The 72089-nt window shown below is 38.6% G+C and overlaps 4 protein-coding genes across 4 annotated transcripts in view; all 4 read right to left on the bottom strand.

The window, feature by feature from the left end:
* antxr1c (ANTXR cell adhesion molecule 1c) overlaps nt 1–29752 on the bottom strand; it is a 34682-nt gene extending 4930 nt beyond the window's left edge. The window contains exons 1-17 of the mRNA XM_065257604.2: nt 29130–29752; nt 20696–20767; nt 16089–16160; nt 15401–15482; nt 15267–15297; nt 13698–13771; nt 13529–13597; nt 13242–13322; nt 13097–13157; nt 11735–11833; nt 11521–11590; nt 7187–7265; nt 5130–5225; nt 4555–4593; nt 3370–3468; nt 1937–2104; nt 1743–1823 (exon numbers count right to left, since the gene is read on the bottom strand). Of these exons, the coding sequence (XP_065113676.2) occupies nt 1743–1823; nt 1937–2104; nt 3370–3468; nt 4555–4593; nt 5130–5225; nt 7187–7265; nt 11521–11590; nt 11735–11833; nt 13097–13157; nt 13242–13322; nt 13529–13597; nt 13698–13771; nt 15267–15297; nt 15401–15482; nt 16089–16160; nt 20696–20767; nt 29130–29275 (1419 nt within the window). The 5' untranslated portion in view covers nt 29276–29752. The remainder of the gene's footprint in view (nt 1–1742; nt 1824–1936; nt 2105–3369; nt 3469–4554; nt 4594–5129; nt 5226–7186; nt 7266–11520; nt 11591–11734; nt 11834–13096; nt 13158–13241; nt 13323–13528; nt 13598–13697; nt 13772–15266; nt 15298–15400; nt 15483–16088; nt 16161–20695; nt 20768–29129) is intronic.
* Nucleotides 29753–33475: 3723 nt separating this feature from the next.
* Nucleotides 33476–37762, bottom strand: rbp3 (retinol binding protein 3). Its single transcript, XM_065253465.2, has 4 exons — nt 36134–37762; nt 35115–35305; nt 34891–35033; nt 33476–34562 (listed from the first exon to the last, which is right to left on the bottom strand). The coding sequence occupies exons 1-4, from the start codon at nt 37307–37309 to the stop codon at nt 34237–34239; spliced, it is 1836 nt and encodes a 611-aa protein (XP_065109537.1). The 5' UTR covers nt 37310–37762; the 3' UTR covers nt 33476–34236.
* Nucleotides 37763–45880: 8118 nt separating this feature from the next.
* gdf2 (growth differentiation factor 2) lies at nt 45881–48740 on the bottom strand. The gene is made up of 2 exons (XM_065253467.2): nt 48156–48740; nt 45881–47613 (listed from the first exon to the last, which is right to left on the bottom strand). The coding sequence occupies exons 1-2, from the start codon at nt 48490–48492 to the stop codon at nt 46751–46753; spliced, it is 1200 nt and encodes a 399-aa protein (XP_065109539.1). The 5' UTR covers nt 48493–48740; the 3' UTR covers nt 45881–46750.
* A 1326-nt stretch (nt 48741–50066) lies between these two features.
* Nucleotides 50067–54720, bottom strand: gdf10b (growth differentiation factor 10b). The gene is made up of 3 exons (XM_065253468.2): nt 54309–54720; nt 52838–53715; nt 50067–50439 (listed from the first exon to the last, which is right to left on the bottom strand). The coding sequence occupies exons 1-3, from the start codon at nt 54574–54576 to the stop codon at nt 50248–50250; spliced, it is 1338 nt and encodes a 445-aa protein (XP_065109540.1). The 5' UTR covers nt 54577–54720; the 3' UTR covers nt 50067–50247.
* Nucleotides 54721–72089: the final 17369 nt, after the last annotated feature.

The raw sequence follows: 72089 nt of genomic DNA, 5'->3' as shown, positions 1-72089 counted from the left end.
TCTTTCTTTATAAATCTGATAAAACTAAAGACTCTTTGGGGATATGAAGGATGCAGTCCTACTCTATAGGTAATCAAGATTACCATAAGATTAGCAGAAACAACATGTATTAAGTGACCTTTAAGTGTACATTACAAGACTGGTGGTGAGGTAGGTGTTTTCAACAGGTCCACGACAAAGAAACAAACATGGCTGAGGTAAAAGACCTTCTAAAACATCTGCAATTATAGCTGGAGCCATAAACCTGAAGTAAGTCTCAAGACGATGCCTGAAGTGTTTGATGTGGCCGTTTTGTAGAAACAGCGGTGTATATGACCTCATACACTAACCTCTACCAGAGCGAGTGTGTGAGGGGGCGTTTGCTGATGGGGAGGGGGGTCACACTGAAAGCCTCTAATTAAACCTCAGAGTTTTGACCCACCGGATTTTACGTCAGAGCAGCTGAAACAGCCAGTGGAAAACTGATCTCTGCGCATTGTGGTAATGAATGCAGAAGCATGATGAAGAGGGCTTAGCCATAGCGCAGATGAGAAAACCAGACTGGGAAGAGATAATAATACACTATAGAGGACAGGCAAACATATACACAGACATATTCAGTACTGCTGAGCTCTGAACCTAACCAAAAGAATTCAAACGAAACAACCTCGTCGTATGAAAAATCACGGTGGGAATGCACAGCTATGTGCAACCACATGAACTATAGAGGAATGGAAAGTAAAAGAGTTATTAAGTCAGTGGGTACCAGCAGCGGTGTGGTTACCATCATTTATCAAAATATTGTAGCAAAATAAACAACATGAGGGTGAGGAAATGATGACAACATTTTCATTTTTGAAAAGGCGGGCGAACTTTAAAAAATAAGTTGCCATGACCTTGACTTCAACTTTAGTAGATGTCACTATAGTTTTAGTTTAAACATTACACCAGTCAAATGTCCTAGTATAAGAACCACTGGATATGGTTTATACTTTAGTAATGTAACTTTATACAGGAAATGATGCCTTTTTGTTTTCCATGCCTGAAAGTGAGAGAAAGTGAAAGAAATGTCTGTCTGGGCATTTTTCAGCCCTATCGTCACAAACCACAAAGCAGTCGAGAGTGAAACAGGGTAAAGAGGCGAGAACCAATCCTCTGCAAAAAAACTTTGCATCATGCAACCTTCTGCTTAAGGCCATAGCTGTGATTTTGTATCTGCCATGTGTCATTCAAAATTTGCATGGAAGAGATGCATGTAAAATAGTCATGTATGTTCCTTAGCTGCTGAATTTGATAGATATTTCTTAAACATTGAGTGCCAGTTAGAAAGGTTTTGGTCGATTTTCTGCAAATAATTCACAGTTTTAAAGATGCGTTACTAGATCACTGCCAATGTTAGGCCAATGTTAGACAAAAAAGCAAGACAAAATCACTACATTTATGTTTTGTTTCTTTTCTGTGGCTACTGATTTGATGCAGGTGGCAAGCTGTGACTGATGTTTCTTGGCACTCGTCACGGGTTTGGCTTCCGGAGCATTTTTGGACTGGGTTGACAAATTAAAGGTCAAGAAATGTCTGGCCAAGTATGATGTAGCCAGGGCTAGGGCAGAGCCAACCAGTCAAAAATCCATAGGACTACGTCTACTAAATGGCTAAAGCTTTTGGTAGAAACTAGTTGAGGGTTTAACACACTTTTTACACCACAGCTCTGGAAAAGCGATAATGGAGGTCAGGTTTTTATGGGCTTTGGCTTAGATACTCACGTGATCTCCTGGTTGAGGTCTCATAAGTGAAACTTGGTCGTATCCACGGCGGAAAAGAGCCAGAATTGCATCGAGTTTACCCTGAACATAAAAAATTAGCTATTAAACACACAGCACTTAATAAAACAACACAATAAATCTATAAAGTAAAGCTTATGATAGGCTTTAAACGTCATTGCACGATAAATCCTTACCCTAATGGGAGAATACCACTTCCTGTCTTGAGCTTGCCTCCTGCCTTCTGACTTTCTAGGTTTGGGTTCAAACGGCTCAAACTCTTGCTCAGGCATCTTTATCACAGCATTCTTGGGCTTTTCAAGCTTAGCACCTTCTTCAGTTGATCCTTTTCCTCCCCAGCGAACCTGGACCATAACACAAAAATGTCTTTTTAGATCACAGCTTCAAACAGACTTGGAATATTTATTAGATCTTTAAGCCAAAAGTGTGTTTTTCACATTTTCTCCTGAGATATTTTCATATCTTACTTCTAGGTCTGTTGTAGATATTTGAACTGATAGTGTTTGACATATGGGAGTATTATAGTTATGATAGCTGCTTGAGTCTAGAGCAGTCGCCGGCCCTGTACTCTTCTATCTCCGCTAACTTCTGCAAATCTACCCTTCCTTCTGGAAGTCTGCGTTCAGTGATCTTGGTGGACAAATTTCCAAAATACATCAGCTGAATCTCTCTTTACATCAAAGAAATTCCTAAATACACAACTGGAAACTTGACTCAGGCATGGAAAGTTTTCAACCAATGCGACCTTCAAACTAATCCTAAAAGGGTGAAACTATTAGTTTTAAAGGTAAATTTCCAATATTTTACTATGTTCTTACAACTTAGACAAATTAATACATACCTATTATTATTCAATGAGTGCACTTTATTTTTGTACAACGCGTCGTGACTGTGCTAGCATTTAGCCTAGCCCCATTCATTCCTTGGGATTTCCTTTAAAGGAATACTCCACTTTTATAAAAAAATAATTCTGATAATTGTGATGCATCCACCGCAACCTTACGTATTATGTAATCACGTTGAAAGGTCACGCGTTACATGTGTGAAACGCACATTTGTGGACCATTTTAAACAATAAAGCGACACAACGACATAAATTAGTATCATTCCACATACAACAACATCAGAATGGTCCTCTTTCTCCACTTTCACTTGCAAACACTGGAGCGATAGTTTCGCAAACGCCATGTGTGACCTTTCAACATGTTACCGTAATATGTAGGGTCAAGCTGGCGCATCACACAGCAAGACGAGAAGCTGTGGTTTAAAAGTACGTTGACAAACATTTTGTTAGATAAGACCCTTATGCCTCGGTTGGGATCTTTTAGAGCCCTTTGAATATGCATTTTTTTACTGCATTAAACTGTTAACTGTTGAGGTCCACTAAAGTCCACTATATGGAGAAAAATCCTGATAAAAAATATTTTTTTCTTGACAGAACAAAGAAAGACAAATATCTTGGATGATATGGGGGTGATTATCAGAATTTAATTTATGAAAGTGTAATAATCCTTTAATAAAAATCAAACCTTGTGATTCAAAAGTGCTTGTGGTTCAATAAATAACCAGCAACTAACTGCAATAACTTTTCATTATTGAATGTACCAACCTCCATTCTTTTAATTCCTCCAACTCCTCGACCACCATAATATGAAGCATCTACGGTGGGCCACTTCTTTTTTGGCATTCCATCCTCATCGTCTGATTCCTGAAAATGATGCACACAATGAGACACAAAAACATCCGCTCACAGGAGTAAACGACTCATGCAAACATTGCTGCTTTTTTGACATGCTGATGTTGTTATACTTCAACATCTTGTGGCTTTCATTAAGGTCTTGTCATGAATCTCTTAGTTAGATAATTCAGTTTCTTGTTACTTTGCGGCTTAGATGTTGACATGGGAACTGCTACCAAAAACGTTTAGGAGACGAGGCCAATTTACATCTATTTGAACGAACAGTACACTTGAGAGATCATTATTAGTGGATGTTAAAATGTGTTGAACTCATTATCTGTGCAAATGGGGTTTGAGGCTTATGATAGATCTTTCGTTTAAAGAAGAAAGGCAGCTGTATTAAATGTGTGTCTCATCCTAGTTCCTTTATTTATTAATGAAATTTGTTGTTTTGGGAGCCTGGATTCAGTAAACATTTGGACATGTTTGGTTGTCTTAGATGTAATTCGATTACAGAATCTTCAATTAATATCAGGCTGCAGTAGTGGCTGGTAAGGGACTAAAGTGTTTTTGTTTGTTTGTTTGTTTATTTATTTATTCATCATTAAATATTTTAATTTTAAAATGATTTGCAATATATCATTTACTTATTTTTAACCTGTTTAAACAGTCTTTTCCTCTGGATAATTTGGGGGGGCAGCGCCCCGTGCCCTCTATTGACCAGCCCGTAACTGGTATTACTAGGAATGGGGCAAAGAGCAGCAGTCAATATGGAAGTCCCGCCTTCCAATTAAAGTGGCCAATCGTCAATTGCTAAAGATGAATGATTGTTGGTGGAAGAAGGAGCTTTGTACAAAGATATAAAGATATATATATTTACTCAAATTAACACTCATCGAACGCAAAATGTGAGAAACAAATTAGCATGCTGACATTTTTATGAATTTTAGCCACGGCTCTCTTAACAGGTGTTTTCAACTTCATGCAAAGACCTAATGCTGATGGCAAGCTATGCTCACTAAGGATTATTTATGCAGTTGCCTAAACATTACACCTATCCATAAAAAACCTGTGACTATAACTGGTAATCCTCTAATTGATAAAATTATAACTCACTGGCTCTGGAGGTGGAGGAGGAGGCGGTTCTTTGATCACCTGCGAAAACAAGCATGTTTAATATTAAGGCATATAGCCCAGAATATGTCACATTATCAAAACACAAGTGAATATATGTGACTCTGTCTGTGAAAACCCAGCTAAAGTCATTTTTGTGATTTACTGTTTTTATATAAAATCATCCTAAATAATGTAAATAACATATAACCTAAATATCTTTAATATTGCCTAAGTAAGGTCATATCAAAGATTGAAATGAAACTGAAATCAGTGACTGAAATCAAACTTTGATGCTCCTAATCTCATAATTAGATTGAGACTTTAGCCTGGATTATACAGACATGGTCACATACAGTATGCATTATTTAGAATAGCAAGCAAATCTTATCCACATTGTTCATTTCATCAAAATCTTATACTGCTCATTTGAGTTTAAATCGCTTAATAACAGCGTTTACGGCAAATCCTTATGCCCTGGCTTAAAGATGAACACAACACTGGAAGATAAGCCATGAAAACACATGAAAGTTTCTCAATGTCAGGTAATTTAGATGATAAATGAGGCGTAGACTTACTACAGTGCAGCAAAGCGGCCAAAACCACCACATGAACAACAGAGCCAATAACAGAAATAACACAAGAAGAGTGATTAAGAGGATGGTGCCATCAAACTGAGAGAGAGAGAGATAGAGAGAGAGAGAGAGAGAGAGAAAGACAGTGAGAGAAAGACATTATTAACAAAAATAAGTGCAATGAAAATACCACTGTATTATTATACAAAAGGTCTAAACACTAGATCAAATCTTAGCTTTTATGCTTAAAGGGACACTCCACTTTTTTTGAACATAGGCTCATTTTCCAGCTCCCCTAGAGTTAAATATTTGATTTTTACCGTTTTGGAATCCATTCAGCTGATCTCTGGGTCTGGTGGTACCACTTTTAGCATAGCTTAGCATAATCCATTGAATCTGATTAGATCATTAGCATCGCGCTCAAAAATAACCAAAGAGTTTCAATATTTTTCCTATTTAAAACTTGACTCTTCTGTAATTACATTGTGTACTAAGGCTGACGGAAAATTAAAATGTGCGATTTTCTGGGCCGATATGGCTAGGAACTATAATCTCAAACTGGCTTAATAATCAAGGACTTTGCTGCCGTACCATTTGTGCAGCAGGCGCAATAATATTACGTAGCACCGAAAGGTGTCCCCTTGGTAACTTTCAATATCAGAGGAATATTTTCGGGCACTGCGTAATATCACTGCACCTGCAGCACCCTATGGTACGCTAAAAGTGGTGCCGCCAGACCCAGAGATCTGCTGAATGGATACGGTAAAACTCAATTGTTTAACTCTAGGGAAGCTGGAAAATGAGCCTATTTTCAAAACAAGTTGAGTGTCCCTTTAACATGAAATTTTTACACAAAGGTATACTGCGCCTTTATGGCCTGGTTTCACAGACAAGGCTTATAGCTAAAGCCAGGACTATGCCTTAGTTAAATAAAGATGTTAATGCATCTGTAATAAACATGCCTTAGAAAAAACATACATGTACTGGCTTGTATCTTGAGACAAATGAATAGCACTGGCTTATTGTAAGATCTGTATTTTCAGTTGAGACAGCTCAAACATGTATTTTAGTCTAGGACTAGCCTTAAGCCTTGTCTATGAAACCAGGGGTATATGTAATTAAATGATGGATACTTGACAATGACAATTTATTTATATAGCACAATTTAAAACAACAGCTGTTGACCAATGTGCTTTCCAAATAGATAAAATAACAGATAAAAGACAGAAGAGAAAAACTTGAAAGAAGCTAAAATATGAGATTTTTTGGTGAGTACATAACCCCTCGACTTCCATTTGTGCTATTTGCTTATTATAATCACTTAATAGTACATGGTCAGTAGGTGTGGCCAGGCTTCTGACAGGTAAATACCATAGTAGTAAACAGTAATCAGTCAACACTATACCAAACATGCGAAATATAGTTCCATTGTAATACCATCTGATGTGCTGTAAATACTAATAACTGTGCTATAAACTCTAAATAACATAACTGAATCAGTCCTTTACATACAAACAGTGTAAAAAGTGAAAAGAAAAAAACTGGCATATGTCAAAGAGGAAGAGCACAGTGCATTTTTAAGGCAATTTTGTGGGATGTGCAAAAAGCCTGCTCAGTCAAAATCAGAAACAGAAACTTTTGGGGCTTTTGGCCTGGGGCAAACTAAGCCCTTGTGGTTTAGCCCTTCATGTGTGTGTATGGGAATGGTGTGTGAACTAAGTTTCATGGAGAGAGAGAGAGAAAGAGAGAGAGAGAGAGGGAGAGAGAGAGAGAGAGAGAGAGAGAGAGAGAGAGAGAGAGAGAGAGAGAGAGAGATGATGATGAGATGAGAGGAGAACACAAGAGAAATAATAAGGGGTTGTGTGGAAAGGAGAGAATAGCACTAACACAACTTTGCAATGATTTTCAATGTAATGATATAATGACTTCAAATGATAATTTATATTGGTTGGTGAATTTAATTAAATATAATTATACATTTAAGACACTTGAAAACATTCAGTTGTCTGCTAATGTCATAAGCTGGCTGTGTTTTTGGGTGTGTTTGGAGTCAGACTTACACACTCTGTTGTGGTTATGTGTACGGAGCTGGTGATAAATGACAGACCCTCGTTCATGCTGACCTGCAGGTACACCACCCTAAAGTGTAGAAGACCAAACATCTTTTTTTTTTCACTTTAAAAACATTTTAATATTGCACAGCAATAAGTGAAAAACATAAATGAAATTGTTTATTTAAGTATTTATTATTTATTTTAGTATTAAACATATGAAACCTGCACATTTTTGTTCTGCTACTCATGCTGTAAATAGAAGGGTTTGTAGCTCTTTTGTTACGCAAAAAGAAAACTTTAAGACCATAATTATCACCCTTACAGAGCCCAGTAGGGTGCTGGTTAACTTTTGGTGCAGTCAGCTGTCTGGTCTTCCAAACATTCGATAAAAACAGCATTCCAGATTTTTAACATTCACTCATGAGGTTTCTATCTACAGAACAGGGTCAGAAATGCAACGGAGGCCAAGTTTGCTCTTTTGACAGATAAGCTCATCCTTCTCTGATGAAAGCATCTACAAGGTCCACATTCCACTTTTGGAAAAAAAACGAGTGAACATAATGACTTTTTCCAGATGGTAGTGATTGAGACACACTGCTAAGTTTGCATGTTTGCATATGTATCTGACATAAAGGGATAATATACAGTAGGCAAATCGTTATCACAAAATAAACATCTGACTCCAAATGTAAGCACTGTAAGCCAAAGTGGTTTTCTTTTGCGATAATGACCAGCTGACTTTACATTATGCCTATTAATATTCGGCTACTTACCAACTTAATTAAAAAAATTAATTTAACGTGAGAAAGAGGCCATAAAGTGCTGCAAGAAAGGTAAAACTAAACAAAGTACACAATCAGAACTCGATACGTATTTCTGAAGGAGGGACTTCATAGAACAAGGAAGACATCAGCCTGTTTTTAGGACAGTGAAAACAGCGGTAAACAGATAAGTAAATTGTAAATTGTGGGAAAAATAACGCGTGTTTTACACATGAAACATAAACACTTGTTACATTGCGCACTTTAAACACAAAGAAAGCTTCAACAACTCAGAAAGAACAGGAGCTTTAATGTATTGTTACAGCCCAATGCCTTTGCCATAGTAGATGAAACTATAAAGCCATTTTCGATAATTGTTTTTTGTGGGTACATAAGGTATTTTCATAATTTACAGGGTGTAGTCAGTGATTTTATTGCCGTCCAAATCTAGAATGTGTTTTTCTCTGACCACTTGCGTAAAAATGCCTGGGCGAATGACAAACACCAAGGTTGTGTAATAGTAATAATTTAATTGACGTTTTACAAAAGAGGATCAATGCATAAGTCATTCTGCACATCCATATAGACCGCTGAAAAGAATTATAAACTCACACATCCACCATGAATTTATTTTCTTTCAAACGCATGAGTGTTATCTCAGAGACGGCATGAAAAAATATTTTTACAGACATCTTCATGAGAAACAATTAGTGTACGAATAGGGCATAAGAAACGCTAATGGTGTGTTCACACCAGATGCGCATGAAGCGTTAAGCGTGAGTTATTTACATGTTAAGTCAATGCAAAAACATGATAGACATCCTGCGGCGGAATTTGCGCGAACTGAGCATTTCGGGCATTTGACGCAGCGCAAATTGAGGGAGTTAAAAAATCGGAACCTTGTCGGATTTTCCTGCCGCGTTAACCCGTCAGGAGCTTGCTCTAGAAGTGATGTTATTATGACTTAGCGAGCTGAGGCAGAAATACAAAAAACAATGGATGACAACATCATCGTCACTGTATTTGTACACCCAAAGCTGTACAACACACATTCGTACTTTATACAAAACTACAGGAATAAAAAGGATCTTGCTGGCAAGAAAGTGAGGAAGTCGGACAATCTGGTACATTGTAAAAACGCTCTCTCTCAATTTCAGCTATATAGATACATATAAACATTGAGACTACAAGCTAGCTTAAGCCGGCAAATTAAGCGCATTTCACATGAGAAAAACGTGGATTTCATGTGTGAATGACGCAAGTAAACTCAAAATGTTCAAGCATCCAATTGCAAATAGCGCAATTTATAGACCAATTTAGAGTAGACGTCACAGTTACGTGCGGTTGCAGAAAAACAGTGAAAATGAATTAGACACGAGTGAAAAGAGCAAGATAACTCACTAGAAAATGTCCTGTTGTGCTGTTAAGTGTCAGAATAAGAATGCCAAAGAAGATGGCTTTCATTTTTATAGAATACCATCGTCGAAGACATCATTTGAAGATAAACGTAGGTGTTTATGATTACAATAAGCCCTTAAACGGACAGAATGGAGCAAGGAAATCATCTGGAAATCTTTTAATAATTAGAATAGAAAATAAGTAGAGAAGATGTCCGGTGTTCTGTCGAAGTCTGTTCCCTCCATGTGTTTCTTATAGCGTTTTTATCACGTTACAATTATAATTTATTCAGAATAAATGTTTTTTAATACTGAAAAAGCAATAATATCACAATTTTTTTTAAATATTTCATAATTTTTTCGTTTTCTATTATTTCTTTTTATTTCCTTATATCTTAGCTTATGTCTTCTTCCTGTTTGTTCTAAAATTATTATGTTTACATACTTAATAAATATAGCACACACACACACACACACACACACACACACACACACACACACACACACACACACACACACACACACACACACACACATGATGTAAAAAGTGTTATAAATATATAACAGGCCTTTTTAATGTATGTTTAAACATAATACTTTTATAATAGTTTTAGAACAAACACGTAAGATAAATATAAGGAAGAAATAATAGAAAACAGGAAAATTATGAAATATTTAATAAACGCTATTATATATAATACATGATAGTATTGCTTTTATATGTACTTTAGCGATTCAGACTGTAAAAATAATTGATTTAGCAAAAAAGAACAATACATATACATTACATACATGCATATCAGTAGCCAAGCCATTTAAACTTTTTATCTATCTAAAAAATAAACGTAACGCGATTAAAACGCTATAAGAAACATTGCACTAAAGGGAAACATAGGGGAATCAGACTTCGACAGAACACCGGACCCATAAAAATCACGGTTTAATGCTAAAACACTTCACAACCCTACTGCGGAGCAGTCACTTTCTGCAACCAGTTTGGCTCCGCCGGCAACAAAACGTCATCTCTGTTTGCAAACACGAAATTGGTCTATTCGCTTCAGTAAGAACCTTTTATCCTTTGGTTTATAATTCACCTGCACTTCCAATTCGAATCTATGCTAAATCATTTGGTTTGTTGTCCTTAAAGAAGAAGCTTGAACTCTATGGTCTCCGGACTACTACCACAGAATTAGATAAAAAAGCGTAAATTGAAATAAAAGAAGTGTTAGGATTGAGGAGGGAGGCCACAACATTTGTCACTTCACTCGCAGACTAAAGGTACATGAAGGTCACAAACTTCAGAAAACCATATAGCCAAATAAGTACTCTATAAAGGGCTCTAAATTTTAAGTCATGCAAAAAACTACTGATCAAACTTTATTTTTAGGTGTGTGAAATGCAGAAGTTTTAAAACTCGTGTGGGAGAAAAAATGGAACTTCAATGGTCTATGGGAGCTGTAAATGGACAGAAGGAAATCGAGGATGAGGAACAAAGAGAAACTGAGGGTGTGGGTTGGATAACCGCAATGATGTGAATGACCCTGAAGAATTATCAGCTTTAATCACTCCTCAGAGTCGGTTATCATCTAAAGCTTACGCTCTAATTCTATTGATAGGAAAGCAAATGCTATTACAAAAAATATGACCACGAACCCAAATAAGGCCTTGTCCACACAAAGATGTTTTTGTTTAAAAACACATCTATGTCCTTTCGTCCATGCATCATTACTGTTAATGAAAACAAAGCTTTATGAAAACGCTCTCCAAAGTGAACACATGTGAAAGATGTTTTTGGCCCAAAACCAAGATCCTGGATGACAGTATACCACAGTTGCTTTTCCTGCCTTCCAGTTTGATAGCGTTATTAAAGCTTTATGTCAGTTTGTACAAACTACAATCTGCTTGGCCAGTTTGGCTAAACTGGTTGACTGGTTTCAGCTGGTTTTAGATGGAAGTAGGTTTAAGCTAGTCCTCTCAGCCTGGCAGAGCTGGTCTTTAAGCTTGGTCAAGCTGATGGGTCAGCAGGTTCAATCATGTAATACTGGTAAATACAGAGCCAAGAAGATGACCTCACAAGTAAACCAGACAGTTATGTAGGAAGTGGAATGTGACCTCTGACAGAGATCTTAAACATGGTCTAATGCATGAAAGATCTTTAAACCTTCATAACAAATACACTTACTTTCCAACTTCATCTATAACAGGCGCTGGACATAGCAAGAAAGTGTCTTCCACGGTCGCAGGCTTAAAATCTGTTAACACAAGAAGAAAATGTTCAGTAAAAAAGTTTAGTAAATCAAATAAAAAAGACATCAATGCAGATTTTATAACGTCATTTTCATTTTGCAAAAGTGCTCAGGCTCTTTTTGGGAATATCTCAAGAAAAAAACACTCACTGAGCGTGGATGTGTCGTTGATTTTGAAGCTGCACAGGACCTGGTCTATGTTTCTGGCATGTCGAAATCCGTTACCTCTCACCACCACTTGAAATGACTCTGTAACACAGATTCCCACAGTTTTCACTCAAAATAATGACCAGAAATCTTAACAAGTTACGTCATTTCCCTGCTAAAATATAGCTTGTCTGTCTTTTCAGCACATCGGTCATTGTTTTCCTGTTGAAATAATCAGAGGTCAAATAACACAGTGTAATATAAAACCACAAAGACATATTTTTCCTCTTGAGTAAATCTGTTTAACAGACTGTCATACATGTTTAACGCTCAAATTTTCCTTTATGAAAACTTGCCCATTTATTCATATGTATAACAGCCATTTTGACAAGTGTAAACACATCTAAATAACTGACAAATGCTCAGACAAACTAAAGGCACCATATGTAACATTTTTGCATCAAAATATTCAAAAACTACTAGCACATTGTTATATATTTGCATAAAATATGTAACAATGTTTGAATTCAAAGAATTAGCAGATTTAAGCAATGCTTCACCCCTGTATATAGGGTCAAAGATTTGTGATCGGAGTACTTACATGAATTAAAACAAGTCTTTGCCCACAGTAAAGGGCTAAAGGTTTCCTGGACAGGGTTTAGATTAATCCAAGACTAGGCCTTAGTTATATTAGGACATATAGGCAGTTTTTACAAACAAACCTTACAAAAAAATACTTTGAGACAAAACAATGGGACTGATATATGTTAAGATACATCAGTACAAAGTGTTAAGGCAGCTCAAACATGCATTTTAGTCTGAGATTAGGATAAGCCCTGTCTGGGAAACCGGCCCTAAGATGTTTTTGTTTATAGCGTAAAACTTGTAGCGTCCAGCACTGCAGTCTGTTCTTGCTTCTATCAAGCCACATTATAGACATACATTTAAATGCCATGGTTATAAAACTTTATTTTATTACATCATCCATGAACATGATCTGTGTGTTCTGTTGGATTGATTCCTATCGACAGTGAAGGTGTAGACTTCAACTCCCATTGGTTCACGCTCTTTCACAGCATCATCAAGCTATACTATTGTTTTTGTTTAGTGACCACTGACGACAAACACTACATATTGTGCCTTTATCTGAAAAACTTAAAGTGTTGAGTTATGAATTTAAATTCTTTTTACAATATGCTATAAAAATCAATTACACTTACAAAATGCTAAATTTCCTAAAAGACATCCTTATTAATATAAATCCATAACTACAAAACTCCATAATCAAGTAGTTTTTCTTAAATAAAGTTTTATTAAAAAGCTATTAAAAAACTAAAGCAAGGACCTTGTTGAATAATTTCATACCTCCAGCACATACACTTGATGGTTCAGCAGCAAGGATCTCAATGCAGGATTTTTTGATGATCTAAAAGACAAAATAACATTTCATTGGAATGCTTCTCTTGAAGAACTGTTTTTAATGAATCAGTAGCAGAAAGGTTTACTTTACCGAGTCAATCATTCCTCTCAGGGCCTGGAAACCTCCCAGGACAGGAAACACATGCTTACTGGTGTCTGCTATGGTAGCCAGCTAAAGAACAAACACAAGTTTATTTACTGCTCATCTAAGCATCAACTGGCTGGTTTGACCATATAAAGTACCAGAGATTTATATTCTGGTAACAACGTACTTGAACTTAGGAGTACCTCCAACTTTTAACACTGACATTTTTACTGTTGCCAGAATTAGTTTAATTATACACAAATGTACTTTAAAGACGTCAAACAAAACATCACCTGTGTCTCATTGAAGTCTTTAACTCCAACACAATAAACAATTGCACCCAACGTCCGAGCTCGTGCTGCCTGGGGTTAGAAATTAAACAAAAAATGACACAATTAATAAAAAGTTACACTCTTCAGATTCAATAAGTGGATGAATGCTGGACGTGGTTACATGAGTTACCTCTTGTTGAGCTGCAATCAGCTGATGTTCCTGTAGCTCACCATCCGTTAATGCAATTATGACACTTGCAGTTCCTAGAAAGTGAGGATCAAATCATCAGAGAAAGATAACAAACTGTATGACATGGCTATATGTATGGACAACCAATGTAGGGACAACCAAGTGTGCGTAGCCTACTAAACATTTAATTTCAATTTGCCGTTTTTTTATAGAGGGAGACAACTAAGGGTGTTTTCAGAGCTGAGCCTTTGTTTCGAACCTGGAGTGTTTTCTACCTTGGTTCGATTCATTTAGGCATATGTGGATACGGCAAATACACTCGGATTAGCACCAAATCAATCGCCTGAACGAGGTGGTCTCGGCCTGATTGCAAGCGAACTCTGAAGTGATTCAGTATAAGCACTTTGATCCAGCAGAACCAATGAACAGGTTATCTTGTTGCTTTATTAACCATAAACATACCTGATAGCTCTTTGGTGAGGAATTCTAGTGAGCACACTAATGCCATTCAATATCTTTTCCTTTGAAAATATCTTTAAAGGGATAGTTCACCCAAAAAGGAAAAATCATTTTCTCATCCTCATATTGTTCTAAACCTGAATTAATTTATTTTTGGAAGTCAGTGGTTACAATCAGCTATGTGCTCACCATCTTTTATCAAAATACATTTTTTTGTGTTCATCAGAAAAAAGACATTCATACAGGTTTAGAACAACATGAGGATGAGAAAATGATGACAGAATTTTCATTTAAGGTGACCTATCCCTTTAATTGCTCTTCTCTGAAATATAATAGATCTTGTATGACTGTTATCCCGAAACATAAACAGATGCACTCTAACCAATGTATTAACAAAGTTTGGTCGATTTGTAAATGTTGTGAATGCAAAACAAACCAAGATTAAATTGCAACATTGTAACCATTTAACCCCTGGTTTCGGAACAAAGCAATCGATCTACAGGTCTGAAAACACCCTAATAGACAATAGGTTTCCACATTATTATGACCATATAGTAAAAAAATGCTGGTACAAAAGCTGTCACTGGAGCAGTACCCTTTGAAAAGTTCCTAATATACCATTTAGCTACAGATATGTATACATTTAGTAGCAATATGTATGTCAGAATCCTGTCTTCTGTTTCTAGCTCCTCGTGACAGGGTTCTGGCAGTACAATGTTTTGTGTGGCAGCACCTCTTGTTTGGGCTGTGTTTCCGTGTCTCGTCTCCTGACCCTGTCCCCCTTGTTAAACCCCTTGTTATTGTGTGATTCATGTCACCTGTTTCCCTCTTGATTTGCTCCCTTCTTTAAAGCCCTTGTGTTTGCTGTCCTGTGCTCATTCGTTTTGGAAAACACATCGTCTTTGTAAACTTCTTGTAAGAACTGTTTAGTCAAGTGTAGTTTAAGTCAAGTTTATTGTTAAAGTCCTATGTGAAGTTAGTCTAGTCTGTTTGATGTTTTATTAATATAGTCATTGTTGTTTTGCCCCCTCGTGGATTTTTGTTTTCTTGTGAAGTGTACAATAAAAGCTCTGTTGAAAGTCAACATTGGGTGTTTTTAATAAAGCTTACCATAGTTTCCCTGGTATATTTGCTCATTTGCCTGTGAATGAAGATTTTTATAACATGATCAGAAACAATCAAAACACATGAAAGCAGCTCTATGCTACATCTGAGCGATAAATTGCTTTATAACATTTTTCTACCTTTTCTAAACCAAGGTGCATAAATGTATCTCCACCTGGGATCTCTCGTTTTAAAGAATTAAGTCCTTTCCTTATAATCTCCCTTTGAAAAGAAACAAGGAAATAAATTAATAAATACACAAACAGAGATAACAAATAATCAAACTTTTTATAACACGGTATGTGAAACTGTCTGTGAAACCCAGGTTAAACTCACTACAGCAGCAAAGTTTGATTTCACATTGATTTCAAATTTTTTACATGACTCAGTCAATAATAAAGATAACAAGGTTATATTTTCACAAAATGTTCTTTACATTATGTAAGATTTCAAACTGTTGGGGGTGCCCCCCCCATATGTAGGGTGCATCCCTTTCTCGACCCACAAAGAAAATTCATGACATAAAACAATCTCAAACTTAAAATTTGAATTTAACAAAACATCTAACATTATATAATGTAATGCTGTTGGTTTGAAGCCTTATTTTTCTGTGGTTTATTTACACAAAAGACATGATAAGTTAATGTTTTTTATAAAATGTATAAAACTGGGGGCCCCATGGCACCCAGTTTGGGAACCACTGATTTACACAAATTAACACAAACAGTAGACCACAAATTAAATGACTTTAGCTGGGTTTCACAGATTGGGTCACAAATTATAAAAGTGCAACTACTGTAGTGAAAAGAAAGTGTGATATCACTGCACCTGTTTTCAGTGAGTTTCATGATTGTGGTCCCTCTGCTTGAGAACACAATAAAGGACATTCGCAGCATTGGGCTGTGATAGGATGAAAAATTAGTAATGGTTAAACTTTAACTCAATCATAACATGCATATACGATCATCTGTGACACACTGTTTTTAAAGGAAGGTCACACTTAAAAAATAATATTTTTGTATTACGTAATAAAATATTAAACCAAGTGGCATTCATTTAGAAGACAGCACAGTTTTCAAGCGAAACATTACACAAATCATTTTATTAGGTGTCACTGTTTGGTTGTCAAATTTAACTATGTCAGCTATAAAGTGATCAAATACACCTGCATGTTGTTACTCAGCTTGAACACCTGTGTGAACTTTAGGGAAACAGATTTTATCCACTAAAACCACTTTGGGATCAACTTGTTAAAGTCATCATGAAACCGAAGTAGCGATTTTGTCATATTTTTCCCATTGTGATGTATATCCAAATGTGAAACGGCTTCTGAAATAAGAAAAACTGTAGGGTGGGACTTGAATTTGTCCACTGAGAACTGACTGGATCATTGGAAGTTGGGTCATGTTGCCAATTGCTAATCACTGCAAACCTGTCCTAAAGCCATTCGTCGTAACCAGAAGTAAAGAGAGATTGTTTTAAGGAGGGGAGGAAATTAAAGGTGAGGCGAGTTGCACGATCTCTGAAAGCCAGTGTTGATATTTGAAATCACCTAAACAAATACGCCCCTACCCCAACAGAATCTGGACCTTCTTTTGATAGACCCGCCCCACACATATGCAGCCCAGGGGCACGTTCAAGTTCAAAACCGTGCACAGCGTTTGGCTACGGTTTCCGGGTTGAACAACATGTTTCCTGGAAACGGTGTTCACCGGTGTCAACGGTGTTTGAGATACGTTTACTCTTGTTTGGTGGGTGTCCAATCAGCAGAAACATGTAAATAAACCACACGGTACTAAAGAGACAGCTCGCACAATGGTTTTAAGTTGGAATGTTGTCTTTCCTTCTGCACAGCAAGTGCAGTGACTTTAATATCGAGGGTATTTTACAGTATTAAACACGTATTTATAATGATTTCATCAGGCTCCAGAAACTTTTAAAAATGCACAAAAGCATGGCCTCTCAGCTACTGTAGTTGCAACTCTTGCGTCATCACAACAGGGTGTTCAATGCATCACTGTTTCTGTTTAATAAACGTTGTGCAACGTTTTGTCGGCACTGAACGCAGCCCAGGCAACAATGTCAGTTAGTAGACACGCCCCTTACTGCTTATTGGCTACAATTGTGTTTTGGTAGTCGGCTCAACTCCCTTTTCCAAAGCGTTTCTCAAAAATCTTGCACCTCGCCTTTAACATTTTGATTAAAGGGCACATGGTTTTTTTAAATAATGAAGCTCATAGGTAAGTAATTTTCCAAAAAATATTATATAAATTAAAGTTTTTAATTTCAATTTCATGATGACTTCAAAGGTGCCAAAGAATGCAGTAAAAATATGTTACATTGTTTTCTAATATCTACATAAGGTATGTGGCTTTATTACTGTAAGTGCAAAATGATCCATTTACAACCCTAGGATTTGCCCTCAGAATGAAATGATCTATTATTAGCTTATTTGAAAGTCAGTCAGTAGCTGATGGCTCTCAAAGCTAACTTTATATGTTTAAGCATGTATTAGACAAAAATACAGATTTTTAGGAATAAACAATTGTTTGGCGATTGGAAATATACGTTTCTGAGTGGTAAGTTTATTTGTTTTTTTTTCAGTACGGACCTACAAAATGTAAGTCTCAGTTAATGTCATAATAAAAATTCCCCCTTAATGCTAGCATATATAGCAAAAATCTGATTTGATACTTACTGTTTGACCTAAAGTGTTGCTTCCAGGTGTTATAAGTTGTGTAAGAGTGCAACCTGGTGGATAATAGCGGAAACACGGATTGCCAGAAAAACTCATAATTTGCGGGGAAGCATTTTCTCTTAATTCAATGGCGGGGAAAGAGTTAATTTGTAATTTAATGTTGGGGCGTATATCTCAACTTTTACATCACAGTTGGTATTATGTTGAGATAGGCCTGTTTTTCAGCGGTCTTTTGCGTGCACAAGGTTTACATAAAAATGAGGAAACAAATGCGTTTGAGGCTCACAATAGCCTCTTTCACACAGTAATTACGGTAAATTACCATGAATTTACCAGAATGAATTTACCAGTAAATACAAACATGTGCTGGTCACACAAGCAATGAAGTTCCGTCTTTTTACCAAAATACCGGTAAACTCGGTGAGAAAGCGGAAGTAACTTTCGCACGCGGCGAGCTCAATGTTGTATTTGTAAACTATATTTTATAACTATATATTTATAATCTATATTTTTTGATCACACATTGTGCTTACGGGGAAAATAACTGGTAATCTTACAACCACTCTTACTGGTAAATTGGCAGCACTGATTTACCGGAACGGTTCTGTTCACACATGACCTGTTAACTGCAATTTACCAGTAAATTTCCAGTAAAGACTGTATGTGTGAAAGTGACTAATGTTTAATTAGCATGTACATAGCTCTTATTATGCATCTACAGTATGCCTCGATAAATACATTTTTTATCTTTGTCACTTTTAAAAGCTTAAAAGAGTTCTGAGAAAAACATATACACATAGGTGTCATTTACACTGGGGACGCTGGGGACATGTCCCCACCACTTTTTGAAATGGCTGATTTTGTCCCCACCACTTTTTGAAAGCATTTGGTTAAAATGTTCTGAAAAATCAAGCAATACATGTGCGACTTACTCTGCAAAAATGACTTTCTTATGAGAAAACATGAGAAAAAATAAGATTTTTTTTTTCTTAAACACTTAATTTAAGCAAAAGTTTCTCACCCCATTGGCAGATATTTTTGCTTGTTTTAAGCACAAATTCACTTAAATTGAACAGTTTTTGTCTAAAAACTAGACGTATTTTCTTAAATAATTTTGCTCATTCTTAATTTAAGAATTTTTAGATATTTCTACTGAAAACAGGACAAAAATACTAAGTTAGAAAGTCAAATTTTCAAGAAAAAAAATCTTAGTATTTTTGTCTTGTTTTCAGTAAAAATATCTAAAAATTCTTAAATTAAGATGCTTTTTTCTTAATGAGCAAAAATCTAGTTTTTTGAACCAAAAGTATCAAATTAAGTGATTTTTTGCATAAAACAAGCAAAAAAATCTGCCAAAGGGGTAAGCAATTTTTTCCTGAATTTAGTGTTTAAGAAAAAATTTCAAGATTCTTTTGCTTACCCCATTGGCAGATTTTTTTGCTTGTTTTATGCACAAAATCACTTACATTTGGTATTTTTGGTCTAAAAACTAGACTTATTTTCTTAGGTCATTTTGCTCATAATAAAGAAATAGATGCTTTTCTTTATGAGCAAAATGACATAAGAAAATAAATAAAAATACTAAGATTTTTTTTCTTGAAAATCATTTTTTGCAGTGTACGACTGGTTTTGTGGTCCAGGGTCACATATGTTGCGTTGTGTGCTTATGGTGTGTTTTCTTTTACATATATAATAAATTTCATTGTAATCTTTATGTAATTTGACTTAACGTGCTGCTGTTTTCTACAGTATGGTGCTTTGGCACTGTTCGGTTGAGCTGGTGTTGTAGGGACTGTTACATGTGCAGTCGACATTGTTGAGGGTTTTATGCTGAGTATTTTTGTGTTGTTGACCGGCCTACGCTATGCCCATTTTGGATGCGCCGTTATTCAATATTTTTCCCGTCCTGCTGTAATGTTTTTTCATCTGATCTTTTGCCCCCACCACTTTTCAACACAAACTGACGCCCCTGCATATACAGTACCATACTGTGCTAGCAAATCCTACTGACTTGGTTTGATATTTTGTAATCAATACAATGAGATGCACTTATGGTCAAAAGTTTAGAAACACTTGACTGAAATGTTTCCCATGATCTTTAAAATCTTAATCTGAAGTTTAAATGCTTGAAATTACATTTGTAGACCAAAATATACCAAAAATTCCAAACAACTTGTATAGATAGATGACTAAGACTGAATACTGAAGAAAAAGCAGCTAATAAGAGCTCAGATTAGATATTCTGTAATGGGGAAAATATAAATAAAGAATGAGTAATGATTCAAAACTTTTGACCGGTAGTGTATACTTCACCCAAAAATGAATATTCTGTCATCATTTACTCATCCTCAAGTTGTTCCAAACCTGTAAAAATAGTTTTGTTTTGCTGAATACAAAGAAATACATTTTTAATCAAGCAGGAACTTGGAGCACCATTGACTTCTACTATAGTAAGAAAAAATACAATGGATGTTAATGGTGCTCCAAAACTGTTTGATTCAAAATTTCTTTCTTCGTGGTTTGGTTACAAACTTTGCTCAAAATTTTTTTATTTTTTAAGAAATGTATACAGGTTCAGAACAACTTGAGGGTGAGTAAATGATGACAGAATTTTTTTTGAACTATCCCTTTAAGTGTAACTACTTTTGGAACCACTATACATCAGAAATCTTACACAATTGTAACATTCACAAAAACATGACATTAAGTGAAAGATCTCTTTTAAAAGTTTTTGTACCTTGTGAACTTCTCAGCCAAATGTTCAACAAAAGAGTAAATCTCATGCCAGTGGTGCTTGACACTGCCTGACCTGCGAAGAAATAGGTGACATGATTAATAAACACCAGTTCCTTCTTTAATACCCTTAAAGAGATCAATACAATGGTGTGGCTAATTCATTAGCAGTAATTCCGGGAAAGAGCAAAAGCACGCCCATCTAATTTAGTCTCTTTCCTCCCCTGAGGCACAGCTGTAAACGCTGTGTGACGCTGGTCATTTCTGTTTCAGTCCCACAGAGGCTACCTTGACTAATTCATTAAGGCTGGGTGACAAATGGGTAGCGAGAGAATTGAGTCTAGTGGTCTGTGAGTCAGTTTTAACTAAAGTGAGTCTCTCGCATGATGCTTTCTGCCAGCTTATGCAACTGGTTTAGCTAGACATAACATTGACAGATGCCTCCATTGATCTCTTTTTGTTTGACAAGTGCTTCAAAGGAACAACTCAACTGGATAAATTGTATTGCTGTTGGTAAAACGATGTCTGGTTAATCTGAATTTCATCTTGAAAAGATGTTTTTGCTACTCATGCCGGCCAATGGCTTTGTTTAATCCCAATGTAGAGTGATGGATCTTCCCAAAAACCTCTTTTTGGAAAAACGTGGGAGGAAGATGTTTTCATAACACGTTCAACGAAGACGGGCCGGCATGTAGCCGGAACGCTGTGAAACGGCAAACCAGAGTTAGGTAGATGTGAATCTGGCATGAATACGCAGGTCACGCTAAGGCCTTGCCACAGTTCAACTTTACATTTTCTAACATCACAATAAATTCTGTTTGTGTTGGAAGCAAGACTTTCTTGAGGTAACAGCAGTCATGGGATTGGTGCCTAGCTTGCAGTTTTCTCACCTGTGCAAACAGCGTTGGAAAAGGAAGCGGTCTATTCTCAAGTGAGATCCTTGATGAAATATGTTGTGGTGCCCCTCTTTGATCTAATTTTAATGGGTTATACTAAACCATATATGGTCCATATAATGTCTTACAGCAGGATTTCAACTGCATAAATCATCTCTAAAGATCAACCATATTCACAGCAAAAGAAACTAAAGTACTAAAGAGCAGTTTAGCAGAACAAGTCTCAATGTTCCTGATATGCTACAGTGTTTATAAACAGCATTAATATGGGCTGGATTCACTGAATGGTTGTGCCATATGTGCACAGTATTTCTGTGGAAAAACCTGCATCTGATTTACTAGTAATCTACAACACAAGTGTTAAAATGTGCTAAAATAGTGCTGAACTGTTTAAAAATTAAATATTACACTGTTCTCTAGAATGCTTGATTCTGATCCTAAGTAGAGCCCGACCGATAAAGGATTTTGAAGGCCGAAACCGATACAAATGTTTGTTGGTATTAAAATCCGATATTCCGATATATCGGCCGATTTTTTTTCCAGAAACACGCAACAAAACATTAACAGATTTCCCTAACATTAGTTATTTGTAGTTATTTATGAGTTTTAACTAAAATAATATGATAATGCATTTTAAAAAGAAACTTGTTTCTTTTATTGTCTCGTGACCAACTCACCATGAACTCACATTGTTCTCTCTGCCCGACTCTGGCTGGATCAGCAGGTTGCAGGATGTGTGATGCATTATACACGAGTGTTGCCAACAGGGAGGCTGTAGAGTGCCCTTTGGTGGACAAACTATACAACGGCAACACTCATGGTTGAAGGCTATTTTGTCAAGTTTTTTTATATTAATTTATCGGCCATTATGAATGCCGACAGCGATAGTTTGGAAAATGCCTCATATCGGCCTATAATATTGGCCTGCCGATAATATTGGCCTGCCGATATATCAATCGGGCTCTAATCCTAAGGTTTGCTATCAGAGGTGGGTAGTAACGAATTACATTTACTTCGTTACATGTACTTAAGTACATTTTTTGGGTAACTAGTACTTTTAGAGTAAATTTAAGGATAGGTACTTTTTACTCTTACTCAAGTACATTTCTAGTGAAAAAACTGTACTTTTACTTCGCTACATTCGGCGGCGTTACTGCGCTACTGTTAAATGGTAATAATTAATAAATATATATTTTTTTAAATGTTTATAGGGTGTGTTCGAAAGTTTCCCGAGACATGCTGCGTCACCCTTTAGCGCGAGACCGCGCGGTCACCCTTTAGCGCGCACGACCGCACGTAGATGATAGGAGAAGCAGATGAGGGCGTTGTGCGAGAAATCGGAGGCAGATCATGCGTGGCTTCAAGTTCGGTCTATGTTTTCACTCCAAGAGGTCAAAAAGAATAGTTTCATAATGCGATGCATGCTTTGTTCAATAAACGAGCTGACATCTCAGCGTACAGGAATTCAAGATACAACCTGAAGTGGTAAGTCACAGTAATGTCTATTTGAACACTGTTAATGGTCACCTCACACACTCTCCGAGTTTTTTTTGCCATATGCACTCTTGTACAAGCGATGACCAAACCTAGTGTAGGTTAAACCATACAAACAGCACATTCATATCTGCACATTTCCATATAATTTCCCCACAACTAAACAAACTGAACAGCATAATGTAAGGACGTCTTGCATTTATAAATCTGGACACCTCACTAATGTGTATAAAATACATTCAAATAAAAACGGGATTGTATTTTATTTAAATCCTTCCTAAAGAATGAATAAAAATAAAAGAATAAAGTTTGATTTTAAATAAACATGTATTATATATTATAATACATGTAGAGTTTATTTGCACAAACAGAAAAGTTCCATATGAAATTCTAAAATGATAATTTTTATTAAGCTCCTGTTTATGTTCAGTAATTGCACTTTAATGGCAATGAAAATAACCTATTCATATAAAACATGATAACAAACAGACAAACACCTTCTTTTTGTTTACTGTTTGCATGTTTAAAGGCAGATGCTGACAAGTTTGTGTTGTGAACATGAAAATAAATACAGAGTTAACCGTCAGAAAAACATCTGTGTGTGTGTTTGAGATTTTTTCTCAAATGACACGTTATGTGATGTTAATGTACACATTGCAGGACTGAGATAGGCTGCTTTACTTGTATATAAGCAGAACAATGAGACTTTTAAGGAGAGGTTTGTGAAAACCATCCAAGTAGTCTGAAATTCAGTGCTTTTGCGCTACTTCTCTATCAGATCGGAAGTAACGAGTAACTAACTACTTGAGTAGTTTTTTCATCTAATACTTTTTTACTCTTACTCAAGTAAATAATTAGATTGATACTTTTACTTTTACTTGAGTACAGATTTTAGGTACTCTACCCACTTCTGTTTGCTATTACAAGATAAGATTTGAGCACAAAATAAGACTTTTAGCAATTATGTTATTGTTGTAATCCCGATTAGTTTCTCGATTAAAAGTGCAGCCCTAATATACAGTATATATAAACATATATATGGTTTCAGCGGCAACAACATAAACAAACGGCTTTCGTGGGACAAACTTAACTTCAAGTAGACTTCCGCATAAAGGGCTGGCTTCCCGGACAAGGCTTATCCTAGTCCCAGACTAAAATGCATGTTTGAGCTGCCTCAATTTAAAAACACCGTGCAGTGACATATCTTGACATATATCACTGCAACTGTTATGTCTGAAGATGCACACCAATATGTTTTTTATAAGGTATGTTTGTAAAAACTACTTGAATATCCTAATATAACTAAGGCCTAGTCCTGGATTAATCTAAACCCTGTCCTGGAAACTGCCCCATAATCAATAACAACAGAATCCTTCTTGGGTAGATTATTACTGATAACAAGCTAAATAAATAGCCAGCAAAAGTTACCTAAATTCAAGTGATACTAAAACATATAAACCATTAACGTTTCTGTGTATAGAATGTTAACTACAGATCCTTGAATTCTTGCCTGGCTGCCAAATCCATACAGCAGTGATCCACGCTCACCATCTCCCCTCGTCTTTTGGAAACCGAAACATTTCCACAAGGTATTTGTTTGAGAGGTCAGTTTAGTCACTAGCCAGACCAATAAATAAATACAGACCAGAAGGTAAAATGCATGCGTCCGATGAAACCATCTATAGACGTCTTATTTATTTAGCTTGTTATATAAATAAACTACTTGTTGTTATTTATTCACCGGAGTTCAACGGAAGTTATGCTTGTATAAGTTGTTACTGCTGAAACTGTCTATATGAGATTCTTTTTACAAATTAATAAACCAAATGCATTTTGATCTTGAACTTTGACTTCTGTTTGACTTCTGTTGGGCTTTTTTTAAATGTTTGAAACCAAACAGATCTGGGGCACCATTGACTTCCATAGTATTATGTTTTCCTAGTATGAAAGATAATGGTCCCCCAAATCTGCTTAGGTACAAACATTTTTTAAAATATCTTCTTCTTTTGTGAACAGTAAAAAAAAAAGAAATGAACACAACATGAGGGTGAGTAAATGATAAGGGAATTTTCATTTTTGGGTCAACTATCCCAATCTTATTGCAAACTTATGTAAATTAGACTGAAAATAAATTGCATCTTCTGCACAAAACTCAGCAATATTTGCAATAATCATTGTTATTACTGTCCACTGGCATCTGGTGGTAACCAGAATTGTTTTTAAAGTAAATGTTTGTCTACTGTTTATAACATGGCAGCAGATAATTACCAAACACGCTAACAAGGCATATTTCCAGATGAGTGGTGCAGCTGAGCTCACTTTTAAGACATGATTCAGAAGCTTGCATTGCAATGGTAAAAGGATCTTTACCACAAGATTACAGTAGTCTACAACATCCTCAACAACCTGTCACTCACAAATCGGATTTGTCACTTGCTAATTTTGTTGATGCATTACTTATTTGCATAATTTCTCAATTCTAAAATAACACAGACAGCAAGTGCATATAAACAGAACTATGAGTGGACAAGAAGCCAAGAAGGCAGGTAAAAAAACATATGAACCCCACAAAGGCCTTTAACATGCTTTTCCTCTCACATCTCAAGAAAAATGCATCGCAATGATGAAAATCACCCTATTTGAGCAATATGTGTAAGAACCACCCCTGCAGGGACAAATGGCTGCACTCCACCTCAGTTAACTGTGCATTGAGATGTGCACTCATAAAACCACTAACATACTTTCAGCTTTAGGCCTGAGCTGGGAAATGGTGCCAGCCTTCCAAATTTCTCAATCGTGTCCCTTTTCTTTATTTCCGTGCCAGTCTGAGAACACAAGCACTTTGCAAAGCTGAATACATTTTATGTCCCGAGAAAACCTTCTAGCAGGTTAGTCTCCAGAAAACAGATTTGTGGCGTGTGATAACATTTAACCAGGAATGCATGTCTCTTAAAACTATACCAGAAGTTGGAATTGTGAGCATTAATGGAGAAACTTCATTGTTTAAGGAGAGGGACTGGACATTTGGGAATCATTGAAACTCTACAGCTGTTATTTTGGCTGCTTCAAAACTAATGACTTAATGGCTGGGTTATCTAAAGTTAAACAAATGTAACTGGAACCAAAACTACGAATAACAGTGTTGTAGTGCAGTCACGAAAACAGTTAAAATCCGACCATGATCAAGTGCCCCCTTTTGATGTCCAGACATCCCTTACAGGCAAATTCAGTAAAAACACATTACACAACAGGTTGCAAATCCCAGAGTCAAGTGGTCCGAGGGAGACACAGTGAAATGTGGCACTGACAAAAAATCACAAGAATTTGATTTGAAGTTTATTTAACTAAGTTCGGGAGGAGCATGGTCATGTGAGCCATCCAATCAGCATATAAATAGCAGTCCCTCACCTCCGTCCCATGACAGTTTTGCAGCATCCTTCCTCCACCCCATTACCTCACTCTCATCTAGTTTAATTTATTATTTTACTAAGAAAGTCTCTGGGTTGCACATAAAGCTGAAGTGAAAGCAATGATGCCTAGTTTCACAGGCTATCTTTGATCCATTTATACAAGTTGTCTAGCCAATATTCTATATTTTGGGATTTTCCTCAATGATTCATGTGACACAGTAAATTTAGATTAAAAGAAAGACTTACTAGAAGTGCGCATTTCGAAAATGAAAGCTGTCAGTCTATTTTTCCATCAGTGTTGGCCAATTTGGTATCAGCAGAAAAAAGTTTTTTCCATCATCAGAGACCGGTCAATTGTTTAAAAAACTGCTGAAGATCAGTGCAGATTATATTTTGGCAATCAAAAAGGATGGATAAATATGGCTCTTCTGATTCTGCCAAGTGGTTGATGTTCTCAGGGCAGCATTATGTTTAGATTTCAGAAATTAGCTTACAATTTGTTTCAAGTTTAAGCTTACCACCTGTATTAGCTGCTTCTAGACCATTGTTTTTCAGTTATCATTTCTCTGATTGTAGGGTTTGGGTGGGTTTAGGTTTTATTTACAAAAATGTTGTCCTTGGGTCAACACAATATGTTGCCCTGAGGACATCCCTGACTTGGCAAAATCAGTTTGAGTATCAGAACTCATCCTGTGTGATTGTTTTGAATGGGGTGACAACAGAGTAGCAGTTTGTATGCTGTGCTCTTCTAGGATTTCACAACATAATACTTTGAAACAATGAGTGAAAAACAAAACTATCGGTATCGGTAGATGTCATCCAAAGTAATCGGATATCAGTATTGGCAAATAAATGTTGTATCGGTGCATCATTGTCAATGATTAAATATGTTGTTCTTCACTTCATCCAATGATTTTCAAGGACCAGCGAATCACTGTTTTCTTCAACATTACTGAATAAGTTGTAAATTAAAAACTACTTAAACCTTGAGCTCGAAATTAAACTTTCAGTTGTTCCAAAAAGCAATGGATGACAGAAATGTTGACTGAATGTTAAACTTGCATAGTTTAAACTGTGCCAAGATCCAGAGCCCAACTCCAGGAAATCTCCTTCTCATGAAGTGCTTTAATGGTGCACCTTGAGCCAAACAGTCTTGTGCAATACAGATGTTTTCATAAAACATCTTTTCAACTCCGAAAACACACAGACATAAAAAACTGCTTTCTAGTAATGACACAATGATTAAAAAAATGCATGCACGTGCAGTCTTCAAATGGCGGAAATGTTCCGAGACGATTGCAGATGTTCATGTGCATGCGATTTTACTAAATGTCAATTTTTCCAAAGTGGTGAGGAAAAGGTTGGCTATGTGTTCCTGAAAGAATGCCATCATGAGAGAACCGGGTGGATGATGGTCTAGGATCAATGGCAGACAGACACGGGCGTGCATTTAGTATCCATAACAAGTTATTCTCAAACAATCTATTGTTTCAGTTCAGTCGGCTTCCCATGTCAGATATAAAACATCCTCCTCCTGTCAGCATCAAACGCGGACAGCTCATTCCATTCCAAGGTTAAGCAATATGGGGGTAAGTCTATTACAATAGATGGACAACAACATCCCCCCTCAAAATAACAAACTAAACAAAAACATATGAGAAACTCATATGTACTCTCTACAGAAGGTTGGATAACAGATTCCTGTCCATGTGAGTTTAGTTATAAGACTTAAAAAAAAAAAACATAACAACATTAGCATTTTATAAGCAGTGTTGTTTTGTATAGCTCGCACTATAGTGACAAATTAAAAACATATATATTTAATACAAATGAATGTGCAGTTAGACAGCCAGGATCATGTTGTGTAAAAAGGAAGTTGTTTTACTGGACCTGTTAAACAAAAGGTATTCCTCAAGGATACAAAAGACAGGAAAAGAAAACCACAAAGGACTGGAATTGCGACCATCCTAACTGCTTATTCAGCAGACTCAACATCTACCCCTCTGGTTATCATTACACACACACAGAGCACAAACTGTGTTGTTAAAACTTAGGTTTAACAAAGATTTCAATAAAAAACAAACTTGCTGACTCTTGCAAACTGCTAGTAGTGCATTATATGGTCTAATGAAGTGTATTGTAGTATTGTCTCCTGTACTTACTTGAACTCTTATTGAACCCAGCCAAGTGATGCCAAACAATGGATGTCTGGTGAATATCTATTTTGGTTTGGTGAAATGTGTTTTAATAAGTTTAAGAATGTGAATGGAAATGTACTGGCCTACTTTATTCAAGCAGTATCTTTCAGTGTGGAAAACATCAGGCCCACAGACCACAAAAGCATCCCTAACATTTGGAGTTACAGATCAAGTTGCCTTTCAAATGCACTGACTGACAGTTTAATGCTGAAGGCCAGACATTTTACCAGTTGTAAAACCAAATAGATTACAGATATAACTTTCCTTGATGTTTTAGACTTGGGGGAGAGAGAGAGAGAGAGAGAGAGAGAGAGAGAGAGAGAGAGAGAGAGAGAGAGAGAGAGAGAGAGAGAGAGAGAGAGAGAGAGAGAGAGAGATGCGTTTCTTTGTTAACAAAACAATAAGCAAAATGATTCGGTTATACTGTTATAGTTACTTACTTGTCAAGTACAAAATACAAGTCAAAAGCGCCCTGACAAGATCTCTCCTCCTCTGCATCTTCTTCAGCGTTGGCAAAGCGAAACGTGAACAGCAAAAGTCCAAAGAAAAGTACGCAAAGACACAGTTTTGCTGTGAAACTTGCCATCCTTTCCTGTTGCAAAATGATCAATCCTCGATGTAGCAAACGGCCATTCACATTATCCCAAATAGGAAGCCTTAAAGGGAGCCTTTGCTGAGATCCGGAGAAAAGGATGCACACAAAGAAGGGTTTTTGCGGATGTTGACGCACTACTTACTCACATCAGCAAGAAAACGCGTACGCGCACTGTAACTCCAAACGTGAACTTTACGCGCTTCCCTTTGAAAGCCGGCTTCGGTTTACACAATTCCCAAACTTTTTTGTGAAAAGTGATGACCAGGAAAAATACAACCAAACGTTCTCAAATTGACCCAAAGGCAGAAATGTTTAGGTATAAAAACACATGCCGGCTTCTTCATACACACACCAGATTTTTTTTTTGCTCAATTGTTTATGCAAGGAATCCACTTGTAAAAATAAAATATGTATTTTCCAGTTGCTTGATATGTAATGCAAATGATCACGGATTCGTTTGGAAAGAAGCACGAGCTCGGCGCTGGCAGAAGAGCAGCTGGTGTCATATTTCTACCCCGTAATGAGGAAAGGGGGGCTCCTTTAAGGTTTCCTCCCTTCGTTGAAAATGCAACATATATGTTTTTGCTGTCTTTTATTGTCCATATGACTGGCTGCTGATATGTATAAATTTATTTGTAAATAAAGAGCAAACACTTCTACAACTTTTCAAAATATTCTAATTTTTTAAATCATTTAGGATGTTTTAAAAAGATAATGTGCCTTTAAATCTTCTCTAGCACATATTATTTTCTTGAAGTACATGCCATGCAATAGACATGACACTTTTGTTCTATTTAATTAATTGATCTATTATTAATTAAATTAAATTAATTAAATGAAAGTTTATGTAGCTTACAATACAGTAGGTGTTGATTGATATGAGCTATAGGTATTTAATTCCCCCTTCACCAGCAGGGGGCAGATTCACCCACAGTACAGTAATGAGCGTAATGCAGGACAAATACCAAACAGCATTTTTGCACCCATATGACATTGCGTGTTCACACCAAAAGCAGAGTTGTTACAAATTAATTTTGTATTTATACAGCACTTTCCTTTACATGCAAAAATAGGAAAATGCCACTTTTAAACAAATATAACAGATCAGCAAGAGATCACAACAACATGATCAAATAGATCAAGATTGAATTTCTTTGTCAAAAACATTTATTTGATCCAGATGCAAGTAACAATGACTAAAAGATGCATCAGTTAATTTGGTACAAAACAACCAAATGCCAGGTGGGCACTCTGTTGTGGTGTTACATTAGATCCACCAAGGGTGATGCTGCAACTAGAGAGGAAATAAAAAGATTATTAAAGAGCACCTATTTTGTTGCTAAAAACAGCGTTATTTGTGTGTATTTGATACAATAAATAATACAACAGTTCTTTCTGGTTCTCGAATCTGATTGGCTAAGAGCTCTTCACAGGTGCTCAATATTGTACTGATAACATAACAGTAACCGCTTCACCGTTTGTATCATTCCGCCACCTACTGCTCATTTTAGTATTAGTGAGTGGGGCTTTTTTAAACGCGCTTGAGTCACTCGATCATCTCTAAAAGCTGCACGCACACACACAGACGCACTGTTTTTAAACAAATCTTTCTAAGCAAATGTTCAAATAGGCGCTTTCTTTACTAAGATTTGAATATTATACATATATATTCTCCACTGAACTAATCCTAAAACTACACTTTGTGACCAAGAAACGGTAATATTAAGAAATGGCTATTCCGTTGTGTGGTTTAACACATCATTTTCACATATGGTACAGCGAACCAGTAAGTTGTGATTGGCCTGAATACATCTGACTTCAGACGGAAATGTGACGCTCCTTATATGTTTTGAAGATTAGCTCACAATGCAATGCAGACAGGAGTTGATATATCCTCTTTTCAATATGAGCCTAATCCGATCCAGAAAATGCAGATGACCAAGCTGATCGATCAACCTTGCCAGTGTGGCTTGAGCAAAACGTACTGTAACAGATTATCGTTATTGTTAAGTATGTCATAGGTAAACGAACATACAGGTCACATGACAATGAAAAGAAAAAGATAGCATATTGCACCCACAAATAAATACTATAGCAAAGCAAAGCAAAGCAAAGCAAAACAAAACAAAACAAAACAAAACAAAACAAAACAAAACAAAACAAAACAAAACAAAACAAAACAAAACAAAACAAAACAAAATTTAATTCTAAAATATAAACCAAACATTGGTAGGAAACGAGTGGGCACAGAGCTCACCCAATATCAGTTTAAAATGTAAGACAAAAATGTTTTACGCACAAAGACATAAATTTTTCCTAGATTTTTTGTAAATGAATCACAATGTTAAACTGCAAATTCTGTATAGAACTGGGAGACCACAAACGGTTGATATATGATTCTCATTCACAGTACTGAATTAATGGAAAGTTGTAATAACTTTTTGTGGTGATACATTGCATTATCTTCAAATACTCTTTAAACATGTTCATGACGACCACAAGGAAGGGAACCATAATGACGTTGCCATGGACACTTATTAGACCGTCTCATTCCAGCATGAGGACTCGAACTGTCAGAAGTACAGTACCAGGATGGAAACAGCCTAAGGGGTTGTGTACACCAAAACTTTTAAACGCGTCTGAAAATGCCTTGAGGACGCCGAATGCCAGCTGTTTTTCAGCTGAGTGCCAGCTTTCTTCAGCTGAGCACTTTGGTAGCTGTGATACTTCAGCTGCGAGCCGGTTGGTTGCTGTGGTAATGTCCCGCCCCTCCTCCACTGTGATTGGGCGGCCGTGTGAGAACTGACATTGACGAGCGGAGCTTTTCTCCCAAAGTTGAATCTCTTTCAACTCTCGACGCTCAGCGCCGAGCGCGAAAAAAACGCCGAGCGCCGGTTTTCAGCGCGGAAAAAACCCGCTAGCTGCTGGCTTATTTGAAAAACGCCGAGCTTCCATTGGAAACAATTGAAAACATGCGCCGGCCGCGGGCGTAAAAGTTTTGGTGTACACAACCCCTAAGGGCGCTTTCTCGCTTGAGAAACACCCAAGGCTTGTATAGGTGTCTCACTCTTACACTATGCATACTACTTATTCTAGGTGTTATTCTAGGGCCTGCATAGTGGGGCGCTGTTGGTTCATAGAGCCTATGTGGATTAACTTGGATTGCAGTGAGTGACAGACCAAACATTTTAAAAGAGGGAGTAGCCTATCTCTATTCCTCTTTGGACCTTCAGCAAATGGGACTGTACCTCATTTAATGTTAGTGAATTACCCTGGTGTGGACCAGTGTGAATTGATTGATTGACTTTACTAATCCCCGAAGTGAAATTCACATGTCAAGCTCACCACATACAATAATAAAAAATTAAAAAAATTACGAATACAATTACAACAGTTTATACCACAGGTCTGTTAAATGCTTTATTCTGATTGGTTGAGAAATGTTTCATGGGTGTTGATTATTTTTTTTGTAAACCTGTCTTGGTGTGCATTATTTTAGAATTATTCAACGGCCCGTCGTAAATTATTCCTTACTTTAACCCACTTCAACGATTATTCAGACACTCACCATTGTGAAATATCTTTATTGTCAAGACATGTCATTTTATTGTCATTTTAAAATGCAATTATAGTAGCATGTGCTGGACAGGCTATGAACTCAACATTTTGACATCAAAGCCTTCCCTAATGCCCTGAAACAAAATATAAAGCCCCCCTTTATCACAGTAGAGAAAACTATAAAAATCTATATTCATTTTAAATAACCAAATACTAAAAATAATGTGTTTTAAAATATTTAGCTGTTTTAGCTTACTTTCATGTTTGTTTTATCTCGAGGTCCCCAGTGTGAGAAACACTGATGTAATGCTTTAGAGCAGATAAAGCAAATATGCTGCCATCTTATGGCTAAACTACTTCACTGTTGCTGATTTCTTAAATAAACGTGGGCGTAAATAAAATAGTTTTGTAATGACCAACACAGCAATGAGTAAACTGGAAACGTTGTTTTTACTGAGTGGGTTTGTGTTTTTGTTTTTTCCGTTCACTGAGTGATCTTTGAGGTAAAGTTGAGGTACTATCGAGGTTTTCAGCTACATCTGGAACTGGTTTATGTTCTGCATGTTAATCTCATTTTAGCTCAGTTGTAAGAAATCTTCTGGTATTTTTTGCTAAGAAACTGAAAACAATTAGTACTTTTCTGATCTTGATTTTTATTTAATATCGTTTTATTTCAATACAACCCAAGTCCAAAAATGTCCAGAAAAAGTTTAAATTGCATTTCATGTGATTCATAATTACAGTAATTCATAAGTTTCATTGTAGTTTTATTGGCAAAAGAAATGTATGCATACAAAGAAAACTAGTTAACAAAGTACCCAACACAAATGTTCAAGTGTGAAACAGGCCTACATCTAAATATTAGTTATTAATCAGGTCTGTATTAATTAAAAATTAGCAAATAAAATATTTCAAATCAATATTTATGCCCCTTACCTTACTTATGAGATAAATAGCTGTGTAACAAGCATTTTCCATGAAATAAGCCCCTTCAGTGTCATACAAGACCTTTCGTGTTTTTATGGAGGATGCAGGTTTATCACAGAAATACGCCCCAACAGTATGGTCTCCTGACCATACTGTTGGGGCTTATTTCTGTGATAAACCTGCATCCTCCATAATAATGTTTAGGAGATACAATTTTTACTGCCACATTCTACTCCTCTGGTTTGCTTAAGATTAGATAAGTTAGAAATTCACAAAAAACAAAAGAAAGAAATAAAACAATAGGTAAATGGATAGCTTAAAAACTACAAACAGATGGTTTAGTTGTAGCTTTCTAAACATTATCATCATGATCTACTGCAGGTTAAACAGCCCCTCTATAATATTTAATCCCTCTAAATAGCACATCCTTAATCATTTGGCTTCCATACAGGGCACAGACAATAAATTTACTTCTGCCCGGCAAAATGCTTGTTGAGGATATCCTTTGCTGTGTCGAGGGCAGCATCGGCGGGAACTGGAATGTGAGGGGCAATGCCAGCCCCCTCCCAGGAAGGGCCTTGAGTAGTGTCCGAATGAGTGATTGGCATAGACAGGAAGATATCGCTCTCACCGACACGAAAGGTCTCTGGAGGGTGACATCCTCCACGTGTTGGCTGGCCGATAATCATCGCACGTCCCAACCTCTTCATGATAAAGACAAACTCCTCAGCTGCGCCAGCGGTCACACCACTGGTGAGGACCAACAGGCTTTTTTTGCTACCGTATCTCCTGCCTAGGCAGAGTAGAATTGTATAGTTAGCTTTGTTTACTATATTATGTATTACTTATTACTACCAACATTAAAGACACTGCCAGAAAAAAAAAGGTATAAAAGCTGTCACTGGGACGGTACCATTCAGGTACAGATACTGTATGCCTCTCTGAGGCAGGCTATCAATGTGTGCTCCTTTCATGCAAATACGTACTTTTTGAAACTGTACAGCCCAGTAAAACCTTTTATACATTGTTTTCCAAAAGTGTAGTACATCTAAATTCAAAGCCTTTCAAAATTTAGAAAGAGATCAAACAAGCTTAAACATACAGTACGTAACAATACATACCTGTGAGTTGCGTAAGAGTCAGAAGATCTCTTGTGGTATTCGAAGGTCTGTCGTACAGTCTGTCAAGCACAATCTGCTTGTCGCTATCAAAGAAGTACGAGCAAAATCCAGCAATGGAAGAAGTGGACCCACCAACGTTGTTCCTTAAAAAAAAAACATGGCAATAATTATTTTGGATTCAATTCATGGACAATCAAATTACACGCCAAATAAAATATATTTACCTCAGATCGATGATGAGCGCATTGGTGTCAATTACTTTGTTCCAGACATGCTCCACAATGATCTGAGCGATGGCAGCAACATGCTCGAAATCTCCGAACATGTCAAAGCGAAGGTAACCAATGTTGTTTTCAAACACATCAGTGTGAAATGAAACTTTCACAAGCTCGATGAACATTTCTGGTGTGGGATTCTGAGAATAAACAGGCAAGGTTTGTTCATAATTAAGAGCCAACATGTAAAAAAAAATGGGCAAAATATGTACCTTAGCTATTAGTCGGGTGGTACCCTTTAAACAAGTACAGCTTTGCAGCTAAAGAGTTCATATAAGTACCTCAGAGGTAGATATTTGTACCACAGAAAGCTTATTAGTACCTCAAAGATACATACACTGCAAAAAATGACTTTCTTACTTAGTATTTTTGTCTGGTTTTCAGTAGAAATATCTACAAATTCTTAAATCAAGATGTATTTTCTTGATGAGCAAAATAATGTAAGAAAATATATCTTGTTTTTAGTCAAAAACTATACAATTTAAGTGAATTTGTGCCTAAAACAAGCAAAATTATCTGCCAATGGGGTGAGACAATTTTGCTTAAACTAAGTGTTTAAGAAAAAAATAAATCTTATTTTTATTAGATTTTTTTTCTCAACCCATTGGCAGATATTTTTGCTTGTATTAAGCACAAATTCACTTAAATTTTATATTTTTGTCTAAAAACTAGACTTATTTTTTTAGGTTATTTTGCTCATCAAGAAAACACATCTTAATTTAATAATTTTTAGATATTTCTACTGAAAACAAGACAAAATACTAAGTAAGAAAGTCATTTTTTGCAGTGTATTAGTATGTTTTATTACCAAATGTATACAAATCCTAATTTAAAGGGTACTGTCCCAGTGACAATTGGGGTGCTTTTTGACCATTTTTTTCTAACAGTGTACCTCATATATTCTCATTTTATCCTAAATGAGTTTAAGGTTTTAAACCTACAGTAATATGCATTTTTAAACACCTTACCATTGGTGGTAGTGCAGGGATGTTACTGGTGATCTTCAGGCACTTGTCCCCCGATAATTTCAGGAGGTCAGCTGAGAGCTTTGCCTTCAGTTCATCTTTTGTATAGATCAGGTTGTATTCGCTGGCCACCAACTTCTCAGCTAATTGAGCCCCGATGCTTGGAAATGCATAGTTGTCTGCGACAAGCGTGGCCGCGGCCTGAACCAACCCTGGGATTTCTACACGAAGTTTAATTATCGCTATTGCGGTGTCAAGTGCGTCTTCTGCTGTGACTTCGACATCCGGTGCCACTCCGTAAATCTCCCAGCTTTTGCCAGTGATGGGGTTGACAGATTTAGCAACTGGCACAGACACGTAGAAGTCACTGTCACCCACTTTGATTTTGTCAGTTTTCACCGTTCCCCCTGCTGTGTTTTCACCAACGATAATGGCCCTTTTGAGGTTTTTAAGGCAATACGCCACATCCTCTGCAACCCCAAGAGTATTTTTGCTGGTTAAAATGATTAAAGGTTTGGAGGTTCCGTACCTCTTTCCCAATAGAGTGGGCATGGACCAGAGCTCTGTGGTGATATCGGAGGGTCGATCGTACACAGAGTCGATGTGAATTAAAGGTTCAGCGTCTGTGTAGTAGGACACAATATATGGAATTCCAGATAGCTCACCACTGATTGCGGAGCGGAAGTCCAGAATCATGGCGGAGGTAGGGAGGACTTTGTCCCAGATGTATTCCAACAAAAGGGGTCCAACCTTCTGAGCCATCTCCTCTCCGATGATGTGCTGAATCTTCAGGTAGGCAATGTTGTCATCCAGGACCTGGACTTTAACCGTTGCTTTGATCATGGCTGCCAGGTGCTCAGGTGGGATGTCAGGCACGGGTGGAGGTACTGCAGGTACATATTCAGGCTCATATGTGACTTTCACTCTTGGGTCACCTATTGTGTTTTTAACCCCCGCGGTTAAAACACTGGCGAGGGTAGCGGGATCTGGGATGCTGAGAATTTCTGTGTTACTGCTGGCGGCATCGATTGTTTCTTTCATGCCCGTGAGTTTTTCTGGTGAGCAGTAATTGTCCATGAGGATTTTTGCCATGTCCAAGATAAGTGTGGGGGAGAAAGTACAGTGAGCCACATGGCTGAAGATCAGCACTGATGCTAGTAGGACTGCAGCTTGAGTCATTTTGCCCAGTTTCTGATAGCAACTTCTAATACACAGCTGAACTCTCCTCCTGCAGAGAGGTTTGTCAACTGAGACTGCTCCCACGGTCAGGTTTCTGTTAACACATGCATAAGAGGCTTTTCCTTACAATAAAACCTTCGCATTAATCTCATTTCCCTAATCTTATTACCCAAAGTTCCTCAGTAAGACAATAACAAGCTAAAAATGCATGTTACATGACCAAAAATATGGACCCACTGCATGTCATGGAAATATTAGTTTTGTGCATGAATATAGCCTGCTGTAAAAAAGTTGGTTCAAAGTTGGTAGCCCATTAAATTTTAAATTATTTCAACCTAGAAATATTTGTTGACGAAACAACCTTTTTTGAGTTAACAAATAAATGCTTAAGTTACATTAACTCAATTTAAAGGTACTAAAGAATTAACTGATACAATATGTTACATTGTTCTCCAATACCTACAACTGTAAACAGTATGTGACTTTATTAAGTGCAAAAATGATCCAGAGATGGCTTTACTGTTTTAATGTCTATTACAACCCTAGGATTTGTCCCCAGAATGAAATGGTCTGTTATTATCTTATTTAAGGGACATGATCCTCTGTGTTTAAGGGACAAGCTCTGCTCTGTTTGGCTGTTTCTCAGAGCAGCTCATTTCAGTAGCTCTATGTGTGTGCAAACAGACCTTATGCTTAATAATATGTCAAATAAAACATTGGTGTCCCCAGAGTATGTATGTGAAGTTTTTTTTAGCTCAGAATATCATATAGATAATTTATTATAACATGTTAAAATTGGCACTTTGTGTGTTATTTTGGGTGTGTCCTTTTAAATGCAAATGAGTTGATCTCTGCACTAAATGGCAGTGCCCTGGTTGGACAGTGTAGATTAAGGGGCAGTGTTATCCTCTTCTGACATCACAAGAGGAGCCATTTTCTAGGATGATAGAAGCACTGGGGACACAATTATAGCACTTAAACATGGAAAAAGTCAGATTTTCATGATATGTCCCATTTAAGTCTGCATCAGACAAAGATACATATTTTGAGAAATTAGCAATTATTTGGAGATTGGAAATGGACGTTTCTGAGTGGTACGTTTTCAGTATGGACCTGTAAAACGTAACTGTAACCTCAATCCTATACACTAGCATATAGCGCTAACTGAGCAGTCACAGCTTTGTTTTTAGCATTGTAACAACATTGTACTTAATTTAATGTGTAATATGATATTTGGCATACATCTGTGTTATGTTGAGATTGGCCCTTTTCCACTGGTCTTTTGCATGCACAGGAGTAAACATAGGGTTAGACTTGAGGTGTTTGAGGCTGATGATACGTCATTACCATGTACAGAACTCTTATTATAGATTCAGATTCATTCTTTATTGTCCTTGTTAGAGGAATTTTTTTCCACAGATTGTACCCATCACATTCAACACATAATACACACAAATTACACCAACAGATTACACATTTAATGAATTAAGGGCTTTTATAGCTACAGGTACAAAACTTTTTCCTAGACTTGTTTTTTTGTATGGTAGCTATCTGTATCTACGGCCTGAAGGAAGGAGAGTAAAACATGAATTGAGAGGGTGACTGGGATTTTGTATTATGGTACGTGCTCTACGAATGATAGCAGTGTCAATAAGAACTGACAAGTTGGGAGTAGTGAGACCAATTATTTTTGAGGAAGTGTTGGTGATTCTAAGGAGCTTATTTCTGGTGGTGAGAGAAAGCATAGTGAAAGAGCAAATGGCACAGTACAAAATAATGGGTTCGATAATGCTTCTGTACAAAAAAAGCAAAAGATGTGGTTTAACTGAGAGAGTCCTGAGTTTACGGATGACAAACAGTCTATGTTAACAGCTTCTCTGAATGTCCGTGATGTGATGGTCCAAACTCAGTTTGTTATCCAAGTTAACACCAAGATATCTGAAACTGCTGACAATTTCTACAGACTGACCATTGATGGAGATTGGGCAGTGAGGGGTGAGGATTTTTTTCCGTGTGTCAATAATAATTTCCTTTGTTTTCATGACGTTGAGGAGGAGATGATTGTTTATACACCACTGGATAAAATAGGCAACAGATTGATGATATGCATCAGCTGATTCCGTGCCAGTAAGAAGAGCGAGTATGGCTGTGTCATCCGAATATTTGAAATATTTTGTAATGTGGAAAGGGCTACAGCAGTCGTTAGAATACAGTGTTTATAAAAAGGGGCTGAGGACACAGTCCTGAGGGGCTCCAGTATTGACAGTAATAGTGGATGATGCTATGTTACCCACCCTTACTGCCTGTAATCTGTCACTAAGAAAATTGTGAATCCAGCAAATGAATAGAGATGGTACATGGAAATTGTTAAGATCGTATTGAATGCGGAGCTAAAGTATACACTGTGGGCTGGTTTTTCCCTCTTCAGTAATTGTCTATATTGTGGAAGCAAGAAGACAACGTTGTGGTCCGCGAAGGCTAATGGAGGCTGCACGAGAGCATTATATGCATTGTTTATGTTCCCATAACACAAATCCAACACCCTATTTTCCCTTGTAGGAGAATTCACATACTGTTTAAAGGTTGGGAGAACACCATCCAGCCTGCAGCTGTTAAAATCCCCCATGATAAACACCGGAGCATCAGGGTACCTATTCATCATAGCATGTGCATTCTGGGCTACTAGTTCAGCCGTCGTGTTGATGTTGACGCCTGGTGGAATATAAACACAGCTGATAGCCAGCGTCGAAAATTCACGAGGGAGATAGTATAGGCGAAGTGAAAGAGTCAGAATTTCACACTCGGGTGTACAGACGCTTCCATGAATCTTGATATTATTGCACCACCGATTGTTTATATAAACACAGACCCTTCCGCCCCTCTCCTTACCGGAATCACTCGTGCGGTCAGCTCGGATAATGGTGAAGTTATCCAAACTAACTTCTTCATCTGAAATGGAGTCGTTTAGCCATGTCTCAGACAGCGCGAGAATAGAGGCATCCCTAAAAGATTTCTCCACTCGGCATTTAACATGCAGGATGTCCATCTTGTTACGGAGAGACGGTGTTGTCGCAGCAGAACATGCGCATGCTCCAACCACTGTATTTACATCTATGCCTAGGTAAATACAGTTTGACATTCTACAGCACCTTTAAGGCAACCAGGTAACTTGCTTTTTTAAGTTGAACCAACAAATCTTTTCTTTACAGTTAATATGAACTTTACAATAAAATAAATAAAGTGGAACTAAAAAGCTGAGTATTATAAATAACATTGTCATACATATAAAGGTCAGATCAAACCAGGCTCAAAGCCAGGGCATACATGCCAGGGGGGCATTCATATTATAAAAGTGGGGGCAACCAATAGGTAAGTAACTAGATCATATACTGTAAATGTAATTATATGACCTTAAATGGGCCTACACTACATATAAAGGCAAATAAGAACTAAAATAAAATGTAATTAACACTGACAAACATGCAGTTCGCTGTTAGTATAAAAGTTGTTTGAACAGCGCACGTCCTGTGTTTTTTATGCTGGTTTATAACACAGAAAGAAACTTTGAACAATATTGGTATGTGCTGGACATTACCTCAAAGTACAAAACTGTATGCGCCAGAAACAGTCAGGTTATTTATATGTATGACATTGTCTGGGCATTGGATCCTTGAAAACTTAGCTTATTAAAACAACCTGTCTTCTGCTAGCAAACCATTAAAATCATTAAAGAAGGCTTAATTATTTAAGTGTTAACCATAGCATTTAAACGTGACTGAAAATGCCAGGCTCTCTTCTGTTGACTTGGCCCTGCTTGCTTGGCAGCATTAGCTAAGTCGTTTTGGTTGCTATGACACAAAATATCCGCTGAACTTCTCTGATGCTAGAATGATTTTGTGGGTAATCAACAATTGTTTAGTCAACAAATAATTATATTATGTTAGTCCAGGGATATCTTCTGGTACAGAAATTGACAATTGTAGACAGAAATATTAATGTTTGCCTAGACTTTTAGTCGTTGGACACAGACACAAGTAGGATGTGCTGATTGGTTGGTGTGATATTTGCCCTCAGCCTTCCTCCAATGTGATTGGACGGCTTAGAGAAAAGTGCTAAGCGTAGAATTTCCCCCCACAGTTTACTAGGTGAAAATGTTGTATTTGTCGAACTTACATACGGGAGGAATAGAGCTTTAGGATTATACACATTCTGTCCTTTTTACAAAATTTAATTTGGCAGAAATTTAGCCCCATTAGAGCTCTCTTAAAGGCGTTCTAAGCGAATCTGTGAGATGTTAGTTTTTGTTGACGTTTGAACTGTTTTCAAACAGATGCAGCGTTGCTAACTCCTCCCCCTCCCTTCCGTGCTTTCATGAACGCGCAGATTCAGACTGTCTTTCATTGGTTGCCAGTTTTTTATCTTTGATTTGATCCTCCAGCCTCATCAATACCTGTCAAAGCAGAGATTTCCATTGTTTCCAGATTGTAGAATCTAGTATGAATGGTGTCATCAAAAAAATGAATGGCCTTCTGGTATTTTATAATTTTTTTCTGCTATTTTCATTGATGACAGATGATTTTTGACTTGCCTTGATATACTCAAGGATCTTCAATCTTTGCCAATTGAGGTTTGCTGCCAAGTCCTGCCCTGAAACCAAAAACGAAAACCAAGCTTGCCAAATGAATGAAACCATTTATCTGACATAGCTTTTATTTCCGCTATATTCTTACAGCAATTAGGGACTTTAGCTTGTCAAACTTTTTGGGGGGTTGACAATCACAGTTAGTGACATTCTGCACACAGTGTCTGAATTATTCAAAGATTACGGGTCATCATTATAGGGTCGCTGTGATTTCACAAAGTAAGATGTGATCCCAGATCAATGTTTTTTTTTGGTCCTGGATCAACATTTTAATCAAAGTAACCCCAAACTACCATTAACTTAAACCCTAACCATTTTTACCCCTCAAATTACTGAGAAAGCACCTAACCAAATCCTAGTGTTTCTTGTTAGTTACAGTATACCTACACTATAAGTATGTATTGTATATGGTATTACCCAGTACTTACAGTATCTAGAGTTACATGACAACTACAAGTATGTACCACTGGTAAGTACAATAATAATTCCATTTAATTACCATAGATACTCAAAAGTAAGTACCGCACATTTGTCTGTAAGTACAACATATTTACCATATATGTACAAGGTAAGTACAAGAACTATAAAATAAAGTGCTACCCAATGTAGCGTACTGTAAGGTACAATATGGGCACCTTTTTCCAGATATTGTTGTGAAGGAGGTTTCCTGGTTTTGCTGCACTCTCCTGATCTATAATACAGTCAATCCTCAGGTCAACAGCAGTGTTGTCTATCACCTCCAGTTTACCAGAATTCCTGATTAGCCGTATCAGCTGTTCGGGGAGCAGTCACAGAAGCGCAGGTGGTGTGACTGGAACAAAAATAGGCTGATAAGATGTTCAATCTGGGTCATTATGTCTACCGTGAATAGAGTCAGTGAGTAGATCTGCCAGCATTCTCTGATCGCGTATGTGCAGGATCTTTCCAATCTTTATTATTATTTATTATATGTTAGATCTTCCAACTAGATTCATAATAGGTAAATTTGAGGTACATATATGTATTTATACCATGGTCTGTTTAAATCCTCGATTCTGATTGGCTGGAAGGTGTGCATTAAAACCGTTTAATGCACAGGTAGTTCCAGACAGTTTGATTACAGTTAGAAACTAGATGAGGTTAAAGTTTGTGAACAAACTTTATGTTGGCTTGAGAAAGCCTAGTCAGAGAGTAATAGATGGAGCTGCAGTTGGGGCAGTTGAGTTATTTGGGGCAAATGGGGCATTTAGGGCAGATGGTGCATTTAGGGCAGTTGGGGCAGAATTGGGTGTTTGGGGCAGATGGAGCAGAATGGAGCAGTTGGGGCATTTAGGGTAGTTAGGGCATTTGGAGCAGAATTGGGCAGTTGGGGCAGACAGGGCATGTGGGGCAGAATGGGGCATTTAGGGCAGTTGGGTCAGAATTGGGTGTTTGGGGCAGATTGGGACAGATGGGACATTTGGGGCAGAATAGGGTAGTTAGGGCATTTGGGGTAGAATTGGGTGTTTGGGGCAGATGGAGCAGAATGGGGCAGTTGGGGCATTTAGGGTAGTAAGGGCATTTGGAGCAGAATGGGGCAGTTGGGGCAGAATGGGGCAGATGGGGCAGAATGGGGTAGTTGGGGCAGAATGGGGTAGTTAGGGCATTTGGGGTAGAATTGGGCAGATGGGGCATTTGGGGCAGAATGGGGCATTTGGGGTAGAATTGGGCAGATGGGGCAGAATGGGGTAGTTGGGGCAGAATGGGGTAGTTAGGGCATTTGGGGTAGAATTGGGCAGATGGGGCATTTGGGGCAGAATGGGGCATTTGGGGTAGAATTGGGCAGATGGGGCAGAATGGGGTAGTTGGGGCAGAATGGGGTAGTTAGGGCATTTGGGGTAGAATTGGGCATTTGGGGCAGAATGGGGCATTTGGGGCAGAATAGGGCAGTTGGGGCATTTGGGGTACTTGGCAATTAACCAAGGTATAAGCGGGATAATCCACGGCTAGCCATGCATTAAAGGGTTTAATGCACTTCGCAGAGGCAAGCACCCTCCGCTACGCGTCGGGTGGTTCTTCGCCTCTACGTCGTGCATTAAAACCCTTTAATGCATGGCTAGCCGTGGATTATCCCTTACACATTTGTTACCACAAAGGTGAACATTTTTAAAGAGTGCTGTGCAGTACCAAGACCATTTATTAAACATTACAGTGTAATTGAAAATGTTGCAGAGCATATGCAATTCATTAAGCAAAGTATCATAATAATTATAATTTGTTTTAAACCAGATCTTTATAAGGGTCAGTGACAAAAACGGTTTATGTTAATTTTATGCAATTTCAATTACATTTGCACCCTTTTTATAAAGGTTAAGACTGAATGGACCTGAAAATGTCAAATGGCGTAACCGCCAATTACGTCAAAAAATGAGAAATATTAAACATTTTAACCACCTTGATGGCATGTAAGCGTAATCATAAAAAAATCATTTTAAAATATAATTTTATTAGTTATTTCTAAATGTAAATGTGAATGCGTTTTTGTAATATTTTTCCTGACATGTTGAAAACAGCTCTGTTTTCTTTATAATCTTGGACAAATTATGTATATTATTTATATTTTAATAAAAAAAAATACCAGTTAAACCAATTGACACAGACTGGTTACACCACATTGACATTTTTGCAGTTATTCCCAAATATTCTTTTAAAATAAAGTCATCTGCAAATTTATTTTGAAATTTTAACCCTTTTACGTTTAATTTAATTTTACGTTTAATGGACACAAAATAATTAACGTCACATCATTGACACATAAAGGAAGTTTTATTTAACTTAGCCTGTCTATCAAAAACCTTTTTCCACATTTAACTGTCTTTTATCAGTGTAAAGTGCATTGAAGTCCTATCTACTCTGTCTATTAATACTATGTATTTTACAATGTTGCTATTTTTTTATTATTTGTATACTTTTTCTTTGTCTTGACATTTGTGCCACAATATATTTTTGTAAAGCTACAACAACACAACAATAAGTCCAGACTTTTAAGGGTGATGTCAGGATATCTGGCACAGTTATACAGGTGAATAGGTCATGTTTGAACAAACACTGAGACAGGAATGTACTTGTGTACACTTGAGATTTCATAGATTAGTCTCACCACATTTTAACTGGAATTAGTTTCCAGTAAGGATTTGGTTGTATAACCACCAATGCGTCAGAAAATATTTTCTGAGATCATTTGAACAATTCATTATGTGGCAAAAACTGCATTTTATGCATTTTCCACACAGCAGATTTGCTTTAGTTTATTTAAATCTAGTTTTCTAGTTTTTTCCACTTTCTATTTTTTTCTACTTAAATCAAAGGTTTAAAGTGATTGTTTACCCCCCCACAAAAAAAAAAATGTTCACCAAAAGCCTGTATGAGTTTCTTTATTCTGTTAAACACATAAGAAGATAAATGATGGTAAGCACAGAGTTGATGGTACACCTTGACCTTTGTGGTATTTGTATTTCCTACTATAAAAGTCAATGCATAGCGTCAACTGTGTTCTTAACATTATTTATCAAAATATCTTCTTATGTATTCAAAAGAAGAAAGAAACACATACAGGCTTCGAACAGCATACGGGTGAGTAAACTGTCATTGAACTATCCCTTTAATGAAAATGTATGAAAGATTACTTTGAATTTAGAGGCCATGGTCACAACAGGATGAAATTTTATATAACACCACCCTCACTAAATGCTTATTGGTGCTACACTGCTAATCTTGCTTTATCTTTTAAAGCGTCTTATGCAATTCTGTCTGCTGATTTCATGTGGCCAATGAGGTGCAGGAAATCTTTTCTTAAGATGTCTGGAGTGTTGTCTAGATAGGAGGAAATGCAAACAAAAAGTGTAGTTGTGGACACTGTGCTTGAAAAAAATAGTTTTTAATCTAAACAAACTGTAAATTAAATATTCATTCATTACAGCCAAAGAAGTACAGTGAATAGCCGTGTTTGTTAAGCATAGGGTATGTTTATTATTTTAAAATCTTGCAACTTATGAGCTTACAAGCTGATCACATTATTGGAATACTTGGAATTTGTTTGTAAAAAATAAAATAAATGAGATAAAATTTAAATATTTATACATACATACATTATACAGTGCACAGCATTGGAGGATCTACTGTATATGGCACTACAAGGGCTTTGACCTCTTGGCAATAGTTAACATGTTTTCTCTCAAGCACCCATGTTAATCTTAGTATATTTGTTTAATATAGACATAGATATGGCTTGATAGGATGTCAAGTCTGTTCCAGCACCACTACTAATTTCAAAACGCTTCAAAATATTTTTATTGTAGATGTAAGGCTACACAAAAATGGCAATACAGACACTTCTAGCTATGTATGCGAGAGCTTTTTAAGCATCGAGTCCTCTGAGAGTTCGGTGGCTTCTAAATTCATCCCTAATTAGATCCTAAGGAATGAATGGGGCTAGGCTAAATGCTAACACATTCACAACACGCTGTACAAAGATTAAGTGCACGCATTGGAAAAAAAAGGATGTAATAATTCATCTAAGTTGAGGTAAGAACACAGTAAAATATTGAAAAACTGTGGTGTTTTCCTTTAAAATCCAAAACAAAAACCCTGATGCTGTGAAATCCCCCAAACTGCTGGTATCTTAAATAAAATTCAGCATAAATTAAATACAACATACAGCATGGTATGGATACTGATGTAAAATTATTGATTTTAGACATTTTTGTTAACAAATATTAATGATGAAATAAAGAATGCTATAAAACATTTTTTACACAAAGCCTGTACCATGCAGCCAAACACTACCTACACCCACACTCCGCCACTTTCATGTCCTTAAAGAGCTGTCGGACTGTGACCACACCCTTCTCTTGGTACATAACAGTAATTGGGTCTAGCTTAGTTGGGACACAACATGCCTTGTTTGCCTTTTTCGGATCGTTCAGATTAACCAAAGTTTGGATGATGGCATGTTTGGAGGGGGTTAGATCATCCGTCAGCGGATAACTGCACACCCCTTTGCATTCGTAAGCCTCATATTCGGGTGGGGCAACAATCCATTTATCCCAACCAATGTCTTTAAAAATCACCTTCAGCGATGTTCTGTGACAGTAATTGTTCTTCGCTTTCCTTTTTCTCCTGGGATGCTGATCCACATGAACATAATCGTCCAAAAATTCTGCCTCTTTTTCACGAAGAAGCATCTCCATTACCTCATTCATTGATTCTGCCTTTCTGTTCTCTAGATCGTCTGAAAAAACGATTAAAACAGCTGAGGTGTTGTCCTCTAAACCAATACTTATATCAAGCCATCCATCTTTAAGGGAATCGCTGTCTTGTTCCAGCTCCACCTGGAGTTCACCTGCTCCATGTCCAGATTCATGCCAGCTCCTCACAGCCGTGGTCACATCGAATGCCTCCCATGTGTTTATTGCCTCAGTAACATCTCTCCCATCCAGAAAATGTAAAATGTTTGTGTTCTGTACATTTTGTACGTAATAAACATTAACGGAGGCGAGAAAGTCATTGTAGGAGGTTTTACCACCATCCCATAGAGTGAACAGCCTGAGTTGCACTAATGAAATTTTTTCATGACTTGGGATGGAAACGTTGAATAGAAGTCTGTGTTGTGTTTTGTTGCCATGTCTGACAGAATAAGTCACATCTGTAGAGAAAAAATAAATGAATGCACGCCAACCTTTTCATGAATAAAAAACGTAACATAATTTTACCAAAACATCTCAGACACCAAAATTCATAACACACTATCAGAATATATGGTCCAGAAATGATCCCAAGCCGTCACTGGGGCATCCTTTAAAAAAGTCCTAATATGTTACATATAGGTACAGATATGTATAATTTTTTTTAACAATATGTAGCTTTACAAATATAAACCCTTAAGGTTAATGTATATTTGTGTGGAGAACTGTGCCTGTGAGTACATTGTAAAAAATTATATCATATTTTTATATGACTTTAACTTAACAAATTAAGTTAAACAATTTCAACTTTCAAGTTTTGTCATCTTATCACAAGTCTAAACTTAAAATAGTAGGTTGAATTGACTTGCATAATTAAGTTGTTTAGACTTCATACAGTATATCCTATTAAATCAGTGGCTTGTAATAACTGTAATATTTTGTCTTTAAAAATACTGTTTCTGCTAAATTTCTATATTTAGTATATATAGTATTGTGTACTTACCCTGTATGACAAAGCTTCGAATGACATCAGACCGAGGCATTGAGGTTTTATCAGATGCATACTTATTATAGATGTCCATCATGTACTGAGGAGGCCGAACTTTCCTGTTCTCCTGCGGCACACCTGATAAATTCAACTTCTTCAAAAAATCTTCCTTCATTAACCCTAAAAAGCTTTCCAACTTGTCATTATTGCTGATTTCTTCTTCAAGGTCTTGCTCTATAAACCTTGCATCTTCCAAATAGGGAATTTCACCTAAAGATTTCCCCTCACAAATCCCAACCAAGGCGGTAAAACTGATACACACCAGAAGGACCAGATATCTCAATCCTTGCATTTTCTTTTAGCTGCTATAAGTGTTACTTTCTGATCCAAGTTTCACATCTGACTTTTGTGAAAGATTCTTTGAATTTGGGGTTCCTCAAGTGAACCTCAGGTTCACTCCCATGCTCCCATGCACACACTGGAAACCAAAATAGCAGGGAAGCAGGTCTTATCTTTGTCACTCATGGCTTAGTTATCATGAGAAAGCTTGCATTTAATGAGGGTTCTGTAAACATTTTGGGAACAGACTTTGAAAACTAATTGGGGTTGATTTAAGGAAGACTTCTGTATTTACAGGGTCAGACCGCAGGGTTGTCTCAAAAGCAGATCTGTCATTTAACATGTTTGTGTATATTTAAGATCGTGTTGAGCTAATCAGCCTCAGCTATGATAAATATTAGCATCATAGATTCCAATGTTTTCCGTTTTTATGTTTCATTTTGTCCACTGCACTATAACATTCTGATGCAGGAATCTTCTGGAATCTGGTTGTGTAAGACTTTAATGAGTTTAGAATGAACTGCTCTTTGCCCTTACTTTATTCATAAAAATTCCAAAAGGATTTAGCATACAAAAAAATCTTTTGCATACAAGAATGTAAGTAATATTCATAAAAACTTTGAAAAATAAATAACTTACACATTTTCAAAAACTTACAAAATCTTTATAGACATATTTGTTTTAACTTTACTACTTACTATGGCAACAATTAATCCATAATTCATTAAATTACTTTATTACAGTATTTGCTATGACTAGTGACTACTCAATCCAGCTGTTTTAAAACAGAGGAGGTTAAAAAACTAATGCTAAAATTTGAGCTACTAGGGCTATGAAAGTCATGCAACACTAGATGGCAGCATTATGTTAAACATTATCCATAGTGTCCATCTTAAAAAATTAATTCACCTAAAATTGAAAATTAGCCCATATTTTACTCAATCTGAAGCCATATGTGTATACCTTTTTAAGCCAGTCGAGTTATATTAAATAATATTTTTGCTCTTTATAATGGCTTTGGATAGTGCCCCATTTTTCTAAGCTCCAAAAGGGCATCCATCCATACAAAAGTTAATACAGTTATTAAATGTCTTCTGAGGTGAAGAAATAGGCTTTTAACCGTATGGATTAGTTTGGATGTTGGATGCGCTTTTTGGAGAAAATGGGGCACTATCCAATGCTATTATAAAGCTGAAAAGAGCCAGGATATTATTTATAACTCTGACTGTGTCTGGGTGAAAGAACCATATATATACTCATATAAACCTGTGCCTTTTGGATAAGTAAAATCTAGGCTCATTTTTATTTTGGGTTGAACTATATTTTGGGTGTGAGATTTATTTTTGCATGCAAGATTCTGACGCATACATTTAACAGTACTATAGCAACTTAAAAATTAACTAACAAGACTACAAACCAACTGAAAGTCCCTCTATGACGACACATACAGTTAGCAATGATATATTTACAATTTTTACTTTCCATCTGCCATTCATTTGTACTGTCATACTGTTTTAGTATTTTATGTTACAATAAGGATTATATACAAGTCATTCAAAGTGAAAAAGTATAGGAACATTATTATTATTTGTGTGTGTGTGTGTGTGTGCAAAGGTTCTATAAAGATTTTAAGGTCTCATTTGCATACACAATAAAGTTCATTTTTTATCATATGAGGTGCTTCAGTATGTACAGTTCTCCCCCTCTCTTGAGCTGAGTTCAAAGTGTTTTTATGGGTGTGTCTATGTTTATCTGTCCATTGGTTTGTTTATCGACAGGCACAGGTCTCCACAGACATGCTAGGATAGACCTTCAGTACCATGTTCCTGCTCGTGTCAAGATACAGCACAGCCAGAGAGCTCATCTTGTCAGGTACGCAGCACGGCTCTGGGACACCAGGGACAATGCCCACAGCTCTCACTATACTCTGAATGGTTGCATGATTGGAAGGTTGTACAACCTGCATTTCATTACGAGAAGAAAAGTTAGTAAACTATGAAACAATACATATAACCAGTTATTACATTATAATTTGTCAAATTTCTTTACCTTTTTGTAATCTAAAGAGCCTTTCTTTAATACAAAGAATGTTTTGTGATACAGAAAAGTTCTATATGGAACCGTTCAGCCAAAAAATGTACTTTGCACTGTGTTGTTTTTAACCTATTCTGGGTAAATATTGGACACAACATAACGCTGGGTTAAAAATTACCCAATGCTAGGTTTATTTCAACCCAGTGCAGTCATTTTTAACCAAGAGGTGTGTTCCGTTTAATATTTACCCAGCATGGGTTACAAACAACCCAGCATTTTTAGAGAGTATGGCACTGTAAAGCACTTTTATATCTAAGAGTGTAGAACAATGAAAACTAGAGCAAATAAGACTTTTTTACTACTAATTTTGCACCAATGATTATAAATTCATGTTCTTATAAACTTTATCCTAAACAAAATACAGATAAGATCATTTGAAGACTTCTGTTAACACTTTACAATAAGGTTGTATTTGACAAACTCAATTGCAAAAGCTGCTAAACGCCACCAATGTTATTGACCAAATGCTAATATGCGGTCATTACACACTTTCGCTTCAAATCCACTTCAGGCCATTAAGAAATGCTTTTTTGTAGAATCCCTTCAATGACAGGATTATTTTTTAACAAAGTCCTCTAAGTGCATGAAAGAACAATTGAATGCAAGTGTAAGAGTTTTTTATCAGGTTAATTGAGATTACTCATATATTAGGATAGTGACAGAATTTTTACCTTTATTTAAAAAGGACAGTGAAGAGTGACCTGAGATCTTTTTAAAAGTGGAGATTTTGTATGCACCGCAGCGAAAGAAAGTCAAATTTGTTAAATACCAATGAAATGACTAGAGTGACATTTGTGAAAATAAGGCATTTCAGTTACTGACTAATAACCTTTTTATTGCAATTAAAGAGAAATTATTGAACCTAAACACAAGAGCCTGATAAAAAATGCCCATTTACAAGAAAACATGACAGTTACACTTAGAGGGTTTTGCATTTGAGCTCTTCATTTGTTAAAATTATTTAATGCATGAGCTAACATGAACTAACGCCGGTTTCACACCGCAAGCCTGAGCAGCGCGTATGTGTTGCATGAGAGCGTTTGCTGCGTGTGGCCATTGTGCTTTCACACCGGCTGCGTATGCAGCCCATACTGTGCAGTTTAATAACAGTATAAAAATGTCAAGTTCACATTACTTTATTTTACATACATTTATGAGCAAAACCTCTTCAAGAACTGTGATTTGTTTAATCCACATTGTTTTCGTGCTGTTCTGGTCCGTGTAATGACAGATATAGACACAAAACACAATTGTAGACATAAAAATGGCACATTATTAAATCTGTTTATATTAAGTTTTACAATAAAATAAAAAATTCACTCAGTGATTGACAGCATGAAGCAGTCGATCGTGTTTAAGCATAAGATTTAGATTTATAGATGTATCTGTTTCTCTGAAGATTATTACGATAGATGAAAACTCATTTGCTGGGCAGAGAGTGAATGACAGCGCAGTCTGTTAACAGTGTGCTTTTAAATATTTCATTGCTTTCTTTTAAATTGCTCAAAGTCAAGACTGTTTGAAACACACTTGGCGTCACATTTATTGTAAAATTACACTTTTTCACGTCAATCCATGCGTCAATCGCGTCAAACCATAAACAATGCACTGTCACTTTAATTTAGCGTGAGCAGCGCAGCAAAAATAGAGCCGACGCCGAAACGATCGCAGCACTGTTGCTTCAGCGACGCTCCGGCCACGTGAGCCTGCGCTGCTCACGCTTGCGGTGTGAAACCGGCGTAACAATACTAAATGCACAAATGACATGACCAATCAACTGCACTGTAAAAAAATAATAATGCAGCAGGAAGTTAAAACAACTTGGTTTTGCAAGTCAGTTCAACTTACTATGTCAAGTTTTTATCTGATGACATAATTTACAAAACAAATTGAAATTGTTTAACTTCATTTTTTAAAATATATGTTGATTTTACAAAAATTCTGCTTTTTAAAGTATGTGCTTATAATATTTTATTAAAATATCTTTATCACAATATTTCTATAGTATTTGTTTATCCTACTATGGAAGTCAATGGTTTCCACCAGCTGTGTGCTTATCATCATTTATCAAAATTTTAAATTATGACAGAATTTGGGGTAAACTATCCCTTTAACAGTGATGCTAAAAAACTACATTTTTCATGTTAGCTACAGTAACGCATTCACTAATGTTAACAAATACAACCTTATTGTAATTTTTTGTTTTATTATGATTAAATAAAAGAATGAAATTATTTGAAATTTAAAGAGATTAAATCCCTGACCTTAGGAATTGGGAATCCACACGTTCCTGCACAGTAGTATGCATCAAATGCTTTTGGAGCTAATATCCATTCACTCCAACCAATGTCAGCAAAGTCAACCCTCAGATAGCGTCTTGCACACATTCGGGGCTCGCTCCACTGCTTGCGTCTAGCTTTTTTCATGGTCTTCTCATCAAAGCTGAGCTCCTGGGATCCTCTCAACCCCTCATGATGCTCCTGGCCCTTTGGTAAAGGTTTGGGCTTCTTTGCGACAAACACACTGTCCCATAATTCCCTGTTCTTCAGATCATTATCCTGGACATCGGGTAGATAATTACTCTTGATGTGGTCCACACCTCTCCTACTTCTAGAACTTAACACAGCTGAGTGAGGTTTAGTTGCCTTCTCCTCACTCACATGAGACGGACTGTATCTCTGCAAAGTGATTGCAACACTGTTTGGTTCGGTTATGGCAATGTCATTGGTATACACAAGAATAAATGGCAAACTGTGATGAGACAAGCGATCTTGGCGTCTCTGGAATCTGTTTCCAAAGTGAAACTCGGCAGTGATCAATAGCTCACCCTGAACCTGGGCTTGTTTGATGGCTGATGTTACATCCACAATCTGCCAAAGCCCCTTTCTGCTAGAGGACAACTTGATGTTTGACAGCTGAGAGGGAATGGCAGCATTTGGTGATGTGCCCTTAATAATGAGATGCGATAGGGTTAGTGGCTGAAGGTACTGGAGGCGACATGCAGCTCCGTGGGCGCGTCGACATCCCCAGGGCCGCTGACGGGCTTGATGGTCAGGAAAATGTAGAACTGAATTCAGAATGACTTCCGAATCAGGGATAGAGGTCAGGTTGAAGTCAAACAAAATCTTGTGGTGGGAGAACTCTGAAATGAAACATTTGAAAAGGATGAGAATAAACATGCTTTGATATAGATGGGTTTAAAAGTTTCCAGACAACTTTCTCATTAAAAACACACATTACTCATTCTAGATTTAACATTTGACCACATTCTATGGTTTACAAGGTAGTTTAATAAAAAGATAAACATTGCTCCTGAATCAGTCTCTGAACATATGGTAATGTTTAGTGAGTTTCTCTCAAGGTTTTTTGTTTTTTCCCCCTCTTACATTTCAGACCAACTATTTATAATAGTGCAACCCCAGTAGAAATTTAGCAGCTCAGAAAATATGGCAACTAATGGAAAGTACAGGTATAAATTAACATGCATTATTCATGATTTTTAATACAGTGCATTTATAATTACGCATTTTTATGTAACATTCACATGATGGATAATAGCCAATCCTTTACCTTGTGATATAACACTATAATGAATTAATAATAAAATTTCCCTTTATGCATTCAAATGTAGGCTAATCAAACTGCAAATAATGTCAAAATCTAAAAAAGCGCACGTGTTACAAATTGCGCTTTTACGCGCTTTCACATTTTGGGAAAAACTTAAACTTCACTCACCTGGGACGCATCTGAAGCTTCTGATCGTATTCACGTCCTGTTGTTCGTGATGATGGCGATGCTTCTTGCTGTATTTGTCATAAACTCTGTGCATATTAATGGTCATCATGTCTCGTGCCGGATTGAGATACGCCGCTTCGGTTGCAGGAATATCACCGTCCATCTCAAATGAGTTCACAAAGTTTACTTTAAAGACGTTAAGATAAAGAAGAAATTGTGCTACGACGCAAAATTTTGGAATATTCATAATGTTAGCATTACAATCCATTTACATTCGGACAACCATTAGGTTACAGTGAGCACAGAATAGCCGAGATGATGAGTGATGGAAAACTTGGTTCCGTCTGAGGATTGATATTGTAATCCGTCTCCTAGGCTGCAGACTCTGTTGTATGAGTTACTAGGAGTTCATACACTTGTTTCTTCTTACAGCTGAAGCAATGACAGATGATGACGTGATCGGCAGACAGCCAACGAGTGGCTGCACTGCATTACAGCATCACTCACAACGATGCTCTGAAGAAGCTCAGCCTCATTGCTGTATGGTGGAAATGTTTCTTCGCATTGCTTACTATTTGTTTGTTTGTTTACACCTTAACGAATTAATAGCCACAAAGAGGCTGCATTAAAAACATGTAAGACAAATATAATAGGCTAGTTGAAACAAGCAAATTGACACTAGAAATAAAACAAATTTAAACAGTCCCAAATAAATAAATAAATAAATAAATAAAATAAACTGATTTGTTTGTTTATAACTAAAAACAGTTACACGTTTTTTTTGCATTTCTTACAAAATGGTGACATTAACAATACATTTTTAAAAGAAAGTGTAAAAGGTAAATTTTAGATGTATACAGTAGCCTATGTATACACTCTAAAAACAAACGTTGATAGCACTATAAGCGTTTCTTGGTTCGTAATCATAGAGGAACCATTTTAAGTGCCATATACTGTAGTGCTGATGAAGTACCTGTGTAGAACCGATGTAGAACCATATTGTGCTATGTAGAACCATGCTATGTTGTGCTAAAGTGGTGCTATATGACCCCTGTATGGTTCTTCATAGGTGCTATATAGCACTAAAAATGGTTCCTCTATGATTATGAGCCAAGAACCACGTTTAGTGCTATATAGCACTGTTTGTTTGTAGAGTGTATGTAAGCTACATGCATACGTATTATATTTTTCTTATTCTTGAATCTAATTTTTAATGTAACTCGTGGAAAGAGATTCCAAAAGCTTGACATTTGATGGCTTACAGCATTACAGTGCTAGTCCTGTGGAAAAGGTGGTGACAAGCCATTAAAGCACTTTCAGCTGCACTGTTCAGCACAGTTCAGCTATAAAAATATTTTTCACACTGGGCTATACTTGCTATATAGCATTGATTATATGCAACATCTTTACAACAGCATCCATTTCATCTGCACAGCATCACTTGAGACTTGTGCATCCCTGTGTTTGCTGTAGCTCAGTACACAGGGCATTGTGTTGTACAACAAATTACGGGTGTGATTCCAATGGGTCACAGATACTGATAGAAAAGGTACACTCTAAAAATGACCGAGTTATTTTTGAGCCATGTAGGGTAAATATTGGACAAAACACACAATGGGTTAAAAATGACCTAATGTGGGGTTGTTGTTATGCAACCATGGGTTATAATAATATCCCAGCAGTTGGGTAAAACAACCCAGCATTGGTGTTTTGTCCAATATTTACCCAACATGGATCAAAAATAACCCAGCCAGAGTGTATGCACTTACCGGTAAGTTGCGGATGAAAGCAAATACCTGTAAAACAAATTTGCAGTGCTTGAGACTTGATCTGTATTTATTGTATTATCTATTTTTTATGTAAAAATAGAAAAAGTGTTTTTACCACACTCTCAAAGGCAGGGTGCATGATCTCTGAAAGCCAATGTTGACATTTAAAATCACCTAAACAAACACGCCCCTACCCCAATAGAATCTGGACCTTCTTTTGAAAAACCCGCCCCACACATAAGCAACCCAGGCAACAATGTCGGTTAGTAGACACGCCCCTTACTGCTGATTGGCTACAAGTGTGTTTTGGTACTCAGCCCGACTACCTTTTCCAGTGTTTTTCAAAAATCATGCACCCCACCTTTAAAAATAAATGTGATTCATGATGCTATGGAAAAATGGTTCCTTAAAGCACCTTTAACATCTGAAGAACCTTTCTGTTTTACCAAATATTCTTAAGGGGCACCTATTACATTGTATTATACCAAATACACAAAACATTTTTTTAACAATGTATTTGCGTGGTTTATGTTTAAAAAACACATAACTTTTTACATACCGTACATTACCGTTGCTCCTCTATGCCCTGCCTCCCTGAAACGCATTGATTTTGTACAAAGCTCATCGTTCTGAAAAGCGCTGCCTGTGTCCTCCTATTGGCCATTGTGATTGGCCTAGTTTTACTGAAGAAATGTATCTCGTTCAGGTTGTAAATGCAGTGAGTGTTAAGTGACTTGATTAATAAGTTAAATTTGAGTTTGTGTCTGAAACCCATGGGCATTCATTGAGTGATCATAAATTGGTCATTCCATGTCAATAAAATATTACATATTTATAAAAAGATGTATTTCAGTTTGATAAAAGAAATGTAACTTGTTCAAAGTGATTTAATAAGCAGTGGTGGCCGGTGACTTCTTTTCGAAGGCGCACGGTGCAAAACTCGTCACAACATGTATTTAGTGGCAGTGATCAATGTCAGTGGGACCGCAGACAACCGCGGATCAACCCGCGCATCACTGGTCTGTATCCCATCATGTTAAAATATGTGTTTGGAGTGTCATGTGAACCTATGTGCATCATGCGTCATGTCAAAATAAGTGCCTGCTGCATATGTGTCTAAAGGGTTTATGATAATAGAAACGCGCATGTTTGCCAGATACTCGCTTAATCTCATGTTTAATCAAAGTTTAGTGTTAAGTTAGTGTCTTGAGAGTATTTTGTGAATGTGTGCGTCTAGACTGATCTCAAGAGAATTCGTATATTTTACGAGTTGGCTAATTCATATGAATTCATACTAAGATTGAATGTCATTGAATAAGTCATTGAATGACTTATTTTAGATCAATTAAAATATTATAAATTTATAAACAGAAGTATTTTAGTTTTTTGGATGAATTTAACTTGTTCAGGTTGTATATGTAATGACAGATAAGTGATTTGTATGAATAAGTAAAATTGAAAAAAAAGTAAAATTGGAGTTGTGTGCTCCCCCTGCTGGTGTGTTGTTTCTGTGCCTGAGTTTGAATTGCTTCAGTAAGGACAAATACTTGGATTTATGCAGAGAAACAAGGTTTGTATCAATGTTTTTAATCTATAATATATTGGTATACACAAGAAAAATCAAACATATATGCACAGTAGGACCGTGCACATGACATTGACTGTTTCTAAATGCAACACTATATGGTGATTAAACGTGTTACTCATTTTCTGCCTTTTAAACTATTCCCCTATCAAATGTGTTCAAAATTCCTAATTTTTAATCTAAAATATGTGACCAATGTGAGTCATTGTTACTATTGATTATTATTTACTGTGCTGCGTCAGAAGTATAGGCCTACTGAATGTAATATGTATGTTGGGTGCATCATCACTGCACGTGTGGAACAACTACAATCCATATGTTTGTTGTAGTATAGGAAAAGAGATTTAAGTTGAAGATGATAACTTGTGTCATTGTTTACTTTGGGGTTTGTACCTTTTGCATATTGTTAACATGTACTAATACACACCTCACACCAAAGGAAATGTAAAATCCTGAATTGGAAAATACAGGCTCTTTAAGGTGATAAACTTTCTTCAGGTTATAAAGAAATGAATAAAAGAAATGGTTCTTTAAAGAACCTTTAACCAAATGGTTCTTTGAGGAATCAAAAAAAGTTTAGGAACCTTTTGGGCGCCTTTAGTTTTAAAAGTGCACTCAAAAATCATCCATCTAGAGCCTGAAAAATGATTGCAAACTCTATAATCATTGCCTTTCAGTCATTTACAGTAGATCTATTTACTGCAAATAACGAATGTGTCTGTTGAGTTGTTTGCCACTCCCAAACCCACTGTGAACTTGTCATGATTTCGGTCTTATTGGCCGCTTTGTCTTTGTTTCACCATGTGTTGTGTTGTGTTTATGTTTTGACAGCTCCACACGTGCGCGCCTTCCACCTGGTGACCTCATTATCTCCGACTCTTCTCACCGGCGTCCCACACCTGATCCTTATTATTTGCCCATCCGGTTTGATTTAAATTCCCCTCGTTTCCTCTGTTCCTTGCAAGTTCGTCTTAGTGTGTTCCTGCCCGCTAGCGCTGTCTAGTTCTTGTCTAGTTCTTGTTGTATCTAAGTTTATTCTTAGATTATTTTCACCGTGCTCTCTGCTGCCTTTGCCCCGTTAGATTCCCCGCCCTGCTGTCTGTCTCTCCCTATTGGTGTGGCCTCCGTCAAGTCTTCGGATTCTCTCGGTCAGAGGAACTCCTATCGATATCTACACCTTTCGCTGTCCAGCCGCAGTGCGCTCATGTGCGCGTAATTCTGCTGAAGACGCTGACAGCCGCAGTGCGCTCTAGCGCGTAATCCTGCTTATCACCCAGACTGTTGCAGTGCGCTGTCCAGCGCGCGTGCTGCTGAAGACTCTGACCGCTTCTCTCTCTCTCTCTGTACCCCGCCAGGAACTCGTCTCTGTTGACGGACTGTTGTGGATGTCTTGCAGTCCGGCTGAGTTTTCCCACACCTGAGCCCGACGAGGGGATATCGTTGTGTTTCGCCTCTCCAGTGTTTCCAGTTCCCCGCACCTTTATCACATGGACACAGAGTGTTTTCTCTTATACATTTTGCATTTTTATCTGAAGTCATTGAGTGTTTTTCTCGTATACATTTCATCTGAAGACATTGAGTGTGATCTCCTATACATACCTGACATTGTGTAACTCATCAAAAACCTCTGCATTGGGATTCCTGACTTTTGTGGTTCCTAACAGGACGAACTTGCCAGAATGGATCCCGCGGAGGTTGAGGATTTATCTGCCCGTATGTCGGATCTTTCCTCACGTTTGGACCAGCTCAGTTCCGATGCCACTCAACTCAGCCTGCCATCGCAGACGGAGCCTCATGTTACAGCCCCACCTCCATACGATGGTAATTCTACCTCCTGTCGGGCTTTTCTCACTCAATGCTCTCTGGTTTTTGCCCTCCAGCCCCGCCGCTATTTCTTAGAGTTCACCCGGGTGGCGTTTGTGATCACCCTTCTGATTGGCAAGGCGCGCGAGTGGGCTACGGCCGTGTGGGAGGCTCGCGATCCTTGCTGTCGGACGTTTCAGGAGTTTCGTGAGGAGATGGAGAGGCTCTTCGACCGTTCGGTGCGCGGGGACGCCGCTGCGGCTCGGTTGGCACATCTGGTTCAGGGAAAACACACAGTCACCGAGTACGCCATTGACTTTAAGACCCTAGCGGCTGCCTGCCACTGGAATGAAGCGGCTCTCCGAGCGCAGTTTGTCGAGGGGTTGTCTGATGATCTCCAGGACGAGATCGCTGTCCATGATCTTCCTCCCTCACTGGATGCCATCATTGACCTCGCTCTTCGGATCGAAGCCCGGAGATTGCTTCGCGATCAGCGACGCTCCATTCGCCAGCGAGCGCTTTCGGACAAGACCACCACTTCCCCTTCTTCATCATCTTTTCCCTCTGCCGTGCCTGAGCCCATGCAGCTGGGGCGCATGCGCCTGTCACAGAGAGAGAGAGAGAGACGCTTGCAGAAGGCTCTGTGTTTGTATTGTGGGAGATCCGGACATTTTGCTAAGACCTGCCCGTTAAAAGGCCGCTGCCCATCTGTGAAGACGGGAGTCCTGGTGGGCGCCACTTCCTCTAAACTCTCCCCTGTTTCCAGTACCCAACTCCCCGTCGTGTTGTCCTTCGCTGGGCGTGATCATCCGTCCACCGCCCTTCTCGACTCTGGTGCGGAGGGCAACTTCATTGATGAAGCTCTGGTTCGCGCCTGGGGTGTCCCGGTTGTCCCTCTCCAATCCCCTTTGGATGTCTGGTCCCTCAAGGGGCAGCAGATGGCGCGGATTACACATTGCACTTCTCCTGTGAGTCTTTCTGTGTCTGGTAATCATCGTGAGGAGATTGTGTTGCACGTCCTTCATGCGTCTCTATCTCCTATTATTTTAGGGCATGGATGGTTAGCGCAGCACAATCCTCACGTTGATTGGCAGCATAGTATTATCTTGTCTTGGTCCCAGTCTTGTCATGTGTCATGTCTTGGTTCTGCTGTTTCTGGTTCTGTTCTTTCTCTTCCTCAGGTTCCGGCGGCCGATTTGACCGGGGTCCCGGCGGAGTATGCGGATATCGCTCAGGTGTTTAGTAAAGCCCGGGCCACCTCCCTGCCTCCTCACCGGCCATATGATTGCGCTATTGATCTCCTCCCCGGCACTTCTCCGCCTAAAGGTAGACTTTATTCGTTATCGGGTCCTGAGAGAGAGGCTATGGACCAGTATATTAATGATGCCCTGCGTGCCGGTCTCATCCGTCCCTCCACCTCGCCCGCAGGGGCGGGGTTTTTCTTTGTTGGCAAGAAAGACGGCTCCCTGCGCCCTTGTATTGATTATAGGGGCTTAAATGACATTACTGTTAAGAATAGGTACCCCCTTCCCTTAATGTCTACTGCGTTTGAGCTCCTGCAGGGGGCGCAGTTCTTTACTAAGCTAGATTTACGCAACGCCTATCATCTGGTGCGGATAAGAGAGGGAGATGAATGGAAGACAGCCTTTAACACCCCTACTGGACACTTTGAGTACTGCGTTCTGCCGTTCGGCCTTTGTAACGCCCCCTCTGTCTTCCAAACTCTGGTTAATGATGTGCTGAGAGACATGGTTAACAAGTTTGTCTTTGTGTACATAGATAATATTCTCATCTTTTCTCCCTCTATGCAGGAACACACTCAGCATGTTCGCCGAGTCTTACGCCGGCTGTTAGAAAATAAGCTGTTTGTTAAGGCGGAGAAGTGCGAATTCCATCGTAAGTCAGTTTCGTTCCTGGGTTTTGTTGTTGCCCCCGGTGAGATCCGTCCCGACCCTGCCAAGATCAAAGCGGTGGCCGAATGGCCAGTCCCCGACTCCCGTAAGGATTTATTAAGATTTCTGGGTTTCGCCAATTTTTACCGGCGATTTATCAGAAATTATGGTCAGATTGCTCAACCTCTTACTGCTCTCACTTCCACTAAGGAGAGGTTTGTCTGGAATTCCAGTGCTCAGGAGGCCTTTGATATTTTAAAGTCCCGGTTTATCTCTGCTCCTGTTCTCTCTATTCCAGATCCGGCTGCTCAATTTATTGTGGAGGTGGATGCTTCGGATGTCGGGGTAGGCGCCGTTTTGTCTCAGCGGTCTGCTAAGGATGGCAAGGTGCATCCCTGTGCCTTCTTCTCCCATCGATTAAACCCAGCAGAGCGAAATTATGACATAGGCAATCGGGAGCTGCTGGCGGTCAGACTGGCTTTGGGTGAGTGGCGTCACTGGTTAGAGGGGACCTCGGAGCCCTTCCTGGTCTGGACGGATCATAAGAACCTCGAATACATCCGTTCAGCCAGGAGGTTATCTTCTCGTCAGGCTCGTTGGGCGCTCTTCTTTGACAGATTTAACTTCACCCTCTCGTACCGGCCCGGTTCCAAGAATACTAAGCCCGATGCTCTCTCTCGTTTGTTCGAAAGCCCCGGTTCCGCTGGGGACGAAACCATCCTCCCGGAGGGGCGGGTGCCCTGCGCTGGGGAATAGAACAACGGGTGAGACGGGCCGGCCGGGAGGGGGAAGTGCCAGAAGGGTGCCCAGCGGGTCGATTGTGGGTTCCGAATGCGCTTCGCTCCGAGGTCATCCGGTGGGGTCACGAGTCCAAGTTTGTTTGCCATCCGGGGGTTCGGAGAACGTTGGCTACCGTACGTCAGCGTTTTTGGTGGCCTTCTATGGGCCCCGATGTCAGACAGTTTGTGTTAGCCTGTCAGGTTTGTGCCCGTAATAAGGCCTCTCATCAAGCCCCTATTGGTCTGCTTAAACCACTACCCATTCCCTCTCATCCTTGGTCACATATCGCCATCGATTTTGTAACCAATTTGCCTAGTTCTAAGGGAAACACTGTAGTTTTGACCATTGTCGACCGCTTCTCCAAGGCGGCTCACTTTGTCCCTTTGCCCAAGTTGCCCACTGCCAAGGAAACTGCCCAGGTTATGATCGAACACGTCTTTCGCTTACATGGTCTGCCCACAGACGTTGTTTCAGATAGGGGTCCTCAGTTTATTTCTCGTTTCTGGCAGGAATTTTGTAGACAAATAGGCTCCACAGCTAGCTTGTCTTCAGGGTATCATCCTCAGACCAACGGGCAATGTGAACGGGCTAACCAAGATTTAGGTAGAGCTCTCCGCTGTCTGACATCGCAATATCCGAGCTCCTGGTGCCAACAGTTACCCTGGGTTGAATACGCCCATAATTCTCTCCCTGTTTCTTCCCTTAACATGTCCCCTTTTGAGGCGTCCATGGGGTTTCAGCCCCCTTTATTTCCATCACAGGAACCCGATGCGGTGGTTCCGTCTGCGCTGGCTTTTGTCCGTCGTTGCAAACGCACCTGGAAAAAGGCTAGATTTACATTACGTCAGGTTTCCAGACGAACCAAAGCCGCAGCCGACCGTCACCGTAGAACTGCGCCCCGTTTTATCTGTGGGCAGAAGGTATGGCTTTCGTCCAAGGATTTACCTCTCCGTGAGCCTTCTCGCAAGCTGGCCCCACGATTCCTTGGGCCATACAGCATTGTTAAGGTCATTAATCCCGTGACGGTCAGGCTCAGATTGCCCCCAGCACTCGGTCGGGTTCATCCAGTTTTTCATGTGTCTAAGCTGAAGCCTGTGTATTTTTCCCACCTTAACCCTGTTCCCTCTGCCCCCACCCCTCCCACCCCTCAGCTTATAGATGGTGCCCCTGTGTATTCGGTTAAGTCATTACTGGATATGCGTCGCCGGGGTAGGGGATTTCAATATCTCGTTGACTGGGAGGGATATGGTCCGGAGGAGAGGTCTTGGGTACCGGCCCGGGACATCCTGGACCCTGGGCTGATAGAGGATCTCCGCCGGCGACGGGGTGAGCCCCCTCATGGACCGCCCGGTGGCGGTCGTGGGGGGGGAGTCCTGTCATGATTTCGGTCTTATTGGCCGCTTTGTCTTTGTTTCACCATGTGTTGTGTTGTGTTTATGTTTTGACAGCTCCACACGTGCGCGCCTTCCACCTGGTGACCTCATTATCTCCGACTCTTCTCACCGGCGTCCCACACCTGATCCTTATTATTTGCCCATCCGGTTTGATTTAAATTCCCCTCGTTTCCTCTGTTCCTTGCAAGTTTGTCTTAGTGTGTTCCTGCCCGCTAGCGCTGTCTAGTTCTTGTCTAGTTCTTGTTGTATCTAAGTTTATTCTTAGATTATTTTCACCGTGCTCTCTGCTGCCTTTGCCCCGTTAGATTCCCCGCCCTGCTGTCTGTCTCTCCCTATTGGTGTGGCCTCCGTCAAGTCTTCGGATTCTCTCGGTCAGAGGAACTCCTATCGATATCTACACCTTTCGCTGTCCAGCCGCAGTGCGCTCATGTGCGCGTAATTCTGCTGAAGACGCTGACAGCCGCAGTGCGCTCTAGCGCGTAATCCTGCTTATCACCCAGACTGTTGCAGTGCGCTGTCCAGCGCGCGTGCTGCTGAAGACTCTGACCGCTTCTCTCTCTCTCTCTGTACCCCGCCAGGAACTCGTCTCTGTTGACGGACTGTTGTGGATGTCTTGCAGTCCGGCTGAGTTTTCCCACACCTGAGCCCGACGAGGGGATATCGTTGTGTTTCGCCTCTCCAGTGTTTCCAGTTCCCCGCACCTTTATCACATGGACACAGAGTGTTTTCTCTTATACATTTTGCATTTTTATCTGAAGTCATTGAGTGTTTTTCTCGTATACATTTCATCTGAAGACATTGAGTGTGATCTCCTATACATACCTGACATTGTGTAACTCATTAAAAACCTCTGCATTGGGATTCCTGACTTTTGTGGTTCCTAACAGAACTCTGTGGTACTTTCATTTCACCGTATATTTGACACATAATCATTTCTGGTTTATCATTGAGAACTTGGACTGAGATTTTGCTCATTCTCAAGATTTTTGTCTCTGCTGCTCATCTAAAGCAAAGACAGTGTAAGTTATGTTGGTTTTGGCCCCTCACCAATCTTTCCCTTGACTTTTTTCACATTTCTGGCTCCAGCTAAATGACCATTTTCACTGATTCGGTCATGGATGTCCATGGGCCATGAAAACCCCTGTTATTCGCATCATCTGTGCCAACATGTCCGTGTGTAGCTCACAGTGTTTGTCAGTGTTTGGTCTCTCTGCCTTCCTCTTGGGTGGTGCACATCAGCATCTAGCTTTTGACAGTTTAGGTCTTGCAGAAATATCCGGCTTGTCTGTTGTATTTGCATACAGCGGATGGTCATGCCAAATGCTTGATGGAGAGGGCAAAAATAAAGAATCAGAATAACATTAGTTATGAAGATACCTCTAGGCTGCACTGCTTAATGAGTTCGATTTTCACTTCCTGAGGAAAAGTCTGCGGTTACAGGAAACAAAAGAATAGTGTTACAATTTCAGGTAATTTAAGAGTTTAGGCTTTGGGTATATGCATAATAGAGCCAACATAATCTTTCTCATGAAAATGACTTTGAGTGTTTTGACAAAAACAAAATTGTAAATTGCATGCAAATAGATGTGAGAAACAGGATAGGTTAGTAGGAAAATCTTACAATGACTGTTTTGCTTTTACAGTAAATGCTAAACAGAGTATACCAATGTAAGTTGCATGAATTTCCATCTTTACTCAAGGGCACTTTTTATGAAAGATGCTTTCCCCTTAATTGTATACTAATGAGATCTATCAACAGGGGATAACTGTCAGTCCTAAACAGACAAAATGTAATGCCAAGCAAGCAATATAACTGACAAAGGGAACCCACAAAGCCCACTCGGCTCTCTATAGTACACTGCAGCCTACATTTCTATACCTATATACATTTTGTCTCATACTCTATAAATTCAAGTGATGAACCCTGCATTAGAGTCAATATCTACACAACAATATTGATATTAGCAAAGATATCGAAAAAGAACCCACCATAATAACCCATGCATTTATAGTAGGACTGTCAAACAATTGATCGCATACAAAAAAGTTTGTGTTTGCATAATTTATGTAATTATGTGCTTTTATTAATATATAAATACACACATGTAAAACACACACGCACGTGCACACACACACACACACACACACATATATATCTTTATTTCTTATGTGATTAATAACAATTTGGTATTTTGGTATCATTTGATAGCCCTAATTTATGAATAAGGAGATAGATAATAGATAAATAGATAGGTTATAGGTTTTATATATATTTTTGTCTATGATAAAAACAAAAGGACAAGTGCCACAAATGCTAATCAATCTATTCAGCCACAACTGAAATATTTTATAATATAGCCTACTTTAAAGACGTGGATATAATAGCTTTTAATGCAAATCAGAAGCTTTTGAAGTTACTGCCTACTATTTTTTGTCCATAGATTGACTAAAGGACTGTTTGACTAGTCATAGTTTGTTGTATTCTGTCTTCACTGTTATCAATCACTTCAAGGGCTCCTGAACAGGAAGACCATTTTCCCATCATCGCTCCTTCAACACGACTATTACACTCCACATTAATGTACCAAATGGCCTGACCACTTGCACCCCAAACCCCATTTCATTCCACATAAATCTCATGCGTGCTTACCGCTTGAGCTAGAATTTGCACAACTGTGAAATGATTTTCCATTTTTTTATTTGTTCCCAGCATGTTTTTATTAGTCTAATATGGTATGTGAGCCCTATAAACGTTAGGCAAGATTAAACAGTCTGGAAAATGTTAAAAGACTGTGTAATACATTTATTTTGTCATAGGTTTGATTTTCAAATGCAACAATGAATATTATTTTATGTAACAACTCTTTTGCTTGATTCTTTTCTGAAGCCCACAATCATGTACAATAATAATGAATTTAATCTTACTTTTATCTTTAAAGCTGGAATAGCAGTAAAGGCTTTAAAAGAAAACACCACCGTTTTTACAATATTTTACTCTTACCTCAACTTAGACAAATTTATAAATACCTATCTTCTTTCAATGCGTGTACTTTTAATCTTTTTTCAGCGTCTTGTGAATGTGTTAGCATTTAGCCTAGCCTCACCCTGCTGAAAAAAACAGCATCAAACCAGCATGGACCAGCATGGGAATTATGCTGGTCTATGCTGGTTTAGCTGGTGGTCACAGCATACCAGCACCAAAACACAACATATGCTGGTATGATCAGCATGGGATGCTGGTGCTAATGCTGGTTTAGCTGGTGCTAATGCTGGTTTGGTGCTGGTTTAGCTGGTGCTAATGCTGGTGCTGATGCTGGTTTGATGCTGGTTTAGCTGGTGTTCACTAGCAAACCAGCACCAAAACACAACATGTGCTGGTCTTGCTGGTATGCTGTTTTTTTCAGCAGGGCAGTCATTCCTATGGCTCCAAACAGGGATGAATTTAGAATCCACCAAACCCTTTTCCCTATTTTAAGACTGTTACATGAATAGTTGCACGAGTAAGTCTGGTGGCACAAAATAAAACTATATATTTGGAGCCATAGGGATGAATGGGGCTAGGCTAAATGCTAACACATACGCTGTAAAAAGATCAAAAGTGCACACATTGAGAAAAAAATAGGTATGTATTAATTCATCTAAATTGAGGTAACATAGTAAAATATTGATAAACGGTGGTGTTTTCCTTTAAATGTGTAAACTATTTAGGATTTTGCATACACATTAGACTCCAAATGCTCTGTAAACAAGATTTGTAGATTTTTAATCAAATTGTCATCAAAAAACAGGCTACACATCACATAGACTTCAAAATCCTTAAAAAATCAAAGCAGTTAGCCTGAAGCATATGAGCTTTGATATCTGTCACCTATAATTAATTCATATAATTTTGTTCTGTGAACTCCTGTAACTACGTGTGTGAAAACCACAAGTGCAATATACTATATGAGATAAACATTAGTGGGGTGGTGTGCATTTCAGTAATGTTTTTGAGTAATTTGGTTTATATGGTTCAAAAACAGCCAATCCTCTTTAACATCTTCTGACAGATAACAGGAGTAAAATGGGTTGCACAATGTGCTTGTTTTGGTTTTCACAGTTACAGTGTTGTGCATTGTATGTTCAAACTTACAATTAATTGAAATTCATGAAAAAATATGAGATGTTTTTTGCAAATTTTTTCTTTTTGAAAGTCAGATCTTTAACAATCCAACTCTACAGTTTTGTTATAAACTGGAAGAAACCCAAATCTTGCTGTTACATTTTGTAAGCACACCAGTTTTACATTTACAAAGTACAGAGCTCTCTTTTGTCATGGACTGAACAATTACTATGACTTCTTGTTTTACCTGAATTATTTCACTATTATCCTGTGGTATGTGCTGAAGCCTCAGGCTGTTGCTGATTTCCATGAATTATTGTCTGACCCTTGGATGAACCATCAGCATCGAATCACTGGAAAATATGAGAGCTCAGGGACAACTGCTGCATTTGTCATTAGGCTTTAAAGGCACCTCACAGATTTACTTCAGAAAAATCTTTAAAAGTTCAAACTTCAGGCAAAATCACATTTGCCAGTAGCTAACTGAAATTAGATCTTTCAATTAAAAAGATGACAGGCTTTTTTAGGATGGGGGCCAATTTATTTGATTTTATCTATAAAACCCAGTTCACCTGTGGATAGAAATGCATTGGGGGAAGAAAGTCATATAGATGATTTCAGCATAACAACATAAACAAACAACTTTTGTGAACTAACAATAGACTTCCACATTGAAGTCCATTGAGTCCTTTTACAGTAGTTTATTTCTCATAACAAGGGAAGTAAATAACAAGTAAATTACCTTCTTTCATATAGCTAGACTGATAAATAAATACAGACCACAAGTTAATTTCGGTTCAGGTATATAACCATGCAACGCGCATACGTCAGATGAAACAATCTTTACACATAGGAGGCTTGAGGGTGTGTAAAATATGGGCTTTTTATTGGTTAATACATTTGACACATTTTTGGGTGAACTCTTTCTACCACACATAAAATGTTATCATAATATGGCTAAAAAATGTTGTGCATGTGAATCAGTTTACTGACATTACAATCACAGTAAAAAGTCAAGGTTGGATCAACTTAAAAATATATACTTCAGTTGGTAACACCTAAGAAATGTAAGTTTTTTAACAAAAAATTGAATTTGAAAAAAATTAAGGTTTCTAATTAAGGTAATTTTTTAAAAAGTTGATCCAACTGTCACAGGTGACGTTTTGAATGAACGACGGGCGGAACCCGGCTTCCACATTTTGAATGAACGACGGGCGGAACCCGGCTTCCACATTTCATTTCCGGGGTTTCCCCGAAGTCAAATTAAGCCTGATTGCGCGCAGGTGGGGATAATTTGCACAGCGGTCGCTGGTAGGCTGACGAGGAGAAGAGTCAGCGTATAAAAAGACCTTTGTAGACATCAAACGGGGTGCTTGTGGTGTACTTGTCTACGCTGTGTTGCTGCTTTGCAGACGGACCAGGCTGGTTGGATCGTGCTATTGGGGAAGAGAGAAGAAAAGGGACAGTCAGTTGACGAAGGAATATTGAGGAGTTTCATCAGAGAAGGAGTGAACACAGAGCCACCAAGAGTGTAGCGAATAACAGTTGTGGACAACTAAGCGTGAGTAACAGTTGCGGTACTTATCTGAGCCATACTTGTACGAAGAGTTGTTTTGGTGTGTTCCTTTGTGTTTTTGAGGTCCCTGGCCCCACTGGAGAGGACAGCGTGGGTGAGCCGCGGGTTGACCGGAAGTACGGACGAAGGACCTGATGGGAAGCACCGTTCGCTAGTAGAACAGTGGCCCTGTGGGGAAACAGAAACACAGGTGAGCCAGGGGAGAGAAATCAACACGCCGGGCCTGTGAATACACACATCTTACTCTCATTGGCGGTCCAGTTACTGCCCAACCATCCTCTCGAGGTCGTCGTAGCCAGGTGGCAAGGGCGATTTAAAAACCACGTGAAGTTTATAAGAGTGCTGTGGGTGAGTTTCACTGATTGATGGTGTTTACGCTTTACTTGCTGTGTGTATGCTGTGTTTGTAGCGTTCAAACTGCCTAGCCTCAGACGAGTCGCGAGACGACGACATCCGTTGTGGCCTGGGTCCTAAAGAGAGCGAGAATATTTAGCCCTGTGCCCGGGGTGTGTCCACGAGAGCTTCATTTATCCCTAGAGCAGACAGTGGTGAAGCCCAGTGAGTATTACCAAGAGTGTACTGTGCGGACTGTGGGTTGTAGCAGTGTATGTACTGACCTTTCTACCAGAAGCTTCTGGTGAGCGGAGCCCCGACGAAAGTTCGCCCCAACTCGTGACCCCGGTTGGTGAAGAAGGAGGGGGAGTTTGGGAAGCGTTCGGCTCCGTGTCATCAGCCCCACTAGTCCCTACGACGCCCGGACAGTTTGAGTGGATGGGCGAAGGAATACGGTGTACCAGCACTGTAGCGAAAGCCCACTGTTTGCAAGGAAAGCTCTGTGTACGAAGATCCCCAGTACTGTGAGTAACGTGACCTGTAAAGTAAACTTGTTTTGTGCTTATAGCAAATACCTACCCGTACAAGTGAAGCTCTGTGTGTGTACGAAGATCCCCAGTGCTGTGAGTAACGTGACCTGTAAAGTAAACCTGTTCTGTGCTTATAGCAAATATCTACCTGTACAAGTGAAGCTCTGTGTGTGTACGAAGATCCCCAGTGCTGTGAGTAACATGACCTGTGAAGTAAACCTGTTCTGTGCTTATAGCAAATACCTACCTGTACAAGTGAAGCTCTGTGTGTGTACGAAGATCCCCAGTGCTGTGAGTAATGTGACCTGTAAAGTAAACCTGCTCTGTGCTTATAGCAAATACCTACCTGTACAAGTGAAGCTCTGTGTGTGTACGAAGATCCCCAGTGCTGTGAGTAACATGACCTGTGAAGTAAACCTGTTCTGTGCTTATAGCAAATACCTACCTGTACAAGTGAAGGTCTGTGTGTGTACGAAGATCCCCAGTGCTGTGAGTAATGTGACCTGTAAAGTAAACCTGCTCTGTGCTTATAGCAAATACCTACCTGTACAAGTGAAGCTCTGTGTGTGTACGAAGATCCCCAGTGCTGTGAGTAACGTGACCTGTGAAGTCAGCCTGTTCTGTGCTTATAGCAAATACCTACCTGTACAAGTGAAGCTCTGTGTGTGTACGAAGATCCCCAGTGCTGTGAGTAACGTGACCTGTAAAGTAAACCTGCTCTGTGCTTAAAGCAAATACCTACCTGTACAAGTGAAGCTCTGTGTGTGTACGAAGATCCCCAGTGCTGTGAGTAGCGTAACCTGTGGAGTAAACTTGACCTGTGTACAAACTCTTACTTACCTGTTCTGCCGAAGGTCCCGGGTGGACGAACAGCGTTTGACCTCGAAGTACTCTACCTTGTTTGACTTTTGTTTGATTCTGCCTCCAGGAGAAGCGGAGCGCGCCACGGATTGTTGGGCCAGAGCCCCTACGGAGCCCCTGTCCCCAGTCTTTCCCTCAAGTGGCCCTGGAGGCGAAGAAGAGACACATTAGTTTTAAATTGCCCTTCCCCCTTTCCCCCCTTTTCCTTTTAAATATTTAATAAAGTTTATTTTAATTATAGTATACTCGTCTGTCTGGTCATTGGGGTGGTCTTGGGAAACTCCTCGAGGTGGAAGAGTTGAGAGGGGTGTGACCCTTAGCATAGTTGGGTCCGCCCTCGGGGTGTGACAGATTTGGCGTAGTCGGCAGGGCTCCACCTCGAGTTGAGCGACCAAGGCCCTCCAATGGCAGACGACGAGTTGCCCGAAGCCCCGCCCCGTGTCGTGCCCGAAAGGCCGGAAACCCCACCTCGTGTTGTGCCTGAAAGGCCGGAAACCCCACCCCGTACTATGCCCGTGTTCCTGGGAAACCCCTGGGTACAGAAGTATAATGGGGTCGAGTCCGAGGTTCGTTTAACTGAGTGGAGGGCCCAGCTCGAGTATCTGGCCGGCCTTCAGGGGCTGAGTGCCAGTCAACAACAGCAGTTTGTATTAAACTCACTAGGAGGGGAAGCCCGGCGAGAAGTACAAGCCGCCCCCGAAGCCGTTCGAGCCACCGCTCAGACCATATTCCACTTCCTCACCGAGCAGTATGGTGACACCACCCCTGTGGCCGTCCTGAGGGCGCAGTTCTTCAATAGCAAGCAGGGTCCCCACCAGACTATTCGAGCCTTCGCCCTGAAGCTGCGTGAACAGTATACACGTCTACAGCGACGACGAGACCATGGGTTAGGAGACGAGGAGACCCTGTTAAGGGACCAGTTCCTGCTAGGGCTACGGGAGGGGCCCCTACGTCAAAACCTCCGAGTGCAGTTTAGACGAGATCCGGAGCTCACGTTCGATGACCTGAAAAAGGAGGCCATGGCCTTGGAAGGTGACCAGGCGGAAGTGAAGGAGGCCCCGGTGTGCGCAGCGGTGAGTGGTCCGGCGGCAGCCTCGGAAGTAACCGACTGGAAACAAGCATTGAAGATGGAACTCCTAAAGGATGTGCGAGACCA

The sequence above is a fragment of the Paramisgurnus dabryanus genome, chromosome 1 (assembly GCF_030506205.2).
Source record: "Paramisgurnus dabryanus chromosome 1, PD_genome_1.1, whole genome shotgun sequence".
NCBI classification, from domain to species: Eukaryota; Metazoa; Chordata; class Actinopteri; order Cypriniformes; family Cobitidae; genus Paramisgurnus; species Paramisgurnus dabryanus.
This window is presented reverse-complemented; position numbering and strand designations above follow the sequence as displayed.

Coding starts and splice junctions, on each gene's coding strand:
- rbp3 (XM_065253465.2), bottom strand. CDS start 37,309: ATGACTCAAGCTGCAGTCCTACTAGCATCAGTGCTGATCTTCAGCCAT. Junction 35,034..35,114: donor GCGCTCATCATCGATCTGAG/GTAAATATATTT, acceptor TTTTTTTTTAAG/GAACAACGTTGGTGGGTCCA. Junction 34,563..34,890: donor GACTCTTACGCAACTCACAG/GTATGTATTGTT, acceptor TACTCTGCCTAG/GCAGGAGATACGGTAGCAAA.
- gdf2 (XM_065253467.2), bottom strand. CDS start 48,492: ATGCAAGGATTGAGATATCTGGTCCTTCTGGTGTGTATCAGTTTTACC. Junction 47,614..48,155: donor TCGAAGCTTTGTCATACAGG/GTAAGTACACAA, acceptor TTTTCTCTACAG/ATGTGACTTATTCTGTCAGA.
- gdf10b (XM_065253468.2), bottom strand. CDS start 54,576: ATGGATTGTAATGCTAACATTATGAATATTCCAAAATTTTGCGTCGTA. Junction 53,716..54,308: donor AAGCTTCAGATGCGTCCCAG/GTGAGTGAAGTT, acceptor GTTTCATTTCAG/AGTTCTCCCACCACAAGATT. Junction 50,440..52,837: donor GTGGATTCCCAATTCCTAAG/GTCAGGGATTTA, acceptor AATGAAATGCAG/GTTGTACAACCTTCCAATCA.